At 36.5% G+C, this 72,089-nt stretch overlaps 1 protein-coding gene across 1 annotated transcript; it reads left to right on the top strand.

Annotated features, from left to right (window-relative positions):
* The first annotated feature begins 41,511 nt into the window (after window positions 1-41,511).
* Window positions 41,512-41,790, top strand: LOC307188156 (uncharacterized protein). The gene has a single exon (XM_079924915.1). The coding sequence runs from the start codon at window positions 41,520-41,522 to the stop codon at window positions 41,709-41,711; it is 192 nt and encodes a 63-aa protein (XP_079781041.1). The 5' UTR covers window positions 41,512-41,519; the 3' UTR covers window positions 41,712-41,790.
* The last annotated feature ends 30,299 nt before the right edge of the window (window positions 41,791-72,089 follow it).

Raw genomic sequence — 72,089 nt, 5'->3', positions numbered from 1 at the left:
TGTCTCCAAGGACAATTATGGACAGACATGTGGGCTGGTGTCGGAGGTAACATTTGAAGCAAACTTCAAGTTAGCTTTTTAATACTTAGTTGCTTAGATGCTGGTGACAACTTCTCTAACCTTTGTTCCCTTAGCACATAGTAGTTGGGCAATTTTTCATGTTTTTCTAATTTTACATCCAAATATAAACCTATATAACAGGAGTACATAGAGTGGTTTCTTTTTCTTGATGGGTCCATGACTGCAAACCAAACTTTTTTTCAATGAAATGAAGGACCTGACTGCTGATCCGACTTTGTTTTATAATCTCAGCAGTGGAAAACAACACTAAACAAAAAACAAACAAACAAAAATTGCAGTACGATGTAATTGTATTTACTTCTGCTCAGATTCTGTTCCTGATGTAGTAAGTCTGGGTGGGACCTAGCAACACACATTTTAGTCATTTCTCCAGGATGTTCTGATACAAGTGACCTAACATTACAATTTAAGAAAAAAACAATGTAAGGCTTTGGGGCTCTATTAAAATTCAACTCCTTCCATAATACATTCTTATTCATTTATTCCTTCATGTGAATGAAGTGAGTCAAGGATCTTAGAGCAAGTTGACAGAAAACTGTAATAAGAGGGCATATTTTCCCTGGGAGCTTGGTGGGAAAATAAATACAAAAGAAGCTCAGAACTCCAAACATAGACTTGATTTTTAACTATTTTTCCCTCCGGTAAAGTAAAGAAAAAGACGTTGGACAACCAGTAGCAAGAAAAGTGGAAAAAATGTACAGCTTATTTCCCTTGGGAACTTCTAGAAATTTTGAACTAGTTTCAAGGAAGGAAGTAGATACCTCAACCTACTGCCACTTGTCAGTACCCATTGGTTCACTGGAGTTGAAAAAGGAAGAAAAGTTCAAATTTAGAAACACCCCTATCTAAGTTATATTTTTTCCATGATAAGCCACCACAAAACCTTAGTGGCATACAGCAATAAACATTTATTTTAGCTCATGGGTGTATGGATTGGCTGAGAGGTCTTGCTGATTTAATCTGGCTCAACTGATTTTGAGCAATCAAGTTTATTATAAAACCGAGTTAGCTGGTGGGTGGCTCAGGGCCGTTAAGACTAGGATAATCTCAGCTCTTTGGGTTCTGCTTTACATGATTTCTCATCCTCCACTAGGCGAGCTGGGGTTTATTTTCTTGATTGAGGTAACTGAGAGAGTGAGAGTTCACAAGGCCCTTTGAGGTCTGTGTTCAGAAGTGGAACACCTTCACTTCTGTCATGTTGTTTTGGCCAAATCAAGCTAAAAGGCCATCTCAAATTAAGGGGCAAAGAAATAGTGCTTTAGATGAGAGAGGCCGTAAAGATGTCATAAAAGACACAAATACAGGGAAAAAGAATTGGGACCAGATAGGAGTTTTATTCTAGCAGGAGAAAGAATATTCTGTCAATGTTACAGTCTTTCTCTGCTCTTTATGTTACAATTCACTCCCAGTAATCCAGAAAAATGATTTCTGCCATCTGTGTGGCCATAATTCAGTAAAATTATTTTCTTGTTCAGCTAATAAAGAGATGAGAGAGAATAACAGTACTCCAACTCCTCTGAATATCTAGGAAAAGGAAAAGTATCACACTTCACACATAGGCTTCAGTGTCAAGTTGAAAATAGCTACAAATACCATTCTCTGTCAGTAATTCATGTTGGGGTCTTGATATCCACAGAGTTCCTTATCAGTAGCTAAGAGAGAAGAGAATCAGTTTTGTTTTGATTTCGTCCCCCTACGTTTCAAGTTAAAAGAAGGGGCAAACCTTATTGTCCTACATAAAATACAAAGGTTGAAAAGTGAGAGGAGAAAAAGGCAAAAAGAGAGTAAGAGTGGACACTTCTCCATAGTAATGGAAGGAGAAACCTGTGATTCTGCCCAAGATTGTGATTTTTCATTTACACAGCAGGTTGACCTTTAATATTATTTGCAGGTTGTTATAAGCCAGGTCAATAAAAGGAAAGTAAGTAATTTGGTGAAGATAGTTGAACAATGCCATTTTAATCCACTAAATTAAACATATTAAGGAAGACATTGATGAGCATGTAATGAAGCAGGTAATGGAAATTATGTCTCCAGATCTCTTTTTGCACCACTTTATTCTGTCTCTAGACTCCACCACTTCACCCCAAAGTTCTCAGTCTATTCTTCATCCTCCCATTATGTCATGATTCCTAACTGCCAGATGATAGACCCCTGAGCTATGTTACATTTTACAAACAAGTTTAGTAAAACATCTTTGTCTTCTAAGGAATCAAGGACATTTTCAGAGGAACTGGTTTACATAATACAGCAAAGAGTCACTAAACCATTGTAGCCTGTAGCTCTATTAGCTTTAGTTTAGTGGGGTTTTTTTACGATATAAATTCAGTCTATATTTATTTTCTCTAAGGAATTTTCTAGAGTGAAATTCCCTCTCTTGAACTTCAACATCGATCTGGCAGTACAATTCATGCTAAACTAACACAGGTCTAATTTTTAAAACGTGATAATATTTATTGCTAGATTGTGTATATCCAATGTTCATAGCAGCAGAATATTTTAAAATATTAGTCTCTGCTACCATCAGTGGCAAATCCTTCCATTTGTGTATTTTTCTTCTTTGTTCTAGTTTTTATTATGTCCTCCTATGTATGGTATTGATAACTTGTTCTTTTAACTTGCTAAATTAAACATATTAAGGAAGCAATTGACAAGCATGTAATGAAGCAGGTAATGGAGATTACGTTACCAGTTCTCCTGTTTGCCCCACTTCATTCTGTCTCCAGATTCTCCCAGCCCACCTGAAAGTTCTCAGTCTATTCTTCATCCTGCCATTATTGCTTTCCAGAAGATCTAAAAAGAAGAAGAAGAAGAAATAGCTTTCACACAAAGTGGCATGCAATGGATAAGATTTAGTAAACCACACCTACGCTAGTGTTTGTGTGCCGAGAGTGCCGAAAGTCTTAATAGAAAATGCTGTCATCCCCAGAGGCTTCACTAGGCTGTCAGCCATCTTCAAATGATGCTATTTTAAAAAATATGGAACCTGGGCTTCCCTGGTGGCACAGTGGTTGGGAATCCGCCTGCCGATGCAGGGGACACAAGTTCGTGCCCCGGTCTGGGAAGATCCCACATGCCGCGGAGCGGCTGGGCCCGTGAGCCATGGCCGCTGAGCCTGCGCGTCCGGAGCCTGTGCTCCGCAACAGGAGAGGCCGCAGCAGTGAGAGGCCCGCGTACCGCAAAAAAACCCAAACATATGGAACCTATTTATGTTGACTCTCACCCCACATCTCCAGTCACTGTCAACACTTGCTTTGAGTATTTGGCATAAGTAACGTGACTATAGAGAGGTATAGTCACCTTGTGTTCTGGCTCCTGTCCTCAGCCACGCCTACACTCAGAACAGAATAACAAGAGAGGAAATGGTCTGGTTCAGCTTCTGTTTAGTGTCCTAATATGTCAAACTAAAAAATACCATAATTCATCTATCCACAGTGGTCCATAAAATAAAGGTGTATTTTGTAACTAATGGCATGCTAGATTCAATAAAATGTAGTACTAAATCTATAATTTCTTGTTCTTCTTTCTCTCCACCAGTTTTCTTCCAGTGACATTAACTGTGAGGCAAGATTGCCTCACATCAGACCGCAGAGCTGTGTAAGGGAGCTGTGTGCTAATTTAAGGAAAATGCGTGATGGAAAAAATACACAGTGCTATTTAAATTATATGCTGTAAATAAATGTCAGCTTTTATTTAAATAGTAAATATGATTGGAATCTAAGCTGTACTTCTTTATAAAGACTGAATTTGGTTAAGACACAGTTTTGGAATGTTTCTCCAGGTTATATATTTTAAAGGGTTTCTGGAATATTCTTTCATCCCCTTCCTCCTGTACAGTGGCACTGCCTTTATATTTAGAGAACTTGAGGGTAAAAGATGAGTTATTCTAGATAGTTCCATAAACACAACTGGGAAAGATGCACATCAGCTATGAGTAACTGCATTTTGGATCAATATAAGATGGAACTTTCTAGCTATCTACACTCCGCAGTATAGAGTGATCTTGTGAAATTGTGAGATCCTTATCTCTGCAGGCTTTTGAAGCAGAAGCTGTCTGTGATTCTGTCAGGGATGATGACGAGCTGATTCCTCCTTGGGTGATAAACGTAGGACTAGAGGATCTTTCCCCTCCAACCTCAGATTCAAAGATTCTACGGCATGACCATGTATAAAAAGTCACACATTCTATATTTAGAAAGCAACGCCTTACTATGAAAGCTATATGTTTGCCATTTCTTGAAGGAAAACAAGAAAATACAATCAATGTTTCTTTTTTTACTATGATATCGCTCTGCTTTATCTCCATATGTGGCCTCATTTCTTCCCCTCCTTTAAAGCATGCTTAGTGCTAAAGTGTTAAAAAGTACACCATTGATGATGGGTCTTTAAAAATAGCTTCAGGCTACTCTGTAGAAACTGCTGACTTCACTAAAATAAAAATAAAAGAAAAAAACTATAACTCCTGATATAGTAGCAACTATTGTTCAGAATACTGCCTTGATGTGGTTGGGAAAAAATTTTAAAGTGTGTATTACTCTGAAAACGATGTAGAAATATCAAAATATAGAAGAGTCTAACTCTGGCGGGAATAAAATTCTTCCAAATCCTGGCATGCATTTACAGCTTCATTCACAGTTTTCCTATTTCATTTCATACAATATAGCACATGAACTGAGCTGTTTTAAGTCCTACCTTTCTGGCTTCTGTCCTGTTTGATATTTTTAGGTACTCTTTCCCCACCTCTATGTCGTTAGTTCCTAGTTTCCTCTGTTTACCAATTACAGCCATGCAAAGGTCTGCCATCAGATTCGCTCTCAGAAACTGTCTTATTGAACACTGATTGCTACACATTCAGATTTTAACCTGACGTACTCAAGTGGAAATTTGATCCTGTTCTGTGTGGGGAGATCCTGTTCGGTCCTGCTCAGTCCACCTGACTGAAGACAGCTGACCGCGCCCACAAGTGGGAGTGCTTGCCCCAGAAAATCATGTTGTCAGGATACGCCAATCTGAATAGTGGAACTGAGTCACACTGACTGACTTTGGGCAAGGTCAGCACACACACTCTAACGTGACTGTATTTACAACGTCATGCATAGTTGTAACTTAAAACCCTGCTAACAGATTAGAACGTTCTATTCTGTTCCCTGTAGAATCCCCAAAGGGAAAAAATAAGTACCATGAGGGGTTTTTGCTTGTTTACTTGTTGATTTTTCTTGATACAATCTATTAAAAATATCTATAATATACCTATAACAAATTTGTAATGAGTGTAATCAGCCCATTTTATAGATCTCTAGATCGATTGTTCTTTTCCTTTTTTCTCCAGACGTTTTACTGCTTTCCCAACATCCTGTATTGAATCTGACTGATTACAGGGCTCTTGCTAGGATATCAAAGTCCAAACTTCTCTGATTTTGCTGAAAGAACCAGCATAGGCAAACCACAAACTGATGCAAATAGCTGAATTCAACTAAATCCCTTCCACCCTACCCCAACCACTGGTTCATCCAAAACCTGGCTTCTCCATCTCAAACAAGTCCTCTAGAACCGGAATGATTTGCTTTCAAATTAGGATTACAAATATGTATGGGATGATTTACAAATTTATCTTGAAAATAAAGTATAGAATACCAGTTGCTTCTAATCCCTTTAGGGAAGTTGCCAGAGGGTTATAAAACCAAATAAAGTATAGCAGGCATCCCAGATGGGCTTAAACTGTGACTTAGGCCGGATAGAGGGAATTAAGAGTTGTTCCCTTCTCTCGGGTCTGTTTATGTTCACTGATTCACATGTGGATTGAAACAAAACAAAAAACAAAGCAATGATCTCTCCCAACAAAAGAGTAACCTGGGCTTTCTACCAGCTTGGGGCTCTGGCAATAGAACTCTGTTTGGTGTACTAGTCAGGGAAGTCCTCGAGAAAGAGTTTGCTCCAGAAAGAAAGGATCACACAGCACAAGGAACCACACTCAGCAGCAAGGCCTACTGGCTGGAGAGCAGTGTGATCTGTTGAGTCAGGAGTAGAATACAAAATTATTCCCCACCTGGCCATCCTTTGTCTTGTGTGGCGTTCCTAGCCTTTGATAGAGTCTGTTGTTGGAACAATGAGGTTATTTTTGGTGACCATGATGGTCTAAAGATTAGAGGCATTTATCTCATTTTCTCTGCACTGTATACTTTCATATTTTCTTTGAATGTACAAGCAAGCTGGTAGTCCCTAAAATGACTAACATTGAAGCCCCTGTCAATCTGTTGACATGACCCAAATTCTGATATAGTTTAACTTAAAAAATAAATAAATGTGACATTTATTGAAATAGTAAGGTTGAAAAATAAGATTATGCCTGTTATGTTTCTAATAATTTGAAGTCAAGAAATGCTTCCTATAAAACTCTTAACCATGTGCCGTAGTGGAAGGAAATGTTACACTCTTGATTTTGCACTGAAATGTCCTGAGCACTGAACAAGTAGTGGTGACAGTAATTTTAGAAAAAAGGTCAGCAGACTACGGCCTTCAGGTCAAAGCCAGCCCACCATCTTGTTATGATTTAGTCAAATTAACATATGTTAAGTAGAGCACAGATGCCAGATGGTTATGCTCCATTCAACAGAATACCACCAGAGAAAGTGAAATAGAGTTTATTACCCACAGGTCCTGGAGGAAGTACACGGCATGCCTCAAGGGACCACATGGGGAGGTCAAGGCAGGGTGCAGACAATGAGAGAGCCAGGACCTGAAGCACATCCCTTTACTAGGATCTGTGGGTGAGTATTTGGCATAAATAACGCGATATAGAGAGGTATAGTCACCTTGTGTTCTGGCTCCTGTCCTCAACCACGCCTACACTCAGAACAGAATAAGAAGAGAGGAAATGGTCTGGTTCAGCTTCTGTTTAGTGTCCTAATATGTCAAACTAATAAATACCATAATTCACTTTGGGATTCCTGGCCTATGACTGAACTGGTCAATTCGAGCCAAAAATAGCAGGGTTTCTGCAAACCCCATGGGGGTCTTATTTGTTACAGGAGGGGAAGAACCAAAGAGATGGGGGAGACTGTTGATCACAAGTACTGCTGGGGGAGTCATATCAGGCACTCACATTTGCTTGTGACTCTGTGGGCTGTTATCTAGTACATGTGCTTACCTCAGGGGGCTTGTGTCAATTTAAGGCCCCACAGACTGCTCGGCCAAACAGAATGGATTCCGAGGCAATAATACCATGGAATAGCTTAAATTCTTGAAACATCTGTTTTTGTAAATAAAGTTTTATTGTAACACAGTTGTTTACATATTGCCTATGGATGGTTTTGTGCTACCAAGCAGAATCATTTGAGTAGTTGCGATAGTATGGTATGGCCTACTGAGTCCACGATTATTTGCTATGAAGCTTTTTCCAAAAAATGGTTACCAACTCTTTTTCTAAAGTAGGGCATATCACTCGATCCAGTTAGTGTCAAAATCCAGCCACAGCAGCCAATCTTGTGCAGAGCCAGTACCTAGTTGTCCTCCTGTCTATTTTTTACTCTTGATCTGCTGTGCTCTGTGTTACAGCATTGTGTGTCTCCTTCTGCCAGCTTCTATGTTGGCTAGCTTCTACCTGAATTAGGACAATAAAAGGTACTATGGGGAGATTAGGAAGAGAGAAAGAAGCCTGGTTATCGGTCTACTGCCACTCAGCTTCTTGAGTGAGGATTGTACCTCTTCTATGAATTCCATTCATGACAGATTCTCCTGCTGTGGTTGTAGCTTCCACTTCTTGGCTTCTGGTCACATCACTTCTTCCTCGTTCCTTCAGATTAGGGGTAAACTGGCTTCCTGTTTTTGGTAATCTTAGGGTTGCACTTGATCCCCTGTTTGGATTCTCAGCCCTAATATCACTTAAGTAACTACTTCCCTGCCTTCAGTTCTCTCTGCTGTAAATAACTGAAGTGATTTCTACATTTCTAGTAGACAAGGGTCAGAAGAGAAGAAGCAAAGCAGCTCTGATTAGGGGTCTCCTTTGTGGTACTATGTGGGATGCTAGCAGCTCCACAGATCCAACTCAGCTACCAGGGACGATGAGAAATAACCAGGCTTAATGTAGGATACATTTAAGTCATCTCAAGGACTCTCAGAAATATTTGTGGAGTAATTACATTCCTCTGAGCCGGTGGGAGCTTGGTATCAGTGAGACTCAGGCACAAATATGAATGTGACTTCAAGTTTACTCATAGAGTGGTGAAAGCGGGACATGTAGGTTACCAAAAGGATTCCATTTTGAACTGTAGTACTGTTGATTTGTCATTATTTGTCATTACACTAATGCCATTCAACATTTCTCCGGAAAAACTACTTAAAAGAGTTATCATTTCTTCTATGGGAAACAAAAGATATAATTGAAGAGATTTCAATCTGTTCATATTTCCATTATTGTCATTAAATATACACAACTTTCAGACTTCAATGCCCATTGCCAGTTCTAGTCTGCTAAGGTCTGGGGGAGTTACAGAGGCCACTACAATTTAAACTCATAGTTTGATAGGAACAGTCAGCCCTGGTTAAATCCATCAATAGCTAATGCAGTTTGGACAGTTTAATTATGTACTTGTCTGAACACTTGTCACACTTCTGGTGACTTCAAAGCTGTGTAGTTGTCTTTGGCACTAAAATTTGCAAAGTGTTTTATAATCATTTTTATTAGTGCTTCTTCATATTAGATCAGACAAAAAATGTGACATGAAGAGGTTAAGTAACTTGACCAAGGCTAGACTGAACTGACAAGAAAAAAATGAGGCTGATACAATTAGCTAAATGGTTCAAGTAAAGTTAAAAGCACATCTCTTAGTTTGGGGAGGGAGGGATGGGAGGAGTTTAAATTACTAAGCTAATTATCTGATAATCACTTAACTCTCTGATCTAAGATTAAAACCTATGGTCCGCAAGTCAGTGTCAAAATACTTAGTGTATTGCTTAATGCTATATTTTTATTGAAATGATGAACCTATGTATTTAAAGATTCTGATGCCTTGTTTTTGAAGTTACATATTGATATCGCCACCTAGTGGACTGATTTGTAATGAAGGCAGGCATAGGGCTTGGGGGAGGAAAAGATGAGACCAGATGCTCCTAGAGCCATTCATCCCTATGCACACCTTCTCTCTCAGTTGCTTCACCTCTAATGTTGAACCTGAAAATTTTGTTCTGAATAACAACTCTCAGAGAAAGAAATTCAGCATCATGTTATTAACAGACATATCTTGCCTCTTCAAGGAGAAACAGATGAATGAAGTTCCCAGTGGCCAGGAAAACATGAACATATGTTAAAGTCATTAATGGCTGCGTTGCTTCTGTTTAGCAGCAAGGTATAATGACACAACTGATCTGCCTTTTCCTCATTATAGAGTGTTAACAAGGAGAGTAGTTATGACAGAAAAGATGAGGATGGCAGCATTCTTTAAATTAGAAGAAAAGGGTAAATCTAATACACAATGCATTTCTTCTGCTAAAAACAATACATTTTATAGAAAATCTATTTGGTATTTCCATTGTGAGATATATCTATCATGTCATGGGGATCAATTGGGACTCTGTTTTTGTTTAGTCTTTCTCATTTGTCCACTTTAGGACAGAACTGTCTTGCTTAAACAACTGGCTTATATTGGTAGGTTTCCATGTTAGACAATTTTTCACGGTCATTTTTGTAGGAATTTTTTTTTGAAATGTAATATTTTTCACATGTCCAAGGTACTAAAAGTTTATGTCTTTCCCTTTAGAGACAATGGTGTGCATGTCATTGATGAGCATCTTTCAAAGAAACAAACTTCTTTCTGTTGAATCAATCCTATATCTGTACCACTTCTTTAGGTTTGTGACAAGAAAGACTAGAAGAAATAGTAATTGCAGACATTCTCCATAGCATTTAAACTTTTCTAGCTATTGTGAGATCCAATAAAGGAGCTAAATCCTCAACATTCACTTTGTAATAGTAGCAATCTTCTGGTTATTACACACTTATGTCTTAAAAATGAGATATTTTGCTCCATTAAATTACCATTTTGCATTAAAATGTCCTCATACATTTTCCATCCCTTTTCTAATTATTATTAGTTGGTTAAGTATGTTAAAAAGTCCAAGCAAGAGGCACCTGATGATTATATTATATAAAATATTGAAAATTTTAAAAAAGTTTAGACATCAGGCAAACATTTCACGACAAGCATTTTTCTTCAGTTTGTTAGCATGAAATAAATACAAAAAGTTTGCATTTGGAACTACTGGGTAGGTGAGTGACTTTTATTTTTTTTTTAACCTTTTTAACATCTTTATTGGAGGATAATTGCTTTACAATGTCATGTTAGTTTCGGCTGTATAACAAAGTGAATGAGCTATGTGTATACATATATCGCCATATCCCCTCCCTCTTGCGTCTCCCTCCCACTCTCCCTATCCCACCCCTCTAGGTGGTCACAAAGCACCAAGCTGATCTCCCTGTGCTATGTGGCTGCTTCCCACTAGCTATCTATTTTACATTTGGTAGTGTATATATGTAAGTGCTACACTCTCACTTCGTCCCAGCTTACCCTTCTCCCTCCTGGTGTCCTCAAGTCCATTCTCTACATCTGCGTCTTTATTCCTGTCCTGCCCCTAGGTTCTTTGGAACCTTTTTTTTTTTTTTTTTAGATTCCACATATATATGTTAGCATAGGGTATTTGTTTTTCTCTTTCTGACTTACTTGACTCTGTATGACAGACTCTAGGTTTATTCACCTCACTACAAATAACTCAATTTCGTTTCCTTTTATGGCTAAGTAATATTCAATTGTATATATGTGCCACATTTTCTTTATCCATTCATCTGTCGATGAACACTTAGGTTGCTTCCATGTCCTGGTTATTGTAAACAGAGCTGCAATGAACATTGTGGTACATGACTCTTTTTGAAATCATGGTTTTCTAAGGGTATACGCCCAGTAGTGGGATTGCTGGGTCATATGGTAATTCTATTTTTAGTTTTTTAAGGAACCTCCATACTGTTCTCCATAGTGGCTGTATCAATTTACATTCCCACCAACAGTGTAAGAGGGTTCCCGTTTCTCCACACACTCTCCAGCATTTATTGTTTGTAGATGTTTTGATGATGGTTATTCTGAGTGCTGTGAGGTGATGCCTCATTGCACTTTCGATTTGCATTTCTCTAATGATTAGTGACGTTGAACATCCTTTCATGTGTTTGTTGGCAATCTGTGTAACTTCTTTGGAGAAATGTCTATTTAGGTCTTCTGCCCATTTATGGATTGGGTTGTTTGGTTTTTTGATATTGAACTCCATTAGCTGCTTGTAAATTTTAGAGATTAATCCTTTGTCAGTTGCTGCATTTGCAAATATTTTCTCCCATTCTGAGAGTTGTCTTCTTGTCTTGTTTATATTCTCCTTTGCTGTCCAAAAGTTTTTTAGGTCCCATTTGTTCATTTTTGTTTTTATTTCCATTTCTCTAGGAGATGGGTCAAAAAGGATCTTGCTGTGGCTTATGTCACAGAGTGTTCTACCTATGTTTTCCTCTAAGAGTTTTATAGCATCTGGCTTTACATTTAGGTCTTTAATCCATTTTCAGGAGAATTTTGTATATGGTGTTAGGGAGTATTCTGATTTCATTCTTTTACATGTAGCTGTCCAGTTTTCCCAGCACCACTTGTTGAAGAGGCTGTCTTTTCTCCATTGTATATTCTTGCCTCCTTTATCCAAGATAAAGTGATCATATGTGCGTGGGTTTCTCTCTGCACCTTCTATCATGTTCCAATTATCTATATTTCTGTTTTTGTGCCAGTACCATACTGTCTTGATTACTGTAGCTTTGTAGTATAGTCCAAAGTCCAGGAGCCTGATTCCTCCAGCTTCGTTTTCCTTTCTCAAGATTGCTGTGGCTATTTGGGGTCTTTTGTGTTTCTATACAAATTGTGAAATTTTTTGTTCTATTTCTGTGAAAAATGCCAGTGGTAGTTTGATAGGGATTGCACTAAATCTGTAGATTGCTTTGGATAGTATAGCCATTTTCATAATGTTGATTCCTCCAAACCAAGAACATGGTATATCTCTCCATCTATTTGTATCATCTTTAATTTCTTTCATCAGTGTCTTACAGTTTTCTGCATACAGGTCTTCTGTCACCTTAGGTAGGTTTTTTCCTAGGTATTTTATCCTTTTTGTTGCAGTGGTAAATGGAAATGTTTCCTTAATTTCTCTTTCAGATTTTTCATCATTAGTGTATAGGAATGCAAGAGATTTCTGTGCATTAATTTTGTATCCTGCTACTTTACCAGATTCATTGATTAGCTCTAGTAGTTTTCTGGTAACATATTTAGGATTCTCTGTGTATAGTATCATGTCATCTGCAAACTGTGACTTGTTTTACTTTTTCTTTTCCAATCTGTATTCCTTTTATTTCTTTTTCTCCTCTGATTGCTGTGGCTAAAACTTCCAAAACCATTTTGAATAATAGTGGTGAGAGTGGGAAACCTTGTCTTGTTCCTGATCTTAAAGGAAATGTTTTCAGTTTTTCACCATTGAGAACTATGTTAGCTGCAGGTTTATCATCTATGACCTTTATTATGTTGAGGTAGGATCCCTGTATGCCTACTTTCTGGAGGTTTTTTATTTTTATTTTTTGCTGTACGCGGGCCTCTCACTGTTGTGGCCTCTCCCGTTGCGGAGCACAGGCTCCAGACACGCAGGCTAAGTGGCCATGGCTCACGGCCCAGCCGCTCCGCGGCATGTGGGATCTTCCTGGACCGGGGCACGAACCCATGTCCCCTGCATTGACAAGCAGACTCTCAACCACTGCGCCACCAGGGAAGTCCTTCTGGAGAGTTTTTATCATAAACGGGAGTTGAATTTTTTCAAAAGCTTTTTTCTGCATCTATTGAGATGATCATTTGGTTTTTCTCCTTCAATTTTTAATAAGATGTATCACATTGATTGATTTGTGTATATTGAAGAATCCTTGCATTCCTGAGATAAACCCCACTTGATCACAGTGTATGATCCTTTTAATGTGTTGTTGGATTCTGTATGCAAGTATTTTGTGGAGGATTTTTGCATCCATGTTCATCAGTGATATTGGCCTGTAGTTTTCTTTCTTTGTGACATCCTTGTCTGGTTTCGGTATCAGGGTGATAGTGACATCATAGAATGAGTTCAGGAGTGTTCCTCCCTCTGCTTTATTTTGGAAGAGTTTAAGAAGGATAGGTGTTAGCTCTTCTCTAAATGTTTGATAGAATTTGTCTCTGAAGCCATTTGGTCCTGGGCTTTTGTTTGCTGGAAGATTTTTAATCACAGTTTTAATTTCAGTGTTTGTGATTTGTCTGTTGCTATTTTCTATTTCTTCCTGGTTCAGTCTTGGAATGTTGTGTTTTTCTAAGAATTTGACCATTTCTTCCAGGTTGTCCATTTTATTGGTATATAGTTGCTTATAGTAATCTCTCATATCCTTTGTATTCTGCAGTGTCAGTTGTTACTTCCTGTTTTTCATTTTTAATTCTGGTGATTTGAGTCTTCCCCCATTTTTTCTTGATGAGTCTGGCTAATGGTTTATCAACTTTGTTTAACTTCTCAAGGAACAAGCTTTTAGTTTTATTGATCTTTGCTATTGTTTCCTTCATTTCTTTTTCCTTTATTTCTCTCTGAGCTTTATGATTTCTTTCCTTCTGCTAACTTTGTTTTTTTTGTTGTTGTTGTTGTTCTTTCTCTAATTGCTTTAGGTGTAAGGTTAGGTTGTTTATTTGAGATGTTTCTCATTTCTTGAGGTAGGAGTGTATTGCTATACACTTCCCTCTTAGAACTGCTTTTGCTGCATTTTATAGGCCCTGGGTCGTCCTGTTTTCATTGTCATTTGTTGCTAGGTATTTTTTTACTTCCTCTTTGATTTCTTCAGTGATATCTTGGTTATTTAGTAGTGTATTATATAGCCTCCATGTGTTTGTATTTTTTCCAGTTTTTTTCCTGAAATTGATATCTAGTCTCATAGCATTGTTGTTGGAAAAGATACTTGATACAATTTCAATTTTCTTAAATTTACCCAGGCTTGATTTGTGACCCAAGATATGATCTATCCTGTAGAATGTTCCATGAGCACTTTAGAAGAAAGTGTATTCTGTTGTTTTTGGATGGAATGTCCTATAAGTATCAATTAAGTCCATCTTGTTTAAAGTATCATTTAAAGCTTGTGTTTCCTTATTTATTTTCATTTTTGTTGATCTGTCCATTGGTGAAAGTGGGGTGTTAAAAGTCCCCTACTATTATTGTGTTACTGTTGATTTCCCCTTTTATGGCTGTTAGCACTTGCCTTATGTATTGAGGTGCTCCTATGTTGGGTGCACAAATATTTACAATTGTTATATCTTCTTCTTTGACTGATCCCTTGATCATTATATTGTCCTTGTTTGTCTCTTGTAATAGTCTTCAATTTAAAGCTTATTTTGTTTGATATGAGAATTGCTACTCCAGCTTTCTTTTGATTTCCATTTGCATGGAATATCTTTTACCATCCCCTCACTTTCAGTCTGTATGTTTTCCTAGGTCTGAAGTGGGTCTCTTGTAGACAGCATACATACAGGTCTTGTTTTTGTATCCATTCATCCAGTCTATGTCTTTTGGTTGGAGCATTTGATCCATTTACATTTAAGGTAATTATCAATATGTATGTTTCTATTACCATTTTCTTAATTTTTTTGGATTTGTTTTTGTAGGTTTTTTCCTTCTTTTGTGTTTCCTGCCTATAGAAATTCCTTTAGCATTTATTGTAAAGTTGCTTTGGTGTTGCTAAATTCTCTTAACTTTTGCTTGTCTGTAAAGGTTTTAATTTCTCCTTCAAATCTTAGTGAGATCCTTGCTAGTTAGAGTAATTGCTGTTGTAGGTTTTTTTTCCCCTTTCATCACTTAAATATGTCCTGCCACTCCCTTCTGTCTTGCAGAGTTTCTGCTGAACGATCAGCTGTTAACCTTATGGGGATTCCCTTTTTGTTTTTCCCTTGCTGCTTTTAATATTTTTTCTTTGTATTTAATTTTTGATAGTTTGATTAATATGTGTCTTGGCATGTTTCTCCTTGGATTTATCCTGTATGGGACTCTCTGCCCTTCCTGGACTTGGGTTGCTATTTCCTTTCCCATGTTAGGGAAGTTTTCAACTATAATCTCTTCAAATATTTTCTCAGTCTCTTTCTTTTTCTCTTCATCTTCTGGGACCCCTATAATTTGAATGTTGGTGCATTTAGTGTTGTCCAGAGTTCTTTTAGACTGTCCCCAATTATTTTCCTTCTTTTTTCTTTATTCTGTTCTGCAGAAGTTATTTCTACTATTTTATCTTCCAGGTCACTTATCCATTCTTCTGCCTCAGTTATTCTGTTATTGATTCCTTCTAGAGAATTCTTAATTTCATTTATTGTGTTATTCATCATTGTTTGTGTGCTCTTTAGTTCTTCTAGGTCCTTTTTAAATGTTTCTTGTACTTTCTTCATTCTATTTCCAAGATTTTGGATCATCTTTACTATCATTACTCCGAATTCTTTTTCAGGTAGACTACCTATTTTGTCTTCATTTGTTTGGTCTGGTGGGTTTTTACCTTGCTCCTTCATCTGCTGTGTATTTCTCTGTCTTCTCATTTTGTATAACCTACTGTGTTTGGGGTCCTTTTCACAGGCTGCACGTTCATTGTTCCCATTGTTTTTGGTGTCTGTCCCCAGTGGTGAGGTTGGTTCAGTGGGTAGTGTAGGCTTCCTGGTGGAGGGGACTGTGACTGTGTTCTGGTGGGTGGGGTTGGATCTTGTCTTTCTGGTGGGCAGTGCTGCATCCAGTGGTGTGTTTTGGGAAGTCTGAGAACTTAGTTTGATTTTAGGCAGCCTCTCTGTTAATGGGTGGGGTTGTGTTCCTGTCTTGCTAGTTGTTTGGCCTGGGGTGTCCAGCACTGGAGCTTGCTGCTTGTTGGGTGGACCTTGGTCTTTGTATTCAGATGTAGATCTCTGGGAGAGCTCTTGCTGATTGATGTTACATGGGTCCAGGAGGTCTCTGGGGGTCCAATGTCCTGAACTCGACTCTCCCATCTCAGAGGCTCAGGCCTGCCACCAGGCTGGAGCGCCAACATTCTGTCAGCCACACGGCTGAAGGCTCCACCAGGTGAGGATCTGTTTGCAAGTTCCTATATGGTTGCAAGCAGGATTCAGTTCTTTGAGGGCTGTGGGACTGAAGGCCTCAGTTCCTCAAGGAATGTGGATAAGAGGTCCCCTTCATTTCTTTGCCATGTGGACCTCTCTATAAGGCAGCTCACATATGACAGCTCAGGTGTTTCAGGGGACTCAGCACAGGTCCAGCTATGAGGGACTGATAAGCCCTGAGTGTCTGGAGCAGCTTAAAGAATGGCTGAATCAGACCTGTTTTTTTAAATAAATTTATTTATTTTTGGCTGCATTGGGTCATCATTGCTGTGTGCAGGCTTCTCATTGCCATGGCTTCTCTTGTTGTGGAGCATGGGCTCTAGGTACACAAGCTTCAGTAGTTGTGGCTCACAGGCTCTAGAGCGCAGGCTCAGTAGTTGTGGCACACGAGCTTAGTTGCTCTGAGACATGTGAGATCTTCCTGGACCAGAGTTCAATCCCATGTCCCCAGCATTGGCAGGTGGATTCTTAACCACTGCACCACAAGGGAAGTCCATGAGTGACTTTTTTAAACTCTTGAGATCTAACAATGCATCTACTTATAAACACCAAATGAGATACATATATTATTAATTTTGGTCTCTTCCATAAAGACACATCTTAGATAATCTCATATTTACTATTCATAATGAAAGCAGTCATTTGGGCAATATATTAAAAAATATATATATATTTTACAAAAAATTCTACAGGATATGGGACATTTAAAAGAATCTTGTAATACATAAAAATTCATTAATCCCTTTGGGCTTTCCAATAGGCTTTAGAATACATATGCACGCTTGTGCGCGTGCGCGCGTGCGTGGGTGTGTGTGAATATATATATTCAGTGATTAAGGAGTTATGGATATAATAAATATGTATTTTAGCTCAGTGTCTGATACTATTATTTGGCATCTTATTAAGTGCACTCTGGTGATATGACTCATTTCCTCTTTCTATTTCTTCACCTAAAAATTTCAATTATAGCTTTAATTTTTTTTTAGAAAAGTATAGATGTGCACAATTTAAAAGGTCAAAGGTTTTTTTTTTTTTTAAAATAACAGTTCCTACTTGCTCTTATTCACCATTCCTCAGCAAGCAACCACTTTGATTTCTTGTAGATGATAATTTTGGTAATTACATCAATGTCTTCAAATAATGTGGAATTGATATACATTATGGAAGTGAGAAATCTGTTCTTTCCTTCCCTCACTTAACCCCAGAGCCTGAACTTCCTTTCCATACTCCCCACTCATATTCATAATATCCTAACATTGTCACCTTGTGTGGATCATTTTCTGAGTTTACATTATGCTATGGTAATTATAATTACCACTGAGCAATGTGGTACGATATGATTACTTTTTCTTCCCTAAACAATTTTTTGCTCTCTCTCTAGAGATAGACTAGTGATTATATTATTTTTTATTAGCTTAGCTATTTTTTTTAAAAATTCCACTTCAAAGCCTTTGGCCACTTGCCATATTCTTTCAAAACATCCAAATGTGTCAGGTATTTATCTTCCTGAAGACTTCTCTCCCAGAACCTTCTGAACTGCCTCAATCTGAACTGGTTGTCCCCTGTGCCTGGTGTGCAGTTAGCAACATGTAATTTCCCTTCAGCAACTTCTTGGGTTTGGATCACATGCTTTCTCTAACTCTCGACTGTTTTTTCTTGAATTATTCCACTATTAAGTGAAGCACATCTTGAGAAAGAATACAAGGAAGGTAAAATTTCGAGACTGAAACCCAGCAGGACCCTGTGGGACCTTCCCAAGGACAGACCTTTGTGTCCCCTATCTCTTGTTTGTAGAAAAGCTTTAGCCTACTAGGGCTTTCTGACTTCCAAAGAGGAAATTTAATCAGAGAAGTAATAAAATACAGAAACAGAGGAAAACAAACAAGACAAAGTAAAAATAGTTTAGCCATAAAACAAAGTCAAGGACATTTAGTTCCTCCTCAAGAGCTATAGATAATCTCCTGAGCCATATCCTTGAGTTGTTTTGCTAAAACAAAATACTAAATACTAAAACCCCCACCAGATAGATGACATTAGCTGCTGACCACCAGCACATAGACCCTAGGCCTGCTGGAACCAGAAGGTTAATGATGTTGATTCCTCTAAACACTACAGTTACCTCATCACCAACCAATCAAAAGAATGTCCATGAGCAGATCACACACCCTGTGACACTCTCCCTCACCCTGTCTTTTGAAAGCTTTCTCTGAAAGCCTTTGGGGAATTACAGTCTTTTGAGTATGAGCTGCTCATTCTCCTTGCTTGGCCCCCATTGGGCACCTTGCAATAAACAATGCAGTTTTCTTCATCACAACCTGGTGTCAGTAGATTGACCTTGCTCAATAGTTTTCTGATGTTTATCACTCTGGTCATTGAATTTACATTTTTAGCCAAAGTGTTTATTTCATGTCTATAACATTGAATGTGAAGAGCACTACCACACACTTACCCTGTTACACAAATTAAATATAAGCTTTTCTCAGAAAAATCCCTTTGTGAGATTGATATCTAGTTAATGGATGGTATAAATTTTTTCTATCAATACTTAACAGAAAAGAATTCGACTTTGCATTTTATTCCCCCATAATTAACACCCACATCGATATTGTAGATGAAAGAATTTTGTATTAATTTTGTTGACAGAATGATTTGAGACCAAGGAGGAAATGCCATTTGACAACCTCTGCATATTCTTCATTCTGGGGAGAAATGCATTCTGCTGGCTGTCTAATCAATTAGGTAGACAAAATGAATTTCATCATAATTCTGTCAACAAAATGCTAACTTGGTTAAATTATTCTCTCCACAAAATGAATTAACTGAAAAATCCTTTTGTCCACAAAATAGATTTAAGCATTTAGTGAAGCCTTGTAAATACTATCGTCTGTTAGTTTAGTATGTGTATTGTAAATATGTGGATTGGCTATGTCAGCATTTCTAGTTCTTTAGAGGTTATGGACCTATCTGTTGTAGTTTTCCTTCCCATTTCAGGTCAAGTGGAGAACGAAGTCAATTATCCAGAGAATAGCATATGGTAGATAAATGTAGCACTGTCCAAAACTACTGTAAGTTAGTTCCATTTGAGCATTATGCATTTTTACAAAGTATAATTTAACAAGCTTGCCAATTAACTGTCTTTAATTAGGGCTTCAAATGCAGCAAGTCATTTCAGGGATAATTCTTCATAAAGAAAAGAGACCGATGGTTCAACTTCTTGACAAGGTGCTCTAAAGGAAATAAATCTTTTAAACATACTACAATACATCATTTAAAAAATTATCCAGTATCACCTTCTATGATATTGTTCTCCCCTTTGATCATACAAGCATTTTAAAATGAATGCTTTGGAAAATTCATGAGTTGCAGATGGTGTAATATTTTTAATTAAAAAAAATTTTAGTTGGACCCAGCTTACATTATTTGATAGAGATTTTTTTAAAGAATTGTTCATCAATGTGATGTCCAGGAACATATAATTTGATGCACGTTTATTTTAAAGTATTAACTTTACTTGTTTATGAAAATATGGAATAGCTGTTTAACAATAAGTTTTTCTTTTAATTGCTATATTTAATCAATTGTATAAATTGACATTTCTCACCAAACCTAAATCCAGTAGGAATAGAGAATTGTTAGACTATTAAATAATGTTTTTATTTCTATGAATATTTCATTGGCTTTGGAGAGACACTATTATCTTCTATTATTACAGTAGTTGTCAAATTATTTAATTTGAAAAATGATTATGTTTTATATCAAATCTTTACATGATCATTCTTTTGTTTGAATGGAATAGAATAGACTAGGAAGAATAAGAGAGTTAATAGGAAAATTAATAAGATAGTTCTCTGCACAAAATACGCTCATGATTGAGAAGCATAGGTTTAGGGGAGTTTTAACTGGTGACAATATGGAAAGGAGGTGACTTTCCCAATCAATTCTTACCTAAAAATGAAGTCATGCTATTTTTAAAAACAAAATATGATGTGACAATTCTATACCCCTTAAAAAAATAATTTCTTCAATGTTATCACTTTCAGTAAAATAAATTTATCACTAATTCATGTTGTAAGGACCAGCAAATTGTTTTTTCTTACTAACTAAAATAGGTGATAGACCATTTAAGCAGAAATATGAACTAAATTTTCCCACTGAGTTTAGAGCAGGAAAAAAATGAAAATCAATAAGGGAGATGTTGCTGTGTCCCCAACATGAAAACAGTGACTGACACTTAGTAGATGCTCAGCAAATATTTGTTGAATAATTGAACAAACTATCATAAATTTCCCTTCTCACAAAGTATGCCAGATTTTATATAACTTAATCAACATGTACAATATTTTGCTTTCCTCCTAAAATTATTAATCCTTTGTCATACATAGCAGTAGTGTGTGAAGAAAAATTAGCAAGGAAAAAACATGTTGCTGGACTTGTCTATTTTTGACAGAATTAGAAAAATCTTCATTTGCAGAAATAAGAGGACAGAGTTCTGGTGTGATTTGTTCCTGTTTGGAACAAACACGTGCATAGGAATCGGGTTCTCATTCTTTTTTAGTGAGATCATTTTGTAATCTGTTTTGTCTTTCTCTTTGAAATTATTGAATTTAGAGAATTCCAGAGGATTACATAATCCAAGCCATACTACTAATGATAAGAAGGTTAAAGGACATTGATGGAGAAAAATATGCAAGTGGTTTGTCATGCACAGACTGTGAAATGGGCTAATTAATTTCCATAACACGGTTCATAATTTCTAGCAAGAAATAATGACCAGCTGGAAGGTTATGGGCAAGATCTAAATGCACATGGAATAGTATAATCTTCGAACCTGAATACTTTGAAACATTGTTATTGAAAACTATTACCATGATTCTCCAAATCTCTGCTAGAGAGACCATATTCTCTTTTATGATTCTATAGTTACAAGTTAAGAATTAATAAATTATATAATATGTATAAATATAATATAAATTAATATATAATTTAAACTTCAGTAATTAACACATAATGTGCAATATAATCAGTGGTAATATAATATACATTAATTAATCTATAACATAATATTTTATTATGTATATTCTGCATATAATTTTATGTATACTCTGAAACTAGGCAAGGCACAGATATATAATTACACAAATATATTTATAAGTATATTACTAAAGGAAGCCCATGAACTACTAATGATGAAATGTTAGTCACATAGGCTGATTCAAAACACATCACATACAAATGCATAGTATTTATGTGAATTTTATACTATAGATGACTAACAAAGTGAGAATGATTTTATGATAATGTAGTTATCCTTGTTTCCTTTTTGTTTTATTTTGCTTATTTATATTTTGTGTTTCTTTACAGTAGAATTGCTTTGCTTTTTAATTGAAAAGCAATTAAAATAAGATTATATATTTTAATAAACATAGTAATATATATACATAATATAATGATACATATTGTGATAAACTACATTTGTGATAAATTACTTTTCCAGACTAATATAACACATATGAGATCATATATTTTTGTGGATGTGTTGCAGCACATGGGATCAGGAGACATTCTCATACTTCCATATTCCACAGAATACAAAACATTGATAACCACTTTATGTAGGAATAATATTGAAATGCTTGTAAATTTTAAGGGCCAAGTATGTTTAATTCACTCCTCTATTATCAGCCCCTAGCACAGGGTCTGGAATATAGTAGAATGAATGATCACAGAAGTTTCAGCCTCTTTTCCTCTCCACATATACAGAGAGTATCTGCCCCCTCTACCCCTGATTCACCTACCTGGCTGTTGCTTCTCCTGGTCATGTGCTTTGCTCCCCACCATCCCACCCCTTCCAATTTCACTCTAGGCCAAGCTCTTAATTTGCTTTTGATCAACACCTGAAACTCAGGGACTAAGTCCCCTTTGGTGTGACGCATTACTACTCTGATGGTGTTCAGCATATATGTGAAATTTTAAAAGTTACACTTATACCATCCTAGTCTCTTACTTCTCAAATCACCTTCTGTAGCTGCTTGGGTAAAACAGAATTTACCAAGCCATGGGGTTACTGAAGATAACCATAATATAGGAAAAAATATGCACAAGGGTAAGCTAAATATGACCATGACAATAGTCCAAGGAAATTGAACAAAAGACAAAGTTAGATTATCCCCAAGTCTTGTTCTTCTGTTTTGAGGACAATATTTTCTTTAAATTTCAATAGAGAAAGAAAAGAAAAGTCTTTGTTACAAAGCCCCTACCTTTCCTCAGGAATTCTTTCTAATCACATGGCTTGGTCTTCATAAAGGATTGTTATGGGTTAGTTTCTGGGAAATCAGACTCAGAGGTGGAATTTTACACACAGGATGCTTATGAAGAGGTGCTCTAGAGAGAGGGAAGGAAGCAGGAGTGGGCAGAGGGAGAAGTCAATCTGCGAAGCCGGCCTGAAGCCTTTACCATTTCTACAGGAAGCTATGGAGCCAGAGTGGCGCATCGGTGTAGTGTCCAGGAAAAACTCCTCTGTAATTCTCCATCATACTTAGACCCTGCATCAATTAGTCATTGGAGATGAGTCTCCCAGGGTAGGAACATTAGCATGAGCAAGGTGGCTGTCTTAACCTGAAGTGATCCCTGAGCGATTGCCTGCTGACAGAACTCCCAGCAGCTGAGGAAACAAGATTGGGAAACATCATTGATTGGGGAAACAATTTCGATTGGGGACCTGGAAAGAGCATCACAACATCCACAATGGACCAACTCCAACCAATTTAATCTTGCAGCTCCAACAACATAGAGAAATACATTTTCTAAGAATTGAGTGACTTAGACTAAAATGACATATGAAGTTGTGTGTTTGTGTGCATATGAGAAACTGTGAAGAGCAAGAGGTAGGAGGTTGAGGTCTTTTGACGTGCATTCTTGAACAGGCTTGAGCACTCCCAGACCCCTTAGTGTCTGAAGTCTCCCACTAAGTCTGAGGTGGAAAAGTTTCTCTTCATTTTTCCTAGGCTTCTGAGTTGTAATTATTGGATCAATGACGCATTCACAAACAATTCCCCAACACAATAATTCATAGAGATGGTAAAGTCTAAGTCCATACTGAGGAAAGGAAATATTTTTCCTAATTGTAATATTAGCTACACCAAAATCCACCAAAACTAATAAAGATTTATATTACAGTACTCAGCAGTGTTGGTCCCTTTTACTCACTCTTCTCCTTTCAGGCTACCTTTTACCCGATGCATAATAAATTATGTCTTCCCACCCTCATTTGCCTGGAAAAATATTTCTTTTCCAGGACCTAGCCAAGGTGCTATGCTCTCCAGTGAGTTTCCCCTAATTATCAGCATGAATTTAAACTTTCTCCTTTGTGTTCATACGATATTCAATAAATAACACAAATAATTTACCTTACCATGCTAAAATTACCTGTTTGGATTTTTTATACACTGAAATGAAAGAAAAGCCCTTGAATATAGGGGCTGTATTTTATGTTTGTGGTTTTTTTTTTACTTTTTATTGGAGTATAGTTGATTTATAATGTTGTGTTGGTTTCAGGTGTACAGCCAAATGAATGTTTTTGACTTAGTGACCAGACCACTAGTTGTCACAAAATAGGCAATAGATATTTGTTATCGAAGGGGAGGATGGCAACTGCGGCACTACCTCATTCTTGGATAAAGAATATGCTCCTGAATAGATGATTTGGGGGGAAAATGAATTGATTAATATCCAGTTTCCATTAGTTGAAAGCCTACTACCATATGCTGGGTTGGGAAATAGACAGTGTTATGTTATCACTTCACATCCACGGGGAAACTGAGGTTTAAAGAGGTTAATAAAAACACAAATCTCTTGAAAGTAATACTGCTAATGAAGGGCTGATATCAGAGCCAGATCATCTGACATTCTTTTCATTACACAAGGCAAGACCTCAAAGGAGCTGCTGGCTACTCTAGGTTGGTGAAATGCAGTGTTGATTTTTTAGCCAATCTGGGGGTCAAATGAACTATTGTATGTAAAACTGGTCGACAAGTGAAAATTTAGAGCTCTAAAACTCCTAGTTGTCATAATTATTTTTGCTGTTACTATTATTCTGTAAAGCTTTGCACGTAAGCCTTTTACTATTAAAATCGCTTACATAACTAATGTCCTGTTCTGTAGGAAGGCGAATCTTGATTAGAAAGCCTATTTCTATTATACTTTCTGTCTTCACTAGAAAAAGAAGCAAAAAAGTGTTTCTATACTGATGTTTCCTATTTTGTATTATAATTACATCCATTCCAGCAATTGTATCTTTGAAAGAAATAGTAGAAAAGAATCATGCTATGGTAAGCAAAGAAGCGTATTGATGATAACTTCATGTGGATAGTGTCAGTTTTCTCAGTTGCCAGCATTACACAATAAACAGTGTTTTGGAGCTAAAGTGATAACTTGGGATTGGCTATATTGTAACACTGAACACCATTTCCCATCTACATCTTTTCTTGTATAAGCTGAGAAGTTAATGTTTAGCAGAAGTGAAAGCGAACAATAACAGGAGCAAAATGTTGCATTAATACTTAATGTAATGCTTTTTGAGAGTATAAAGGAATAAAATAATTCAAATGCAAACGTTATCTGCCAGGATACTTTCAATTTAAATGTTTTGCTAGGAATACCTTTATTTTGCTGGAGTTTTGCTTGTGAGAAATAAGAACACTATAAATAACTGTATGCTTGCCTTCTAACATTTCAAATGAATCCATGATGATCCTCTCACTTTTTCCTATGGTTCTCTAAAATAGTAGTTCCTAGACTTTCAGATGTCACATATCAATTGGAGGTTTGCAAACATTTTATTTTAACAAATAAAAACATTTGCTCAAAAGCTACTGTGTGAATGCTAACCATAATTTTATTAAGTAAAAGATTTAACCCAATAACTATAAAAATGTTAAATAAATTTTATTTTATGAAACACTATGGAAATAATCCTCTTTCTTCCCTTGTTATGAAAGAAGGACACAATATATAGGCTTGGCATATAGAATAGCTCTCATTTTTATCTCAGTTGAAAAAAAGATGCACAGATTGACCTTGTATTTGAAATGGTATGTTTCTATTATCTAATTAATTTCTAGTAATACTTAATATTATTAGATTTTATTTAAAAAATTGAATGCTTGAGAAAATTCACTCTGCTTGGTGTTTCCCAGGCTTTATTAAATCAGAATATATTCTATGCCCCAACTTTCTTGATTGCATATTTCAAAAAGTAGATTCTTATTGAAATGCTAAATTTCAATAAGAAACCAATGCTCTGTAAAAGAAATCAATTGAACAATTTATTCAATTGAACTCAGGAAAATGAACTATTCTTTTAAGAATTTTGGACCACAGGGTGCTTTTTAATGAGAAAATCATTTTATCTTTTTCTTGTTATTTACAGAACTGAAGAAAAAAGCCTGCCTAATTCCCCAAGCTCTTATATCACAACGTCTGAATTTATGCATATGTTCAAAATGGCTTCGCAAGCTTTCAGAGAAGGACATTAATGTCAGTGGGGGGTATGATTCACTACTTTAATATGTTCTCTTTATTGATTTCAAGACAAATAAAACATACATGATTTCCAGTAAGCAACTGGGTAAATAACGGTTGAAATAAATGGTCTAAGAGAGAATTTTGCCCTATTCTCCATGACTCTGATAAACTCATTGCTGGAAACTATGTTCATTCTGAGGATAACAAGAAACAAATGAGAAAAAAAATTGAGACATAAGCACAAATAATAATTAAGGGTTTCTCTGAGAAAAATAAATAAATGAAGTAAAACTAAAACACTTGGCCAAACAATAACCAAGCAAATGTATACATTAACAACTATGATTTCTTGATAGGCACAAAAACCAAAGGGGCAAACATATTATTTAGCAGACTGCATGGAATCATAAATGGAAACAGCTGAATACCAAATGGTTTTCTAAAGAAATATTGAAAGATTAATTCTCCCTGAGACTTTAGAATTAGATGGTGTTGGACACTAAATCTAGCATTTCTAAGTTCCAGGAAACTATGATTTCTCATTATTCACATAACTCCAGCCAGGAGTCAAAGAACAAGGGCTTGAACTTTTCCTATGCAGAGCTCTGAACTTCAGTGTTCAAACATTTACTTGTAGGTTGCATACAAGGCAACTGTGGTGAGGAGTTAGGTGTATAGAAACTCCTCAGGGGAGCACTGAGCCCTGCCATATTTTGGGAATAACTTCAGGACCAGGTCATGTTCATTAAGTGTGGTCAATAGCAGAGCTAACCTTTCCAGGAATGGCTGAGATCCAGAGAGCAGACAACTGAAGGAAGAGGTCAGAAGTAATATATTTAGGAGGGTATCAGGATGTCAAGTTATAAGGAAAGGAAATCGTATAGTCAAGGTGGAGATCATTCATATTTAAGATGAGCAGTAAATAATGGCAGAAAAAGTGTGAATTGTGCAGAGTATAGGATTATGAGTTTTTAGTCCAAGTAGAAGTAGACCTGGTGTCAGTAAAAATGAGATTCCTATAAGGACACCTGATCTTGTAAGAGTGTAAGAAAGACCCAGGAACCAGAGGAGCTGAGACATTTATTAAGGAATCAAAGCATTGAACTGAGTACATAATTATAGATTAGAACCCCATTGCTGCGGAAATAGGAAGGAAAAATCTGGCTTAGTCATAGGAGAATAATGCAAAAATAAGAGAACTAAAGTCACAGCAGATGCAATAGCAGCTACAAGAGATGAGGCTGATCACTAAACTATTAGCATATTATTCTGAGTTTTCTTACTTGATACCCTTCCTCTAATCTGAACCAAGCCCTGATCTGTGGCAAAGATGAACCACAAAATGGAACTTAATTGGCACAGTCTTTGAAGATCTAACCTTTATATGAGGAGCCCATACAATTTGCAATATTCCCCTCAAATTCAGAAAGGGTCTTTCTCTAAGCTTTCAAGTTATCTCAAAACAAAGTAACTTAGACATTACATAATTATTCCCAAAGATCTATTGAGGAAGGGGAAGCTAGACATAGGTATCATCGGTAGTAACACAGAATGTACAAGGATATGGTATATTAGTTTCTAAAGCTTCTCTACTAGCATGAATTGGTATACTGCCACAATTTACCTGACAAGTGTACTATTTATATTAGAAGTTTTCTTACCTCCAAAGAAAGTGTTAAAGAGAGTTGAAATCAATTTATCTCATTTTATTCAATTCAATTTATTTATTCAAATTATTTATTGAATAAATTCAATTTATTTATTTGGTTAAATTAGTATGTGGCAGGCATTGTACTAGAGCTTGGAAATAGAGATGAATAAAACAAAATCATAATTCTCAAAAAGCTTGAGTCTAATAAAGAAATATATAGTAACATACATTCCAAAGCAAATATTTATGATTCAGTTATAACTACGCATACAGTAAAAACTCACCAACAAAGAAACATAAAAGTGCATAATGGAAGTGATTAACTCTACCTGACTGTCGAAGGGTCAACCATACACTTCATTATTTGACATTAAAATTTTCCTAATTTCTTCAAAAGGCAAAATTGAGCAGAGTCAAAATATCATGAGTTGTGTTAATAATTTTTTAATGGGGGCTGGTTGAGAAGAGCAGGATGAGTTATTTTGTTAAATTTTAAAAGTTAAAAATAATTCACTGGCATTTCCAGTTGCTTTCTTGTTCTCTTTTCCCATCTACTTTGGTGCCATAAATCATAATACCATTTCATTCAGAGCAAATGCACAAAAATCTCATAGTTCATTTGTAGTGTCTGTTCATAGCCCTCAGCTGTAGGATAGGAAGTTTCTAGAACTAAGAGAGATATTTCACGGACAGAGAAGGCAAGGTAGGAGGAGGAATCCTGAAATCCCTCAATTCTTGAGCCAAAAAGAACTGGTTTAAAAACTGTTAACCAAAATTCTGTTTTTCCTTTTTTTAATAAGTGCAATTAAGAACTGTATAAATAAATTTGAATTTATAAAAATTGTAAAATTAAAGATATATAAATCTGACTAGAGCCAAGTATAGTATTTGGTATATAATATCTTTTAATAAATATTCATTGAATACATTAATGAAAGCATGAGTTGGAGAAAGAATTATTATGGATAACAGGAAAATTTGAGATCAAAAGAATTCTTTAAATATTCCTAATCCATTCTAATGGGATTATTTTTGACCTTAGGAAGGCCATCAAAGTGGTATGTGACTGCAGCATTTTTAATGCAACAGAGATAACCTTATCTAATTCAGCTAGGTAGTAGAACTGATTATGCTGGTCAAACTAAACAAATGAAGAGTGCTGAATTATACTCTCTGACATGCTGCTACATTGTTTTTCCGAACTAGTGCAAATCACTTAATCCTGGCTTCTTCTCTAGGGAAAGTGCATGGAATTGATAAGCAGTTTAACATTTGGGTAGTTTTACACTTTATATCTTATGCCAATAGAAAAAACTAGTTTTTAGGACTTAGGGAACCTTTGATGGAAAGGTATTATGGCTAGCTATTTTTAATTCATTATCATTTTTTAGTTGCAAATATAGACTTTGTTTATAATTTCAGTATGAATGTGAAGTACTCCCAAACAACAGAACTGGCATTACCATTTTGAAATTTTCCCCACAGAGTGAGGAGGGTCTGTCATTTTAAGTTTTTGCAGAAGTGGTCTATTTCAACTCAAGAATGAATACTGACCTTTTGGGGATGCTGATTCAACTCTGGAGTGAAAAAGAAGCAAAATTAAGTCACTGATTACACACTGACATTAAAAGATTATTTGCAGTTTCTGCAAATGGACAGTCATAAGGCAAAGCATGTGCTCCACTGAAGCTGCAGTGTTTGGTGATCAGGCACAGCAATTCTAATCTCATCTTGCACTCTGCTGTTGATTGCTGTTCTTTGTGTTATGGCTACAAAATCCCAGAATAGCAGTTACAGGATGAAGATGCCATTAGAGATTAGAAAAATGAATTTGACTTTATATAACATCCTTCATCTGCCCTGTGTTTTAAAAATGGAAAAGAGAGCTCATGAAAAAGATTTTGAATGACAGAAACAGAAAAGAGCAACACTATTTGCAGAACAAATATAGTCCAGACCAGTGGCAATGGAAACTTTTCCAACCAGGATGAGTGAAATACAGTCTACTCTAGAGGCACTTTATAGGCATTGAAGGATGACCTCTGTCTCTATAAAGAGGTTTTGGCTACATTCTGAAACTACTAATAAGAATGTCAAGACCACTTCTGTTTTATTTTTATGTGGGCATGGTTTCATAGAACTGTTTATAAAACACTGTCTTATTGACTTCCTCATTTTTAATCAGTAGATGAAAATAATATCAAAGCTGTTTTTTCTAGGACTCACAACATGAAAACAGGGAAAATAAGACAGTACTCAATCTAACTAATTCCAATGACATTCTTTTGGAGTTAAAGTTTAATTGCTTCTCATTGAGCCAATTATATTAATACTTTGTAATTCTCAACCATAACATTTAATTCTTCAGCAAGCTAAAGAGGGGATTGGAGAGTTCCAGTGTAAAGTGGTTTTGCTTGTCATTGTCTTATAACTAAGCACTTATTATTTAACCTATTCTAGAAGGTATTTTGAGAACAAAGAGAAACATAATTAGATGACAAAATGCCTTATGTTAAAAACAGTGAGATAATATTGACTTACATGTGTATTCTTCAGGAAAGCCTTCCCTAACAACCACCACTCTTCCAATGAGATCAGGATGCCTGCTGTATACTCTCATAATACTGTACTTTTCCTTCTCCTTGAAGTGATTCTAATACTACATATGATTAAAGTCTGTCTTTACTACTAGACCATAACCTCCTGGTTTTGCTTGCTATTGTGTCAGCAGTAATTACTACAGAGTACATTTAGTTAATATTTATTGAAATGATGAATACTTTATTTCAGAAACAAGCAGGCTTATCTCCTAAAAGCCACAACTGTCATCTGGCTCCTATTCTTATAAATATATCCATTTCAACAAGAAATTATCTTCATTTTAGATTCTTGAGTTTAACCATGTTAATTGGAACAAACTCACTGGACAAAGGTATCTAAGGCTTTAAAAACAGAATTCTTTTAAGATCTTTATTGTCAATTTCTTCATACCCAACTCAAGAAAGGTCAAGTGCCCCTAATCCAGCTTCTCCCCAAAGGAAGACACAGTGTTTCACTGAGAGACCATATTCAGCTCATTTAAAACACTTCTAGACAGAAGGAGAAGAAGCAGTGTAGCCAGGGGTATTCACCTACAAAAAGATTTACCTGTAAGTAACAAAAATTTTAGGACAGAACTGTGGTAATAATATTTAAAGATGTAATTATATGATGCTTTTCTGCCTAGGGGTTCAAGACATTACTACATTTGTCCTTCCAGGTAGCTTTTTTAAAATTACAAATGGCTCATTACACAAAAGACAAAGACAAAAAGAACAGTATTAACACTCAGGCCATTTTCTTGATTCATGCAGATTATTTATCTTCCCATTAAAGTTTCATCATCCAAAAGATACCAATTGAAAAACCACAATTATCCCTACTGTTTCTTAAATAAAAGTAATCAGAATCCATAGCTCATTTATCCCAGTAGTGATTTTCCATCATTTTCTTTATTCTTAACCTCAGATTCTCTGCAAATATGACACTGACAAAAATCATCTAGGAATTTAAGTATATACATATTTTTTTCACCAATATATATGGATAGGTTGAGAGAGAGGAAGAGACTGACAATAGATAGATAGATAAATAAATAGACAGATAGATCTTTTAGGATTCAATTTTAAGAAAGCTCCATCCATAATAGGGCTTAGTCAGAGCAGTGTGAAAAGGATCTCATTTTAGTATGGTCCTCCATGGCATGGATATTGAGGAAAGATTATAGAGAGATCAGAATGTTTCCATTTGCAAATAAAAAAATTAAGAGTTTAAACTCCTCTTGGATTATTCACAAACAGCCCTTTTACCTAGATAAGACTTCACAGTCTAGTTTATTTATTACTTAGGTCCTGAATCTCCGTAACTAAAGTCATCAGTGTGCTCTGTATCACAATAGTTCTCAAGGGACCTTCTATTTCTGCATATTGTCTTATTGTTCCACTCTTCCATTTCTGCAGCCCTTACATACTTTATTCAAAAAGTCAAAATGTTTCAGAAAATTCTACTCACATGTTCTTGGAATAGAAATAGGAGGGTCATTTGCTAGGCCACACTTAGGAACATTTTGACTTACTACTCTCCAGTCGAAAATATTCAGTTCATTGCTGCCATTATAATGAATGTCCTTTGCCAAGATTTGAAAATTAATATGTTGGCTTCTGATGTCATTTTTCCTCCATGAACTTCATACCCATTTAGCTTTTCTATTACCATAATCATCAATGCACAAAGAGTCTTGCTCTTCCACAAATGAAGGAGTAAGCAAATGTAACCAAAATTGAAAAGTAGACAATGTTACTTTGTTTCTACTGTATGCTTATTCAGCTGCCTTTCTGTATTTTGGGGGATCCCCACCAAATATCCCTAATTATATCCTACTTGTGATCCTAACATTTTCTCCACTATCAAAATAGAGAAGTATACAAAACCCACCATCTCCCTTTAATTAAAATGCTGTCAAACATACTTGAAAGATTAATATTTGATTGTGTGATGAAAGCAAGAGATAATCAAGAATGAGATAAAACAAATAGGATCTTTGATTTAATGTCGATGAAAAAGAGTAGTACTGTTTTAAGTGACAGCCACTGTGTCATGACTTGACATTCGTGATTATATTGCGTACTTACTACAACCATGATTATCTGTATTTTGCAGATGAGAAACTGAACTCCAGTGAGGGTAAGTGAATTTCCTAGGATTACAAAGCTAGAAAATGGTGGTAAATGGTAGAGTTTGACAGAAACCTAGTGTTGTAATTTCAAAATTTGTCATTTTAGTCACTGCTTTATAATAGATGACCCAGAGAAAGCAGGACTCTTTGTTAACTATTTAGCTGCTACATTTTTAGTTAAAAAGAAAGCTCTTCAGGATATAAATCTCAAAACTACCTTGCAACAGGAGACCTGAAGCCTAGGATCAGAGGGTGGATCCTAAGAAGAGTGGGTTGCCTGAAACTGGCTTGTCTTTTAGGTCCAGACTATTTATGTTGTTAGGATACCACTAAACTTCAATCAAGATCACTGAATTAGTTTTTATAATAGTGGGTAATTTAGGATCCTGAGAGAGGATAAAAAGGTTTGGAGATAGAAAACAGCTTTTGTATTTCAGAAAAGGCATTTTCACAAACTATAACTTAGTGAACTTGATTTTCATACTAGGCAAGATTATCTCACCTAATAAAAAGATTATTGTGAACAGCAATGTGAGTAATCAGTAATTAGCAGAATGCAACAGAGGTCAAATTAATGTCTACTTTTTAAAAATTGGAGTATAATTGTTTTACAATGTTGTGTTAGTTTCTGTCATACAATGAAGTGAATCAGCTATACATATACATACATCCCCTCCCTCTTGGACCTCCCTCCCACCATCCCCATCCCACCCATCTAGGTTCACAGTTCCCAACCTTTCTGGCACCAGGGACTAGTTTTGTGAAATACAATTTTTCCACGGACCGGGGCAGGGGGATGGTTTTGAAATGATTCAAGCGTATTCCATTTATTATGCACTTTATTTCTATTATTATTACTTTGTAATATATGATGAAATAATTGTACAGCTCACCATAACAGAGAATCAGTGGGAGCCCTGAGCTTGTGATTAAGCAATTGATTAACTATGGTCTCTGTGCAGTCAAACCTCTCTGCTAATGATAATCTGTATTTGCAGCCACTCCCTGGCGCTAGCATCACCACCTCAGCTCCACCTCAGATCATCAGGCATTAGATTCTCATAAGGAAGCTGCAACCTAGATCCCTCACATGTGCCGTTCACAGTAGGGTTCCCACTCCTATGAGAATCTAATGCCCCCACTGATCTGACAGGAGGCGGAGCTCAGGTGGTAATGCGAGTGATGGGGAGCAGCTGTAAATACAGATGAAGCTTTGCTCTCTCACCCGCCCCTCACCTTCTGCTGTGCGGCCCGGTTCCTAACGGGCCACAGACCGGTACCGGTCCGTGGCCTGGGGATTTGGGACCCCTGATCTAGGTCTTCAAAGAACACCCAGCTGAGCTCCCTGTACAATACAGCAGCTTCTCACTAGCTATAGATTTCACACATAGTGGTGTATATATGTCAATCCTAATATCCCAATTCATCCCACCCTCCCCTTCGCCCCTGCCCGTGTGCATTCATCTGTTCTCTACATCTGCATCTCTATTCCAGCCCTGCAAATATGTTCATCTGTACCATTTTTCTAGTTGCCACATATATGCGTTAATATATGATATTTGTTTTTCCTTTTCTGACTTATTTCACTTTGTATGACAGACTCTATGTCAATCCACATCTCTACAAATGATGCAATTTCGTTCCTTTTTATGGCTGAGTAATATTCCATGCTATATATGTACCACATCTTCTTTATCCATTCATCTGCTGATGGACACTTAGGTTGCTTCCATGTCCTCGCTATTGTAAATAGAGCTGCAGTGAACATTGGGGTACATGTGTCATTTTGAATTATGGTTTTCTCAGGGTATATGCTCAGTAGTGGGATTGCTGGGGCATATGGTAGTTCTATTTTTAGTTTTTTAAAGAACCCCCATACTTTTCTCCATAATGGCTGTATCAATTTACATTCCCACCAACAGTGCAAGAGGGTACCCTTTCCTCCACACCCTCTCCAGCATTTATTGTTTGTAGATTTTTTGGTGATGGCCATTCTGACCAGTGTGAGGTGGTACCTCATTGTAGTTTTGATTTGTATTTTTTCTAATAATTAGTGATGTTGAACATCTTTACACATCTTGGCCATCTGTATGTCTTCCTTGGAAAAATGTCTACTTAGGTCTTCCACCCATTTTAAGATTGGGTTTGTTTTTTTTTTGACATTGAGCTGCCTGAGCTGTTTCTATATTTTGGAGATTAATTATTTGTCAGTTGCTTCATTTGCAAATATTTTCTCCCATTCCATGGGTTGTCTTTTCATCTTGTTTATGGTTTCCTTTGCTGTTCAAAAGCTTTTAAGTTTAATTAGGTCCCATTTGTTTATTTTTGTTTTTATTTTCATTACTCTAGGAGGTGGGTCAAAAAAGATCTTGCTGTGATTTATGTCAGAGAGTGTTCTTCCTATGTTTTCCTTTGAGAGTTTTATGGGTGTCCAGTCTTACATTTAGGTCTTTAATACATTCTGAGTTTATTTTTATGTATGGTGTTAGGTAGTGTTCTAATTTCAGAGGGAAGAACACTCCCAAACTCATTCTATGAGGCCACCATCACCCTGATACCAAAACCAGACAAAGATACCACTAAAAAAAGAAAATTACAGACAAATATCACTGCTGAACATAGACAGAAAAATCCTCAACAAAATACTAGCAAACAGAATCCAACAACACACTAAAAGGATCATACACCATGATCAAGTGGGTTTTACCTCAGGGATGCAGGGATTCTTCAATATACGTAAATCAATCAATGTGATACACCATATTAAGAAATTGAAGGAGAAAAACCATATGATCATCTCAATAGATGCAGAGAAAGCTTTTGAAAAAATTTAACACCCATTTATGATTTAAAAAAGCCTCCAGAAAGTAGACATAGAGGGAACTTACCTCAACATAATAAAGCCCATATATGACAAACCCACAGCCAACATCGTCCTCAATGGTGAAAAACTGAAGCCATTTCCACTAAGATCAGGAACAAGACAAGTTTGCCCACTCTCACCACTATTATTCAATATAGTTTTGGAAGTTTTAGTCACAGCAATCAGAGAAGAAAAAGAAATAAAAGGAATCCAAATCAGAAAAGAAGAATTAAAACTGTCACTGTTTGCAGATGACATGATACTATACATAGAGAATCCTGAAGATGCCACCAGAAAACAACTAGAGCTAATCAATGAATTTGGTAAAGTTGCAGGATACAAAAATTAATGCACAGAAATCTCTTGTATTCCTTTACACTGACAACAAAAGATCAGAAAGAGAAATTAAGGGAACAATCTCATTTACCATTGCAACAAAAAGAATAAAATACCTAGGAATAAACCTACCTAAGGAGGCAAAAGACCTGTACTTAGAAAACTATAAAACACTGATGAAAGAAATCAAAGATGACACAAACAGATGGAGAGATATACCATGTTCTTGGATTGGAAGAATCAATACTGTGAAAATGACTATACTACTCAACATAATCTATAGATTCAATGCAGTCCCAATCAAGTTACCAATAGCATTTTTCACAGAATTAGAACAAAAAGTTTTACAATTTGTATGGAAAAACAGAAGACCCCAAATAGCCAAAGCCATCTTGAGAAAGAAAAGTGGAGCTGGAGGAATCAGGCTCCCCGACTTCAGACTGTACTACAAAGCCACAGTAATCAAGACAGTATGGTACTGTCACAAAAACAGAAATATAGATCAATGGAAAAGGATAGAAAGCCCAGAGATAAACTCACATATCTCTGATCACCTAATCTACGACAAAGGAGGTAAGAATATACAATGGAGAAAAGAAAGTCTCTTCAATAAGTGCTGCTGGGAACACTGGACAGCTACATGTAAAAGAATGAAATCAGAACACTACCTAACACTATACACAAAAATAAATGCAAAATGTCTACTCTTTTTTAAAATAGTTAAATTGTTAGACCTGGAGAAATATGGTGGGAAAGGTATATTGGGAACCCTGCTGAATACTTGATAAAGTATATAATATCTTTGTAGCCAAGATGGACTAATATGAGTCTTTGAAGGGAAAATTCATTAGAGAAATGCGTGGATGAAATAGTAATTGTTTGTCTGTTGAAAGAGTCCTATGGCTTTTCATATGGCTCTGACTGGGCACTGCCATAATAAAAATTATCTGGCTTTTCAATGAAAAGACTGAAGGTATATACATCAAATTCAGAGATGAAATAATGTTGAAATAGCTTGAAAATAGACTGAATGAGAGAAAATTATTACAGACTGGACTAATGAAAGAAATCCAATAAAATGAGAATTACAAGAATAAAACTGGGTCCAGAAACCAAAATCTACAAGCATAGAATTGTGGAGATATGGCTTAGCAATAGGACATCTATGAGTAAAGAATAAAGGAGGGTTGCAAAAATTGATAAAGTGATTACAAGATGTATTCAAAGAACTCCAGGGCTTCCCTGGTGGCACAGTGGTTGGGAGTCCGCCTGCCGATGCAGGGGACGTGGGTTCGTGCCCCGGTCCGGGAGGATCCCACATGCCGCGGAGCGGCTGGGCCCGTGAGCCATGGCCGCTGAGCCTGCATGTCCGGAGCCTGTGCTCCACAACGGGAGAGGCCACAGCAGTGAGAGGCCCGCGTACAGCAAAACAAAAATAAATAAATAAAAAATAAAAGAACTCAAATACCTATAATTATCCAGGTGATATAGAATGATCTGGAATATATGATTCTAGCTTTGCCTGGAATATTTGGGTTAATTCAGAGCCCTACACTTTAAGTGCAATTTAGATAAACTAGAGAGTTTTAAGAAAAGACAAAAGCAGAATGATCAGAATAGAATAAAATGATTAAAAATAGAAAGAATGGATTGCTTAGTTAGGAATAAAGAAGATTTAGATAAAAATATATAGCTATCTTTGAGTGACTTGATAATCTAAGTGGAAAAGAAAGATGGTGGAGCTTTTTAAACACAGGTCCATTTGACTCTACACTTTCTACTCTGTGCTTGTACCTCATTCTAATAATCAGAGCTCTCAAAGGAAGTAACAAGCTTGGTTTTGGTCAAGCATGGTCTCCAACAGGAGAAGTGTTTATGCCTAGGTGTATAAGATAGAAGACCACTTGACAGTGTTACTGTAGAAAGGATTTAAGTATAAAATTGGGATGGGGTTACTCAAGTATTTCTCAAGGGGAATGCTATCAGATTTTTGGAAGGACAAGCCTTTGTTGTTCAGGACTATCCCAAGCATTGTGACATGTTGTGTATCTTTATTCTCTGGGGCATCAAATGCCAGTAGTATCCTCCAGTCATTGTTCCATCCAAAAAAGGCAACAACCATTTTCAAATGTGCCCCTGGGTGAGTGTTTCTCTCATGCTTGAGAACTACTGTACTACTAACCTTTGAAGATCTTTTCAATTTTGATTGTAACCAGATTATCTACTGAGTTATTAAATTTGTTATAAATACTTAAAAATACTGCCCTTTGTGTTTTTTGAGTTTTGCCCATACTTCCTTTCTTCCTTCAGTCTTTCTCTTCCTTCCTCCCTCCCTTCCTTTGGATATTAATCAAGAGGTGTCTTTGGTGCTGGAGACACAATACTGGACAAAACAGGGAAAATAAAAGCTGCCTAACGGAATATGTATTCTAGCTGGCTGTGGGATAATACTTCCCCTCATACCTCCATACCACCAACACTGAAAATTTTGCTTTGAAAGGTTAAACCTATCGAATTATTAATCTGATTACCCTGGCGAAGAAAAGTTGTTGGTTTGGGAGAATGTGATTGGATCCAGGAGACTGAGAGTCAGTGGCAGGGATTGGAGTGTGATTCAATTCTGAATCTCTGAAGAAGATGTGGGCATGGAAATAAGTGTATGGAGATAGCATGCTAACTGCTGGGGCTTCTAGAACTGAAAATCTCTCTTGAGTTTAGCATGGAGCTGGCTGGTGCAGTCAGGAAAATACTTGTTTTCAAATGGAATGTGCAAGTCTGAACCAAGTGAAGGAGTCTAAAGAAGTTGCTTAATACCTGAAGACCAGAAGACCTGCTCACATTCTTGAACTATGTAAGCCCTGTGTTTCTTTATTTCCCCAAGAAAGCAAGAAGAGGCATGCCAAATGAATGATATTGGACTTCCCACTAATCATCATCGGTGGAAATTAAGCCACATTTTATCTTGATTAAAAAATATAATACTCTAGCATCTGATTATCTTGAAGAAATCGACTATCATTTTAAAATATGATTTTAAGCATGTGTTGTTTCCCATTAAATAAATTTCAGGTATCAGGTAAAACAAGCTGAAGAGGTATAGATGGAATAAAAGAATATTTTCCTTGCCTTTGAATCTTATAATGCTTAAGACTAGACCTGAAAGTTAATGTTCCTTAACTAATTTGGAGACCTTAACCAATTTTGGAGCTGATGGGGGCATAAAAGAGTGAATGACTTATAAAATGTCCCTATTTTCTAGCAGCATGCGTGTGGGGGGGGGAGGTAAAGATTCACTCTATATTTGATTATTTTCCTTAAAGATTTTAAATAAAAACATATATATATATATATATATATGTAATCAAGATAGTTCTTATGTAAGTAAAAAGAAGATCAAATTCATATAAATATGCAGAGACAATGATATCAGAAATTCTGAACTAAATGATCACTATGGTTAAACACTAAATTTAGCTCTGAGCTCCTTGACAGTGAAGGGAAGAAGACAAGAGAAACAAAGATGCCAGTTCAATGAATAAAGATTTTTGGTGTTGTTCCTCCCTGAAATTATTGATTGGAACCAAATTATCTATTGAGATAAATAGTTTTGTACCTTAAATTTGAAGGTGATTATGTAAAGAAGAGAGGGTAATATAATAAATATATACCCTAAAGCAGTTAAATATATGGACATGTTTTATAGTTTCCTAAATCAACCTTCAAATAAATTATCCTAGATAAAATATCAAAGTAGTATAGTCATATTTAGATATTATTTTTACATAGCATCTTTCCCTTGAAAAGCCTACAGTGATGTTTTTATTATTCATTTAAACTTCTTAGATTAGAACTTAAAAGTGTCTCCCATACTGGGTTCCCAATTCTGACAGTACACATCTTTATTCTTCTTTAGTTTAATGTCTGCACTACAGTGGATATGTCTCATTTACTTACTATTATTGTTATTATTAGATAGCACTCACTGTTAAGTACTTTATGAATAGCTAGTTCTCAATTCTTTTTCCTTTTATCCCTAAAAATAATTTTATATTTCCCCTCCCTTTGCCATGTTTAATATGAATAGCAACATCCCCCTTATGAATCTACTCCACTGCTTTTAAGACTGGATTCAAAGTAGCCTCTTCATGTAAGCTTCCTTGATTTGCCACAAATCCTTTAAATTCACAATTGTTTAGCCCTATATACGTATTCTCCTTACAAATTGTTTTGCATGTTTGATAAACACATAAGTGTGTTTGTGCACAAACTGGCCCCCTGCATTGAGGGCAAGAGGAGACCAAATAAAGAGGCAGACAATTCCAGATTGGGAGGTGGCAGCTCTAATAAGCAAGGGAACTTACACATGAGGTTTGCCTTGGGCAGCCTCAACACTGAGTAGATATCTGCACCTTTCCACCAGAATCTTAGAAGTTTACATAGAGACCTTAGCTAGGTTCAGTCACATATACTACTCATATGATCTCAACAGCACATTGTTCTATCAAAGCTCTGTCCTTAAAAAAGGCTATGACCATGGGAACAGTGAATGGAACATACATTCCAAGGATGGGAGGAGGTAAAAAGCCTCAGAACGCCTGAATCTAACTGGAGGGTCAACACTCTCAATGACCTCCTCCAACAAAGGTCCTAATAGTAAAAACCACATGTGCATTTCTTGTGAACCCTGTTTCCCAGGTCTTTTCAAAACAGAAGACATCCAACATATGTTTGTTGATTAAAACTTACATCAAGGAATTTTAACATATGCAGTGCAGTGCTGGACCTGACTCTTATGAGCTGGCCAAAGTGCATTAATTGCGAGCCTCCATTCGCAGCTCACGTTCGGTGACAGTATGGTGGTAGGTTAAAATCAGTTGCAGTGGGAGGATTTACAGCACAGATATGGGCAAACTCAACAAATCAGGGTTTCTTTATTTGGAAATCTGGATGGTAGACATTTGTCATCGTAACACTGTTTCTTAGGTACTTTTCCCTTGGACTAGGCAGGGGAAAAGGCATATTTAGTGGATAAAGGTAAAACCATTCCCTCGCATATAGTAATTCTGTCATTTTCCTTAGCATCCTATAATATTTGATAATCACCAAACAAGATGGAGGCTGTGTTGTAAATATGAATGAGGAAAAGGGCAATGGAGATGAAGCCTGTGATAACCGATATTAAAGGAATGACGAAAAGTGTTCTTGTAGCATATTCATTCTGGTATATCATCCGTGTGCCTCAATGCTGGCATGATTAAATAAACCCTTAGGCAAGCAACAGACAGTCCTCTCCTCATATGCCTCTTCTCCCACCAGCTGTCAGTGCCTGCTCTTTGCTTCAGGGTACAGAAGGAAAGAGAGCACACATGGAAAAGAAATACATCTTTCTGCTCTTCTGAGCACTTGGTCATGAAAACCGAGGCAGTCATTACTGCTGTTCACTCACTATTTCTGGCTTCTCACCATTCCACTTCATGTTAGGATTGCATTTCCCTGTCCCTTTGTGATTAGGAGTAAGCAAGGCAACCCCCATGTGACAAGTTCTGGTCAATGAGTTAGGAAAAGAAGCATATTTTACTTCCTTGTTAGCACACATAATTATGAATATGGTACTCTCTAAAGACTTCTATCCCTCTGACAAAGTTCAAGATGGTGGACCTTCCATTACCCTGGATCCCTGAGGGGTTTGATGGGTGCAGTCCCTCTGCTGACTTGAGTGAGAATACAACTTTGTTATGTTTGTTACTGATATTTCATGATAGTTTGTTACTGTCCCATAATCTAGCTTATTCTGATCTGTACTCTTGGCTAAAGATCTACTGTATACACAAAGATGCCAAGTTCAAGCACTGCTCTCTCTCAGTAGTTCTGTTCAAGAGAAAAATGCTCAGTCCATGAAGAAACAAGCAATTAGTGAAGATAACCTTGTGATAGATAAAATTATGACTCCCACTCACTCATGCATGAAACTTTAAAATTACCTATTGTAGGAATTTGGTATTCTATTGTGAAAAGCCTCTCCTCCTAGTATTTACAGAGTTACAAAAAAGTCCAATATTTTTTACAGATAAAATGTAATACATTATTTGACTTCAGAAAATTAAATATACAGAAATAGCTTTGATATAAATAACTAGGGGGGTAGCTCTCCACCGCCAGGCTGGGGAGATGCTGCGTCCAGGGTGGCGGTGGCTTTGCCTCAGACTGTGCAGCCTCTTGCTGGGACGGGTGGAGTCGCCGCACCCCGTGGAGCCGCCGGAGCGGAGCCGACAGTACGCGGTGCTGCGTCTGCAGAACCTGGTGTTGATGGGAACCATTTTCAGCATCCTGCTGGTGACCGTGATCCTTACGGCATTTTGAGTCTACAAGCCCGTTTGATGCCAGTGACGGCCAAGCAAGCCCTCCCATGAGCATTTGGGAACAGAATAAGTCGTGTTGCACGTGGGTCAGTGGAGAAGTTGGAATCAGAACTTTACTACTTGGAAGTGATCTTTGGTCTGGACAGTTGGTAAATGCTGAACGATTTAGAAAAGACATCTAGCCATTATCTTATCCTAACACTGTAATGCAAGTATTTGGCCACTTGAGCCTGCTTCTCAGTGTTCTTTTTATATCTGGCTGTACTTGTTGAAAGTAAGACCTGAAGCTCCAAGGTTCAGTGTAAAGATGGAGTGTTCACGAGAAATAAAACATGACTTTGTGAGTGATGCAAAAGCCACACTGGAAAGGAATAATCATTAATGCTTGAAAATATTAAGAAGAGTAAGACAACATGTAGACATTCCCTACTTAAGAACCATTTGGTCACAACGGGTTAAGAATCACAAATGTTTTTATCCTGAGTTGGCCTAGATGCTCCGTTTGCAAAGCATTGTCAGCTGTGGGGAACACAGACTGCCACTCCTCCTCTTCAAGGAGCTCTGCACTCAGATGCCCGCGCTGAAGTCAGTGTCACACCAGCTAGGCCTGTGACCACGGGCACCCTTGGGCTGGGAGGCACTGGGGGTGGCTGGAAGTGTTAGCACTTGGCTCATCTGAAGAAGAATTGGTCCCATTCAAACATGTTGATCTCCTTGTCCTGCACTTGTCTTCCCAGCCCTTGGCCTGGAAGTCAGGGCAGCTTTTCTGATTCGGAATCTGAAAGAGACTCAGCAGGAGCTCTTTTCTGCCCTGGGTGGGGAGGGCGCAACAGAAGTGCGTGTTCACTGTGGCAGGTGGGTGTGTGTTTACACAATTTAATTTCAACTTTGAAAATGCTGCTATTCATTTGCACTGTTGGTGAACTGGAGTTTTCCCCCATTAAAAAAATTCCTTATTACATACAGTATTTATTTTATTATAAGGGTGCTAGGTTTAACTTTGGTATTAAAGTAAAATACTTATCTTGGGCTTCCCTGGTGGCGCAGTGGTTGAGAGTTTGCCTGCCGGTGCAGGGGACACGGGTTCGTGCCCCGGTCTGGGAAGATACCACATGCCGCAGAGCGGCTGGGCCCGTGAGCCATGGCCGCTGAGCCTGCGCGTCCGGATCCTGTGTTCCGCAACGGGAGAGGTCACAGCAGTGAGAGGCCCGCATATCGCAAAAAAAAAAACACAAAAAAAAAGAAGAAAAATGCTTATCTTGTTTGTGCTCCATTCAAGCACAGCACTGATTTTTTTTCTTTTCTTTTTTTTTTAACAACCCGCACTTAATGTGAAATACTGATGTGGGATATGGTAACAGACTTAAGGATTTTGTTTGTAACCCTAACACTGAGCCACTAAAACGTGCTTTTGAGCAAAATGTCCATTAAAACTAAAGTCTTAAAAATAAAATAAAATAAAATAACTAGAACAAACAGTATCCCCCATCTCTCAAATAAAACTGTAGAGTGAAATTTTGGTTTCAGTTTCACTTCCAGTGACTTGACCATTTCATTTCATAAAGGTAAATATGAGATAATATAAACTAAGTGGAAATGTGTGAGGAAATTAACAATTACATTCATAATAAAAAAGGAGTAAAGGGAAATCTTTATTCACTTTTGTAGACGAAGCATCTTTATATACTAATTTATTTTATGGTAACATATATTTTCTCTGTTGATTTGGTAATAGATAGGCTCCAAATTTGGGAAGTATCTTGATAAAACACGGATTTTTTTTTTTTTTTAAATATAACCCCAGTAGGTAAATGACAATTTCAGTTCTGTATGAAAGTATCTAGACCTGGCAAATTTTCCAAAAGTCCAAATATTTGGTCTTCTGCAGCTCTGTTGTAAACACAAATGAACAAGACTGTTCTGATTGCATTCAATGGATATGAGGGCTTAGAGATTTCAGCAAGCAGAGTACATTTTTAAAAAGGGAATTATTTTCCAAGTGCTTTATAAAAACTCAAACCGGTTAAATTGTCTTAAATTATGCAGTTTATAACTGATTTTGAGACATCACGTAAGCTTTTATTCTCAAAAACTCTAGTGTCAGCCTCTAAAAACATAGCTTAAAAAAATTCACAAGTTAATAGCTAACAGCCCCCTAGAGTAAAAAAAGGATAAAAAGTATATACACGGGTAAAACAGTTTAAGGACCCTTGGCTACAACTCTTAGGTTTGAGAAAAACTTAATTAAGAAAATGACAAAATTGTTAAATAATAATAGTTTCTGCTTCTAGGCCCCTGACTAGAGGGAGTTCCCAGAATTTGACAGATTTTTTTAGTTAAAAAACTACTGAGCATTGTAAAGCAACTACACTCCAATAAGAATTAAAAAAAAAAAAAAAAACTACTGTGAATTATATCAAGGGCAACAATTATTTAGTTTAGTTTAAATAAACCTATGTACTTGATAGAACCGTGTGTGTGTGTGTGCGTATGTATGTGTGTATGTGCATATGTATGTGTGTCTATACATAAATTTATTTTATAGTTACAAATGTATGTAGATGATAGATAAGTTGATCTGCCCACGAAGACTTGATTGTCTATACATAGAAGACTTTTTTAAGGGTAGATACTTTTATTCTCATTTTATATGAAAGAAAACAGAGACAAAGAAATAATATTCACCTAAGATTAAGCAATGAAGTAAATGGCAGTACCTGGGGTTGAATTAAAATCTTCTGTCTGCAAAGTAGAATGGGGGCTGTCAGGAGCTGGGGGGGTGGGCGGTGGTTAATTAGGAGTTATTGGTTAACAGGTGCAGAATTTTGGTTTTGCAAGATGAAAAGAATCCTGGAGGAGTATAGTGACGATGGTTGCACAACAATGTGGATGCACTTAATGCCATTGAACTGTAGACTTAAAAATGATTAAAATGGTAATGTTATGTTCTGTATATTTCAAGACAACTTAAATAAATACAAAAATAGACACACAACACACAGGTCTTCTTTCTCAGTTCCAATGATTCACTGTATTCTACAGAGAACCACTAACAGTTTTATTTTGCATATGATTCCAAGGCATCTAAATAGAAAAGTAAGTGATTGTCTTGCCCATGTGCCCCCCATGCATGGGGACAGCACTTTGCTCTTGTATTTGGTGGTCATAACCAGATCCGGGTACACACACAGCTTGATGGGCTAGGCAGCCTTAGGGAGCACTGAGTTCCTATCTGCATGCTATCTCTACATTTCCTTTTTTTACCGAGATATGGAATGGAAATACATGTACTTTGTGTTGACATTATTGTCAGGTTAATAAAGATGACAAGTGAAGGGGTAGAAGGAGAAAGGCATGCATCCCTAATTTAACATGATGACATACCAGTCCCCCCTCCTTGATGCATAGACCATGACAGCTGAAGGGAGATGTTGATATCATTTAGTCCATTCCAAAGGAAACCTCTGAGTTCTGTAATTAAATGTATTTGGAGAAATACCTGCATAATTTACCCACCTCTCATCTCTTGAAGATTCATATTAAAAAAGAGATTATCAAGGGCTTCCCTGGTGGTGCAGTGGTTAAGAATCCACCTGGCGGGCTTCCCTGGTGGCGCAGTGGTTGAGAGTCCGCCTGCCGATGCAGGGGATGCGGGTTCGTGCCCCGGTCCGGGAAGATCCCACATGCCGCGGAGCGGCTGGGCCCGTGAGCCATGGCCGCTGAGCCTGCGCGTCCGGAGCCTGTGCTCCGCAACGGGAGAGGCCACAACAGTGAGAGGCCCGAGTACCGCAAAAAATAAAAAATAAAAAAATAATAATAACAAATGTATATAGTGTAAAAAGTGCAAGCCTCCCTTGAATTATATAGCCCACTGCCACTAAGGTAGAAAGTTCTGTTAGCAGCTTGGTGTGAAATTTTTCATTCTGTTTTCTTGCTTTTAAAAATGTACATTAAAAAAAAAATGTACATTAAGACATACGCTTTTTGTTTTTAATACGTTTTTATATTTTAATGTATTTTATACATATTATACATATTTTATGTTTTCTGCAACTTATTTCTTATTTTGAAATAATTACAGATTCACAGGAAGTTGTAAACAACCTACTTTTTACACTCAATAATATGATCAGAGATTTTTCCATAAAATATATAAAATTCTACCTTATCCTTATAACTGCTGAATACTGGTTAATAGTGTGAATTGGCTACGATGTACTTAATTGTTCTGATGGTTATTTAGATGGTTTTCAATCCTTCATATGAGAAAGGCCTGAGGAATACCCCTCCAGGTAGAATGAACCTTTAGGTAATTGGATACCTTGAGTTGGTGAAGGGTATGGAACAGCCTAGGAACTAAGAGAAGAGACTGGAGAGTGAAATGTTGCAAGGGGCAGAGTGGCAAGAAGAGAAGGGAAGTTTAGGCAGGGGACAGATCACTCAGAGCCTTGAAGATCATGGTCACAAATTAAATCTTATTCTAAGGGCAATGGGAAACCATTAAAGAGTTTTAAGCAGTAGCATAACACAACCTCCCATAAATATTTTTAAAACATAGTTTGAGTGTAGAAAATGGATAGGGGGAGGCAAGAGTAAAGGAGGAAATAGTTATTAAGAAACTATTCTCGTGGACCAAACAATAGATAATGGTTTGGACTCAAGTGGTAGCAGTGGAGACATGGAAAAATTGGACATATATGTTTTGAAGGCACAGCTGGTATAAGTAAATGAAATATGAAGGGCCAGGAAAGGGAAAGGTTAAGAATTATTTACAAATTTCTAACATTAGTAATGGGTGGCAATGGTGACATTTATTTGAATATGGAAACGGTGGGGATAATTAGATTGGGTAGAGTGCGAATGAAATGGATGTGTCTTGTTTTCAGTGTGCAAATTTGGAATTTCCTCTGACATTCAAATAGGCAAGTTAGAGATATAAATTTAGAGCTCAGAAAAAAGTCTGGATAAGAAATATAAATCTGTGAGTCACCAGCCTATAAGTGATTTTGAAAGTCATAGAAATGAATGAGATCACCTAGCCAGAAGTGTAGTAGGAAAAGAAAAAGCAGCTGAGGACAAAGCTTAGAGGAACTTTATCCTGAATAGTCAAGTAGAGAAAACTGAAGAAAAAGCAAGGTGGCAGGAAAGGAAAAATAAGAGAGCATGTTATTCCTAAAGCAGAGAGAAGTGTTTCAAGGAGGAAATAGTCATCTGTGTGGATCATTGCTGAAAATCTAGCAAGGTGATATCAGAAAAGCATCCTTTGGATTCGTATGCCAGTTATCTCAACAGTAATGTTAGTTGAGATACGGTTTTGGAAGCCAGTATTAAAGTAGGGTAAGAGAAAATTAGAAATAAAGAAGTGGAAATTGTGCATGTGTGTGTGTGAGAGAGAGAGATTTTAAAAAAGAGTCTAGAAATGGCATTGTACTGGAGGGGCTGAAGGGGCATGTTTTTTTGTTTCTGTTTTTGTTTTTTTTAAACAAGGAAATGTATCAGAGCATGCATTGATGATGATAGGAATAGTATAGAGTGAGAAGGGGTAGGGATTAATGTTGCAGGAAAGTGGGACGATATCTGGAGAAGTAAAGTCAATTAGTAAGTGACTAAGTAGGATGCTCGTATATCTTGGTTTCCCAGGAATTGTTCTAGTTTCCATTTGCTGAACTGGAGTTATTACTGATAACCCCTCCCCACTCCCACAACACAACTGGAGAAATCAGGCTCCTCTGTTATGCAGGAGAAATGGGTGCAGAAGCGGGTCAGACCACAGATGAGGGAAGGTGGGAAGATGAGAATATCCCAATCATAAGACATAAAAAATCTGAATTTGCAGTCTGATGGCTAAGGATCTTCCCTTCACAACTTCCCACCCTGTGGAAACCTGTGGACTCTATGTATTCACAATTTGAAAGCCAGTGGAAGCAAGCAAAACGCCGGCCACTAAATTCATTGATTATGGTGACCAGAGAAAACTTATTACTGTCTGTACTCTCTGGCCCTGGTGATATTTCCAAACATTGTGGTAGAAAAAGTCAAACACTTCTAGAGAAATAAGTACTCCAATGATTCTGTTGCTTTGTAGTCTCCCAGGAGTAATCTTTTATTTTTTATTTTTTATTTTTTTTGCGGTACGCGGGCCTCTCACTGCCGTGGCCTGCCCCGTTGTGGAGCACAGGCTCCGGACGTGCAGGCCCAGTGGCCATGGCTCACGGGCCCAGCCGCTCCGCGGCATGTGGGATCTTCCCGGACCAGGCCACGAACCCGTGTCCCCTGCATCAGCAGGCGGACTCTCAACCACTGCACCACCAGGGAAGCCCAGGAGTAATCTTCAGTGCTGATCAGATCTATATTCTGGAGTTCGAATATGTTTTCCCACATACTATGTCACAGTAGTTATTCTGAGTGAGTCATCATATGTCCTTGAATCTATAGTCAGAGCAAACATGTGACTCATTTGAGCTTTTGTCAGTATGTTGCTGTTAATGTATAGTTAGTGTAGAGGGTACTCTTCCTGTATTAGCTTATCCCCCTTGGCAAGACTTCCTTACATATGATATAGAGATAAAACTCTATTAATTGCTGCTACTTTAATTTTTGTAATATGCAGTGATATTGGTACACTAAGTAGAGCCTTTTCCAATCCATTATAAATAATAAAGGTGCTTCATGAGATATATTACTGGGCCACTTCATGAGGAATTCTGTCCACAAAGCATTCTCTCAACATGTCATCCAAAAGATCTTCAAATTACAATGTTGAGACATTATGGTTCAGTTCTATAGTGCAAGCAGATTTATCTTTTCCAGGCTGTTGTTCCCATTAATGAAAGGTAAATCTCTAAACCACAGCTGAGGACTTGAAAAAGCAGAATTTCAAAATTCTGTAAGTTGTCTCAAGGTGGAAAGCTAAAGCAAAGGAAAGCTAAAACAAGTTATCAGGACACCTTGATAAGATATGTTCCAGTTATCTATTGCTGTGTAATAAAAACACCCCATAATATAGTGGGTTATAGTGACAATTGATTATTATCTCTCATAGTTCTTGGTGTTGACTCAGGTGGTTCTTGGTGTTGACTCAGGTGGTTCTCATGTTTGGCCTCTGATGCAGTAACTCTCACATAGCCAGATCTGGAGGTGACTGAAGTCTTGACTGGGCAGCTTATCCAAGACACTCTCATGATGTACCAATTTATTGACTCAGTTCCAAATTCTCCCTTTTTGTCTGCTCTGTGAAATTGGATCTGGGTCCTTTCAATATATACATATTTTTTGTATGCCAGGTGGAATGAAAGCTTAGTCAGCAGAAGTCACCGGAGAGACATTGAAGGAGGAAAGGATTTTGCTTCCAGGTCCTGTGTGCTTATTTACTGGGCTCCTGCAGCGCATGGAGGTCCGCAGCACCCAGCAGAATCAGCTTCATCCAGCACACATCTTGGGTAATTTTATAGTAGAAGTATTTTCAGCAGGACATCTCCCTGTGATCACTTTTCCCTGATTCCCTAGAGGACAGACTTCTGGCAATTTCCAGAAATTCTCTGTTATTCAACTGTGTGCCTTCTCTAATGAGGTCTGTATCTCAGCCCAGGCCAGGGACAGGGCTGCGGAAGGGGAAGCCAGCTCTATTTTGGGCACACCATCCCAATCCTAGTGGCAACGATTATTACATATCACATTATATAATACATCTGCTACTGTATCATGTGTTGTAACTGTTGTAGTCCTATATTCTTTGTATTTTCTTTGTTTTGTACTATAAGTCCATCCCTTATTACTCCAATTTGTTATAGTTACTAACTCTTTATATTAAACTTTCCCTGTTCAAATAATTGTATGGTTTGTCTCTTTTGATTGAATCCATCCTGATACACATGACCACAATTGATGCTGGTTTGTTTTCTTTTTCTTTTTTAAAGCTGAGGGTTCAGCTGGGGCTTCCAAAGACGCCCAGCACATGTATCTCCATGTGATTTGGGCTTCTCATGACATGGTGACTGGGCTCCAATAGAGAGTGTTCTGGGAGATCCAGGCGGTATATGCACACCTTCTTAGGACTCAGCCTGAGAAGTTCAGGATTATCACTCAGGAATCCTAGTAGTCAAGCCAATCAGTAAGATGAGTTTCATCACATTATCATAGTTTCAAAGGTAGGAAAGCAGCAAAGAATTTGTAGTCACTTTATTTGTATCTACCATTCCATATGAGATTACATATGGTAGATATCTTTACACAGAGACATCAAGTTAATAAAATAGTTCATTTGTTATTTTTCTTTCATTCATTTTTATTCTGATTCATTCATTTTTTCAATAATTTTTATCAAGTATCTTCTCCAGGCTCAGATCTGGAGAGATCTTTCCTGATGTATTAATGCATTATGAGACCTGATGCACCCTCAGTGAGCTTTCAAGATTGTTGGGTGGGTAAAAGTCTTGCCTAATTAGATCTAAAAATAATAAAGGGTACCAGAAAGTGTTAAATTGAATGCAATAAAGTGACAGATGCATAAACTTGCAGTGAGATGAAGAACAGATCCCAGAAATCCTGACTTGCAACCCAGCGCTTGATTTACCAAAACAAAACAAAACAAAAAATACAGTGTCTAATTGAAAAGAAAAGGTCTGGTCACTGAAATATTTCAGGATGGACATCCATCATTTCTGCATGTCACAACCATGTCAAGAAGTCCCAAGAGAAATTATTTCTATGGAAACATTGATTTTCTTTCCTTCATTAAAAAATCGTGTTATCTCAATCAACAAATAAAAGAACTCTTGTGATTAGAAGATTCTCTTGTATACAACTGGCACCCAAACCATGTCCATTTTTATCAGCCATATTTTATTGACTTTATCATTTTCAACTCAAAAGCCTGAAGGGAGTAAGAATCACTATACTGGAGCTCATCAATTTTAGAAACGTAGGAAAAGCTAGCTGCAAACGATACCAAAGACAGACTTCCAAGCATCAACAGGCATATTTTTAAGTAACAAAGCTGGAACTAAAACTGACAAAGAAGCTATTTAGCTTTGCAAAAGCCATTATTTTCTATACATATATTCTAGAGAGTAATTAAATTCTAAGCAGCATTAGAGCTCTTTCTCACATCAATGATAAAATGACTGGGAAAAAAAAAATCCTATCGTCTGATTTGTTTCTAAGTGAGGAGATAAAAGTAAACTGAAAAGTAAACTGAGAGCCTCACCTGAGACTCCTGCTAGAAATAAGACTTCTCTGAATGAAGATCAAGAAATCATCTTTTACTAAGGAAGTAACCTGAATTCCACTCCGGGAATTTGCTCTAGGAAACAGTTGTAAGAAAGACACATTAGCATTTAAAGAAGTCCTTTTGAGTCAGAATGCAGAATGTCACCAAAGAAAGATTAAATTCTGCTACATGCTCCTGTGAGCCTGAGTGATAAAGAAAAGAATTTCCCAATAAACTAGGGTAACACAGTGAGCTCCCCAAATGTATCCTGAAACATCGGCCAACCTCACAATGCTACAAAGACTTGCTGTTCTTTCCATCTCTCTTCTTTCATCGCTATCTACTCCCTACCTCCTGAATGTCTTAAAATACCAAATTCATTTTAAAACATCACAACAGTCATTCATTATGTATTTTCCTTCATCATAAAGGATGGCACTATTTTCAGAAATAAAATCTGAATGTTGGCTTCAAATAAGCATTAATTCAAATTCTAATTAAATTACTTTGCTGAAACATATTTGAAACAATTAGTTATTGGAGCCAGTCATAATCAGAGATTACATACACTGAATTTTCAGTGTAGCCCAGAATTTTGAATAGGTTGTACAATACAATAAAGAGGACTACTTAGGAGGCATTACAAAAAAGAGATTTGAATGTAACTTCAAATGTGTCCAAATCTGATGTATGTGGGGAGGGAGTGTATAGGTGGAAGAGGTTTACGTGGGCAGAAAATAAATAGAACCAATAGATAAGCTATGCGATATGCTTAAGAAAGAATGGAAGTAGCATCATACATTGAAAGTAAGAATATGATTGTGATATAATGAGATTTGTCAAGAGGCAGTGCCTGGAGCAGGGAAATATTTCCATGCTCCCATCACAATTTAACCAGGAGGCTCCCTCAGGCTCACTTGGGGTCTTCCACATTCTCAGTCATAATGGTTGCAAAACTGAATTGATGATTCAACTTTATTTTGATGACGAGGTGGAAAGTCATCCATTCTTCCCTTCCTTCATCCTCCATACTTGTCCAGCCCAGTGTTTTTAGTCACATCAGTTAATATAGGACAAATGGCTATATAAATATTGAGGGAATGAGAAGCCATTCTCTTATTAAGAATTTAAATATGCAGTTCTTCCTAGCCAGAATGAGTTTTAAACTAGATAGTTGAATGAGTTGAGGAACATAGATAAAAATTTTAGAGGACGTTTTCAGGAAGGACATTAAAAATGAGTGAAGATGAAAAACACAGGCCTTTTGCCAAACTATTACGATGTAATTAGCTCTTTCATTAAATATTTTTATTTTAAAACGTCTCCTCTTCTAAATCTAAGCTTCTCATTAGTAGAATATCCATAACAGAGTCAGCTTACATCTCTAATGGCAGGAATGCTTAATAACTACATTTGCAAATAGTCCATCTTCTTGTTCTTGCTTATAGCCTCTGTACTTTTCTCCCATTGGATCATGACCTACAGCACCGTAAGCCTCTGAAGTTATCCAGAAGGATGTAAATTTAATTGGGAAAAATTGAGGGTCACTTATTATGGTTTTAATGATATCCTATAGTGATCAGGTGTCATAATATGAAATTTTATCATGAATTTTCCTCTGTCACATTTTTATAAAAATCCTATATGTTAGCTAGCTACTTCGCTGTGTTATCTATATCCTTCTCTCAAGATAGATGAAGAAAGAGAAGGAGGGAGGGAGGATAAAAGAGAGAGAGAACCACTCTCTTACAGATAAATTTATTCTTGAGATACATTTTATGCATTTCTATACATCCTCCATCATGCTTGTTGTTACCTGTGTGATATTCTGAGTATCTTACCAAGTGGTCAAGTACCTCTTTGCTCTAAGTTATTTCCTTAAGTAAACTCCACTAACATTTTGATTACAAATACAGCTCCCTGCACTGCATTTTGAGATTTTTTTTTCTACCTCATTTCTCTGAATTATTCTTTAGTTGCAGACACCTTTGGCCTTTCTGAGAACTGCACTTCCTGAAATGGGCAACTATACACTAAAGGCTCCAGTCGAAGCTTCTGCCAACAATGTGAATAGAATACAAACTAAATATCATGAAGAGGTCAGAGGTGGTGAAAAATTACTACTCCAAAATTCACAGAGATTTTTCAGTTTGAGAACCCCTCCATAAGCAAAGGTTTGAAGTCCATAAAATGATGGAGACAGTGATTGGGGGGATACTGAGACCTCCAAGATACATATTTTCACTCATAACCATATGAATGAGCTTCACCATTTTGTCTCCTCATTCACTGGTTATGTCTTTTCCTTCTTTTAGGCTCACAAGCTGGAAGGGAAAGCCAACTCAAAAGGCAGACAGTTTGAGCCTCAGTATCCCGAAAATGCACTGAGTAAGCAATTAGTAAACAGATTATGTAAATAAAACTCCTGAACCAAGTGCTGACATTCAAGTACTAAAGCTTACCCTAGCCTCAGGCTCTTCAATTAATTGTATCCAACTGAAAGGTAGAGTGCTGAATCATTCAACTTCAGAGTGTATCATGGGGTTATCCAGAGAATATATTAATTTGCCCATGAAAACATTTGTGTTTTCAATGTCATGCAGACAGGCAGGAAAAAAAAAAGAGAGAGAAAGAGGAAAAAAGGAAAAGCCTTTCATTCAAACACTAAAATCAGAGGCTCCCTGTAGACATAGCATAAAAGCAGTACGCTTTTATTTTATTTTTTTATGCGGTACGCGGGCCTCTCACTGTTGTGGCCTCTCCCATTGCGGAGCACAGGTTCCAGACGTACAGGCTCAGCGGCCATGGCTCACGGACCTAGCAGCTCCGCGGCATGTGGGATCTTCGCCGACCGGGGCACGAACCCATGTTTCCTGCATCAGGCCAGCAGACTCTCAACCACTGCGCCACCAGGGAAGCCCCAGCGATATGCTTTTTAAAGGCAATTTAAAGGTGACCTATCCTTAAAACACTTTCTTTGCATATTTCACATAGATTTCAACTTCTTCCACATCAGGAGTTACTTTTTCTGGGGTTATAGTACTCAGCTGTGACTACGTGTCATCTGGAGCATGCAAATCTCTTTCCTTAAAACTATTTTGGGGCCATGAATAATTATAAATCATCCGCCAGGAGTCTGCATCGCAGAGGAAAAAAAGGCATTGTTTTACACCGTGAAGAGTCCCCTCTTTGTCTTTTTGAAACCCTAGAACAGTCTATATTAAGATGGAAAACATATTCCTTAGCTACAGAGGGAAGACCTATTTCTTAACAAATGATGATTTATCATTTTAGAACAGAAAGCTGCATTAGCAAACCAATGAAAATGGCTAAAAGTGTAACCACTTTGCCTAGCAATTATATATATGACAGATTCATTTATCTACCTGTATAGAACCTTAATTTATACCAGCACTTAATAGTTAATTGTTGAAGTGGAGTTTTCTGCAATAGGAATGGGATTATTTTTTAAGCATCCTGAAACAGAAAACACTTTTAAATAAACACCTATGCCATTAATTATCCGATCAAGACAACACTGAAAAATGCCAGAGAAAAGAGATAACAAAAAAAAAGGTAAAATACCATTTGTGTAAAGAAATTAAAACATCAATTATTGAATGATTAAATGATATCGTCATGTTTTTTCTGGACCAATGAAGGATGAAGTTTACAAACAGTCCTTATAAGAAACTTCTTAAAAATATCTCCATAACAGTGGTATTATATTATTTTCACTTGCTTATACTAATTTAGAATTAAAACATTACTAAAAATCTTTAAATACAACCAAAACCTACCAACCAAATATCTCCAAGTATTTGCAGTATTCTATAGTTTTCTCTTCTTCAGTTTTCTGTCATATGTACATTTATTGTCATCCTTTTCTACATATTTTGTGTTTTCTTTAAACTGTTGCTTAATGGAACTCTTTTATATAAATGGATTAGTGACACGAAGGGTATTCCATCAATACTAGCAGTTTCCATGCTGCTTGCCTAGTGAACATAAAATGTGGCACACGAATTTTGCACATTCTAAAATTGTTTATATATCAAGTCAGTAAATATCATAATCAGAAGAATTTGAATAAGATGAATATTTAGAAGTTCCTCATCATATTTAGAAGTTTCATTATGCATTTTCAATGGCACGTTTCCTGGGTGTTTAGTGAGTACCTTGGAGGAAGAAAAGGGACATTCAAGGCAATAATGGGATGGTCTGGTAAATCTGGGGCCAGCCAACCTTGAACATGAATACTTATTTCAACTTACTTTTTGAGTAGCTGTAGGTAAATAACTTAAACCCTTCAAGCTTCAATTTCCTCAACTTTAAAAAGAAGATAATAATGCTTTTCTTACAGGTTGTATGTGTCCATGTGTGTGTGTGTGTGTGTGACAGAGAAAAGGAGAAAGAGATAACAAATGAGCTGTGATACTACAAACCACCAATTACAGTCCCTGATCTCCAGCTACCCCTTGGTACAGGCAATTATCATGGCTTCCCTCTACACTTATGCACCTCCCTCAGATTTCCTTCCTTAAAGATTATCATGAATTTAACCAACAGACAGAGAGTGGCTCTTATGAGCCAGGAGTCTATTAAGTCCTACAAAGATTAATAAACCATGATCTCTGTAAACAAGAGACCCTCAAATTGTCTGTCCTTCTGTCTGTCTACATTCTTTCCCACCTTCCTAACTACCACTTCAGATCTTTCCTAGATCTTTCCAAGAACTGCCAATTATCACTTATGGTTTTGCCTGTCAGTGAGTGAGAAGCAGCCTCACTGCTTCCTCAAATAATCCAGGTCCTCTTCTCTTCATCCAGCACTTTACAAGCACAGTCTCAACTCTCCCATTCAGTTGTTGCCCTTTGTGAGTCATGCTTAACGCTGATCCCTCCTCCACTAAGGGCAGGTGGATGTACCAGGTGCCTCAAGGATCCTAGGTGCATTTTTTCTTGCCCAGAGCCATTATATCAAAAAGCAGAATCCAAAACCATAGTTAAGGAAGAGAGAGGCAGGCTGTGAATGGGCCACTCAAGGATTTAAAAGAGCACTAAATTTTCCTGCTATTGAATGTACCTCTTTTCCTAAAGTAAGCTTTTAATATGGGTCCTAAGAAAGCAATAGATTTGTATGTCCACAAAGATCAAGCTCTCTCATTGATTTTATTCTACCACGTCTTGATCTATGATATGTATATTGATTAAATTGTGCTGTCTTTTTAAAATCAGGATATTCAAACTGGATAAAACTTTGTAATGTCATCTGGAATAAATTCTCGCTTTACAGTTTTAATTTTACTGTGAAGAAATTGAGCCAAAACAGACAAGCAAGAAAGAAACTAGTATTTCTTAAATATCTAATTTGTACAAGGCATTAAAAGTCTGGCCTATAGAAATCTTCATTTTACAGATGAGGAAACAGGGTCATAGTGCTTCTGAGACATCTCTAAGGTCATACAACTTTACAAGCTAGTAAGTAGAAGAACTGAAATTTGAACAATGTTGTACTATCATACTTTTGACATATTGACGTAGGAGAAATCTGCTACTTAGAGAAGTCATATGACTTGTCCTCAAATATTCTAACTAGTTAGGATAGAGGTAAATTTTTGAAGTTTAGTCTGCTGTTTTCATTCTAGTGCTTATTCCACCATGCCAAAGTGCCTGAAACTTTTAATTCTGAGATAATTCAAAAACCATGATCACCATATAATAAACTTTAATAAATCTCTTGATTTTTTTTTCTTTGGGGGATTTTCTTTACTTGACTTCTTTGATACAAGTTGTAGAGGGCATAATTTTTCAATGTTAATTTGTTGTTAGGATTTGTGAAGTGAATTGGTTTAAAAATGCAGTTATAATTACTTTTTATTAGAACTTAAGTTTTTGACATGGAGAAAGCTACACAGTATGCCAGCATTAGGAATGCATGGTTATTATGTATTCTTTGTTGAGGTTAGAGACATGTTACAATTGTATAAACAAAAATCTCTATTATAAAATATTCACATGCATTCCACTATCTTACATGTTTTAATTTAAATAGCTATAAGTAGCATAAGTCTTTTAAAAATTCTTTCTACTGCAATGGAGAATTCTGAGGATTTTTAGCTCTGGCTTTCTACTCTTATTAGTACTTCATAGATTTATTTGAGGAATAAATGAGAATGTGTAAAGCTTTTAGAACAGTAGCATGTGTATGTGCTCAAATAAATTTTAGATTCATTCACTGGCATACATAATATATTTCCAGGATATTTAAGTTGCTAATTATAATAGCACATAAAGATTATTGTTGCTAATTTATTGTTGCTAAGTTGTTAATTATAATAGCACATAAAAATTTATTGAAACTGAAACAAACGTCAAAAATCAAACCATATACAAAAGAAAGAAGCTACACCATCACCACACACTATATACAAAAATTAAGAAGTAAAAATGGATTAAATACCTAAATATAAGAGCGAAAACTATAAAGCTCTTAGAATAAAAGTTTTAGGCTCTTCATGATCTTGGATTTGGTAATGTCACCATTAAACACAAACAACAAATAGATACATGGGACTTCATCAAACTTAAAAACTGTGCATCAAAAGAGTAAAAAAAACAAAACACACACACTGAGTGAAAATCATTTGCAAATCATATATCTGAGAAAAAGATTTATAAATTATATACATGATAAAACTGTAGTATCCAGAATATATAAAGAACTCTTATAACTCAACAATAAAATATAAAAGGAAGCTAATTTTAAAATGAGCATAGGACTTGAATACATATTTCTCCAAAAAAGATATACAAATGTCCAACAAGCACTTGAAAAGATACTCAGTCATTAGGAAAATGAAAGTCAAAATCACAATGAGATCACACCCACTAGGACGATTGTACTCATGCTTCCTATCACTCAATAATAGAACAGGTAGGTTTTCCACAGTGTAAAGAATAGTATGCATCTGGGTTTGACTCCTGGTTCTGTTATTTGCTAGTTGAATGGACTTGGAAATAATGATAACTCCTTAGAACTTAGTTTACTGAACTATAAATGAGGATGATAATGTCACTTTGCCAGGCTGTTGAGTGTATTAAATGAAACAATAAGCATAAGTGCCTACTATTGTTCCTGAAACGTATACCATACTCTTAACGTATAGTACACACTGATATTATGTTCATTTGCTTATTTTCCATAGCATAGATATCATATTATAACTTTGGACATAGAATTCCAGAACTAATCTCCAGAAAATATGTTAAACCATTCTACTATCACAATAAAAAATATATGCATATAATGTGTATATGGTATAAGCAAAAATGTGAACCTTTAGTAAGTATAACTTTGAGTCAAAATTTTGCAAATTTCTAAAGAAGACTTTAAACTCTCAAGTTTTACAAAGATTTAAACATTTTAAATTCAATATCTAGTATCAAAGAATAAAACTTATTTACTTGCATAACTGATGATATTGGTATTGTACCAAATTTCACAGAAAAGAAGCAAAATATATATGTATTTTTTATTTTGATGGCAGAGTATAGACTTGCCAGAAAGTGGTATTGATTTGGAAACAGCTTGAGATACTAAATTGAAAAATTTAGCTTCAAATAAAAAGGTACAGGTTAGAACATATATATGGAAACCAAAAGCAAAAACGGTTATGAAGAACTTAGGGGCAGGACAGGAATAAAGAGGCAGACGTAGAGAATGGACTTGAGGACATGGGGCGGGGGAAGGGTAAGCTGGGACAAAGTGAGAGAGTGGTATGGACTTATATATACCACCAAATGTAAAATAGATAGCTAGTGGGAAGCAGCCACATAGCACAGGGAGATCAGCTCGGTGCTTTGTGACCTTTGGAGGGGTGGGATAGGGAGGGTGGGAGGGAGACGCAAGAGGGAGGAGATATGGGGACATATGTATATGTATAGCTGATTTACTTTGTTATAAAGCAGAAACTAAGACACCATTGTAAAGCAATTATACTCCAATAAAGATGTTAAAAAAAATGTACAGGTTAGAAAGTTTGGAGCAACTGAATCTTTCAGAGATTCAAAAAAGTACACTTAAATGATTTACTTTTCATCATATAAAATGACTCTCTTAAGAATTTAAGGAGAGGAAATCTGGGACTTCTTATCAAATATATGTATATACGTGATTAAATAGTTATTCCAATTCTATTGTGATATTGAATAGAGAATACACACTGAAGAGGTTATAATATTAAAAACAAGTTTACAGAAACTAAATCAAGTACCTATGAAGAGTCTGCAATATTTCTTAAGAAGAAAACAACATTGGTGATACATGCAGACAATGGAATCCTATTCAGTGCTAAAAAAAAACACAAGATCTATCAAACAACAAAAAGACATGGAGAAAACAAATGCATATTGCTAAGTGAAAGAAGCAATCTGAAAAGGATACATAATGCATGATTCTAACTATAAGACATTCTGGAAAAAGCACAACAATGGAGGCAATGAAAAGATCAGTGGTTGCCAGGAGTCGGAGGGATGGGAGATGAATTAGGCAGAACATAGAGGAATTCTAGGGCAGTGAAAATACTCTATGATATTAAAATAATGAGTACATGTCATTATACATTTGATCAAACCCATAGAATGCATGATACCAAGAATGAACCCTAAGGTAAACTACGGACTCTGGGTGATTATGATGTATCAATGTAGGTTCATCTTTGGTAACAAATGTACCATTCTGGTGAGAGATGTTGACAGTGGGGAAAGCTATGCGTATGCGGGGGCAGGGGTTATATGGGAAAGCTCTGTAGCTTCTCTCAATTTCATTACAAACCTAAAACTGCTCTAAAAAAATAAAGTATTAAAACACAAACTTTGGAAAAGTGCTATAGGAGTGGGAGGGAAAGGGAAAAAATCACATTCATTTCTTAAATAAATCAGTGACAGTTTTTTGTATGCGGGAGGTACAAACAACTTGGGTTTTCAGATTTTCACAGAAAAATATAAAATATCCACAAACAAAAGGACCTTGAGAGATAAGCATCAAAGCTACTTTTTTCTTTTAGATATGGCATAATATAAATAATTAGTGTATTCCTGAGGAAATGGGATTTTGTTTCTTCCTGTTTTGTCTTGTTCAATTTCCTTAGTTGAACAAAAAGCCTTGAAAAATCTTTTCATTTTAACTACCTACAAATATAATAATCACCTATAATTTTTGTCCCTGTTCTTCTCCACAGTAAGGCTAAGTTCAGTTCAAACTGCTTATACAAGCAAAGCTGTTATTTCTTTGTCCAGCTTTTGCCCAGAAAATTGACCTGTATAAGGCCCTTTCGTAATGCATGTCAGAAGAAAAACACTAACATTCTGTTGATACCATGACCAAGTTTGTACTTTCCATGAGCAAAATTTTTAACAAACATCTTCATTTTGCTTTGCAAAATCTGATATTTAGAAGAATAATCCTATTGACATTTTATTATTTGATCCTAAAACACCCTTGAATATTCTCCATCTCTCCTCTCTTCATGGCTTTGTTTTATTAGAGGCTTGCATTAGCCATTTTTCAAACTGTGCAACGAACACTAACAAGGGCTTATCAGGCACACCTAAGATAGTGCCTGTTCCTTTCTCTTTCCATCTTCCCTCCCATTGCTGCCAGGTGATCTCAATACTGAGTTCAAACGTTCTCACTGGTGTGAAACAAAAACTTTTGATTCCTTTTCCTCCCCTAGTGACACACACACACACACACACACACACACTGTCTAAAATATGGAGTCAACAATTCTTAGGATGGCAGAAAATGCACTTGCAGCCACATCTCCTATAACTGCCTCAGAGGCAAATCTGTGCTCCAATCAAGTTGATTTGCTCATTTTTCCCCAAACACAGCTGGTATTTTCATAGCACTGTGCCTTTCTACTTGTCGTTCCTATTTCCTTGAAGTTTCCTTTTTCCTTATGAATATCACTTTTTCTATGAAAATATTACATTCTCTAGCAGGCAGTATAGTGTGTCCTTTCCTATCTTCTCTAACTGCATTTGCTGACTGTTATTGTATTTATCATACACCATCGATGGTTTTATATCAAACGTACCTCTCCCTGACGAGATGGTTCCTGAGGGACTCTCTATTTCAGCGTTGACAGATTTGGCCACTAGATGTGCTTTATCCAGTGGTATGAAAGGGGCATAGCACTTACCACTTCTAAAGCAGAGCTTTGATAGAAGGCAGTAACTTTCTGTAGTTCTCAATTTCCCCATCAATTATATGGGACAAATAATGAAAGATAATATAGTTAAACTGCTTAACATAGTTCTCAGAACATAGTAGTTGCTTAACAGCTCTTAAAATATTTCAATAATTGTATAATAATAATTGTTTTCCAAGTGTTCTAGAATAAAAAAGCACAAAAGCAGTATATTCAGCCAATAATAGAATAATAATTATCTGTGACCATTCATCATTTTGAATGCAAACGTTGTGCTTCTAATAGTTTTTAGTTAGGATATCTCATCGACCTTTATAGGAATGATGGAAGCCCTAACTGGGCAGAAGGGTTAGTGGATTGTGCCTCCAGTGATTCTGTAAAATAACAGCATAAAAAAAATCAACCAAAGGGTCCTACTGTATAGCACGGGGAGCTGTATTTAATATCCTGGGATAAACCATAATGGTAAAGAATATGAAAAAGAATATATATGTGAATAACTGAGTCACTTTGCTGTATAGCAGAAAGTAACACAACATTGTAAATCAACTATACTTCAATAACTTTTTTTTAAAAAATCAGGTATCCTCCAGTACTGTACTCTAGTATTGAGTATATGATGATATATGGAACAAGCCATCCCTAGGTAACAATACAATCTAGTATATACCTTTAACATTAATGACATTCGTTCACTGAGGCCAACATTTAGATAAGGTAGAAAACTGAAACCAATCCCAATTGATCAGCTCTCAAATCTACTGTTCAAAATAATTTTCAGCTTTAAGATGTGACAGGACATTCACACCATGACATGTTATTCAACGTTTCCCGTAGAGCATGCATTGTCTACTCTTCTTTGAGCAAAAGAAGGAAGAGAAGGTTAAAAACAGACTTGTTTTGGTTCTCTAATAGAATCCATCTTCTGAGCCAAGGTCATGCTTGGCAAGAACAATCATTGTCCAGAAAACAATAAAGCCAATTTAAGAAAAATGTTCTTGAGTTCCAGCATACACAGAACTGTAAATCACTATTTATGAAGTAACCAATTTCCACTGGTATTCTGTATGATCATCAGAGTCAATAACAAATAAAATAGTTTAAGAAACTAATTTCACTTTTTAGCACTAAGAGATGCAGTTCCTATTTTTTAATGGAAGAGTCACTAACAGAGTTTATGTATGTAATTAAGCTACAAGATGGAGATACATATTTTTGCGTTGTCATGGATAGATTGAAATTTATTTCATGCCTTCAAACAGGTGTTCAGAACTGAGTGGAATATGGAATGAAAGATTAGCTTTAGTTAAATTAGCTTTGCTTTCCTCCAAATTGAAAGGGAGTGTACATTGGTTATAATAATACATTTATTGAAAAATCTATTAATCTATACTCTAAATTACATAGGGCATAGTGAAATCAAAAAATATTCTTTTTATTCTTCCTTCATGGGAATCAATAAACAGCATTTTATTTGTTTACATTTTTATCTTAACAGTATCTTATTGTATGTATTTGCTGGATCTTAGTCTTCCAAGGGTATGAATAGTCTAAGGAATCTAGAAAAACTGGCTTTCTCTCTCTCTCTTTGTCCCTTTCCCTCTCTCTCCTCTGCTCTCATTTTAGAGACATTAGTGGGAAAATTAGGCTATCTGAGCAGAATAATTTAGGAAGACATGAGGCTCGTGGTAGTTGTGACTGTGATAAGAGAACCCTGTTAATGATATTACTCTGAATTTGGGTCTGAGAATGCCACTAGAATAAGATTATCCTGGACAAGATAATTCTCATTAAATTATTAGCATTCACTCTCTGCCCTCTCGTGGTAGGTATTGCCACTTGACTAGCATGGGATGAAGGTTATGAATCAATGAGCAATATTGATAATATATAATGTTCCTAAACCAGTGCTTGTTAAAATAAATGTGCATTTGTATTAAAAATTTTTTTTCATTTTCTTTCAGTGATACTTTAATACAATTTTAAGTATAACTACTTTAATTTTGCAATTGTACTTTTCAAACCACTCACACAAAAGTGCCTGATTGGAAATAAACCAGGAGAGCTAATTACAAGCCCCAGATGCTGAAACGGTCTTCCACTTTTCTGTTCTTTGTAATCAGATGGCTTTGTTGTGCTTATCCAGAAATACAAAGAATTTGAGAAAATCAGTGTGTTACATAATTGCTGCATTTATCTACATTTATTGGTTGTATTTTGGACTACTTTAAAGCTGGACAATTCTGCTCTGAGGGATAGATTTATTTTTTTGGACATTGCATTTGTTCTAACATTAATTGAATGTCTACACTTTTTTATATACCACACATATAATTAGTAGCACTTTGCCACCCTCCCTTAAGGAAGGCCCCCTGTGAGAGCTTTATGATGCTGCTTATGTGATATGATAGTAAGATAAATAAGAACTATATTTTATAAGCTTCTGTCATAAAACATCTTTCTTACTTGCTTGTTGATAAGTGAAATGTCACCACTGTAGACTAATTTTTCTGATGTCCCTCCATCATTTAAGTGCCTGTATTTTGGGGAGTGGCTGGGCAAGAATGTGGGTGAAATCATACATGCTCTCTTTTGCCCTCCCTCTTGTTCTCACTTTCTCTCATGCTCTTTTGCTCTCATTCTCCTTTTGCTTTTCTCCCCCTGAACAATGTAGGACTTGATTTGTACATGCAATCTGTGTATGAAATGACTCCTCTTTACAATAGACAGGACAGGCTGAGGGCTGTAAATATTATTGTCTGTGGCCTTTCCAGCAGCAAAGGGAGTAAAGAAGCTTTCCTTCTTCATATGGCAAAGAATGGATAACACTGCTTGCAATTTATCAAACATGGATAAATTAAAATCAGACTTAGCAGTTTATGATAAAGTTTGCTAACTTAAATCAAGCCAGAAACTTAGGTCATTTCTTCTTTTTTGTCCTTTGTATTGGCCATCCCATGTTGTTTCTATTCACTTGGTTTCACTCAGGAGAAACCAGGATACAATGGGTTATGCTGTGCTGACGAACATCTCCAAAATCTCGGCTGAAAACAGCAATGATTGATCTCTCTCTCACAGCACATGCCCATTGGGTGTCTGCTAATCACAGTTACCCAGGCTGATGGAGCGGCCCCTTTCCCTCTCATTGCTAATGTCAGAATGAGAGAGTAGTGGAGGCTCACATTCTTGCAATTAATTGCTCTGGCCTGAAAGTTACATATATAACTTCTGTTCACAACTCAGTGGCCAAAACCACAAGGGCCCTAGGAAATACAATCTTATCACATGCCTGTGAGGGGAGCAACCTAGAAGTATTTAGTGAATAATAGTCATAACTACCTCATATGCTTTCTCCAGAAGGATCTCGTGTTCTGGAAGACAACTGTTATAGCTTGCGGCATTTATTAGAGTCTCTTAGCACACGATGTTTCTCTGCCTTCTACTGTTCTTTTCATTCTTTTTACTTTCCTAATTTACCAATGAGTTCATGTTCTTTCTTCTATTTCCTTGTGCTTCTATTACTCCCTGCTTTCCTGGAGCTAGCATTCTGGAGGAAGATGTGGACATGTAAGTGAGAAATAGCAGAGATTTAAGTGCAATGACTATACAAATGGAGGGTGTTCATGTCAGTGTGGTGAAGTTAAGAAAACTTCCAAAAAGATAATATTTGAGTTGAAGGGCTGAGGTGAGAGATTATTCCACTAAGAGTCAAAACATGTTCAAGGAGATATGATGAATGTGGGGACAGGCTGCTTAGCATAATCATCTGGAATTCAAATTTTCAGAAAGAGTTTGTTTAGGTCTATCTTGGGTCATGTGGCCATTATTTGGCTAAAGGAGAGCAGAACATCTTGATTGAAAATAATATCAATACTATTTGATGAAGAGAGTAGGCTGTTATCAAAGAAAGAGAGAGAGGGGTGGGGGAGAAAATGAGAATTAATGTTGGTCAGGGAAAAAAGATATATGTATACACTTGTCCACTATAGGAAAGCAATAACAACAATGACTAAGGTGTTTTTTTTTTAATTGAAGTATAGTTGATTTACAATGTTGTGTTAGTTTCTGGTGTACAGCAAAAGTGATTCAGTCATACATATATATATTCTTTTTTATATTCTTTTCCATTGTGGTTCATCACAGGATATTGAATATAGTTTCCTGTGTTATACAGTAGGACCTTGTTTTTTATCCATTCTATATATGCTAGTTTGCATCTGCTAATCCTGAACTCCCAATCCATCCTTCCCCCACACCCCTCCACTTGACAGCCACAAGACTATGCTCTATGAAAAATGACTAAGGTTTTGTATATCACATCAAAATGTCTGGATTTCATTCTCAAGGTGATGTAGGGCCAGCTAAAGTAATCTAAGAAGTGAGTGACATGTTCAGACTGCAGTTTAGAAAGATCTCTCTTTCTCCCACAACATTGCAGAGGATGAATTCAGTAGGACTTGAAGTAGAAAGTCCTATTAGGGGGCTATTGTTATAATTTAGTTGAAATATGAAGAAGCCATAAAGGAAATAAGTAATAGAAGTAAAGGCAAGGAGGGCAAGATGTGTAGAGAATGTGTAGTTACCTGCATTTAAGGATCAGTAGTACAATGGGTGTCAGTAAGAAGGAGAAATGCAAGATGACTCATTTTCTGCCTTTGGAACATGGGTGGTACCAGTGACTACAGTGGGCAGAGCAAAGGCGAGCGGGTTTCCATGAGATGGCGGGGCTGGCAGTGAGCTCAGTCCCTACAGCCAGCCCTCTCTCAGCTATCTTGGCATCTTGAAGGGAAATATCTCAAAGAGCAAAATTAGTAGTAGCATCTGACAAACGGGACACCAACCAGGACCACGTCATTCTTAGGGATGAGTTCATTATTGCATGTTCAACTTGTGTTGATTAGTTTTTTAAGAATATACAGTTTAGGAAATTCCCTGGTGGTCCAGTGGTTAAGACTCCACACTTCCACTGCAGGGGGCACGGGTTCCATCCCTGGTGGGTAATGAAGACCCTGCATGCAGTGTGGTGCAGCCAAAAAAAAAAAAAAAAAAGAAAAAAGATCCTATAAAATGTAGAGAAGTATTTTCAAAGAAATAACCTTTGGAAACTGCTTAAAAATCACCAAATTACTAAGTGCTTATATATAAAACAGCAATTGATAAGTAAAAAAAGTGTAATTTTCAAAAGGAAAAGAAAAAATCCTTTCATCTGCATCCCTGCCTTGAAAGGTAGAACAACGTTTCAACCTTCACAGTGTTCACTAAGAGTACCTGCAGGCATCTCTGGTTTTAAACATCTTTGTTCTTTCCCTTAGCTAATTTCATAAATTAACATAAATCCCAAGTTAAGTGGGCTTCCTAAATTTCATAACTAATTTTCACCTTTCTCTTTTATAGTCATGTTTGGCCACATTATAAAACTGGATTTAACTCTCTGACTGTGCTGGGAGACACTGAATGGGTTTCCTAAATTTTTCTATAAGCCATGGCCATATACCTAATCCTCACAGCCACTTTAGATCCATTTAAAGCACTATAAGGTATTCAGAAATAATCATCTTAACAAATTCAAACATAACGTAATTAAACTTCATCTTGGATGTGACTGTTCATTGTGATGTTTGAGCTGAAGTTAGAAAATTATTCATCATTCATTCTTTTATTCATGCATGCATTCTTTCAGAAAATATTAAGACCTTTATATGTGCAAGACACTGGGCAATGAAAACATGAATCAGAAAGTGAAAGACAAGGTATATACTTGAATAATAAACATATGACATAAAATGTATACTGAGTAACAACAATTTGAGATAAAAATACATAGTAAATTCCATTACTCCCAACAAAGAGCAAGTCACTCTTTCAACTTCCTTACTAAGAGACGTGCTGTGATAAAATTTGGTTTCGTTTTTAGAGAAAAATTAAAGTGACGAGAGAAACAAGAAACTGATATAATTGTGGTGAGGCTGTGGAGAACAATAAATGTAAAAAAACATGGTTTACATGAAGATGGGTATTGCTAGATTTTTAGTTTTTAATTAATTAACCTTGAATTTTAATAACAATTTTGCATGTAGAAGAATGCTTTACATTGAATTCTAAGATTAAAACTTTCAGAAAATATCAAATGATTCCTGTCACTAGAACCAGCTCTTCATTATTTCACTCTCAGCAATATTCCTTCTAGGTGATTCTACTTAATAGACCACAAGCACACTTTCACCAGTACCTTATTTCAGTTAGAAAGTAATCAAGTTATCTTAGCTCAGGAGCTATAAAAATATATCATAGGCTGGGTGACACATTTCTCATAGATCTGAAAGCTGGGAAGTCCAAGATCAAGGTGCAAGCAGATTCGCTTCTTGGTAAGGATTCTCTTCCTGCAGTTACGGACAGCCCGGCCTTTTCACTCTGTGCTCACACAGTTTTTCCTAAGTGTGTGCACATGGAGAGAAAAAGGGCTCTGGACTCCTCTTTTTCTTATAAGAGCACTAATCCCATCCTGGAGGCTCAATCCTCATTACCTCATCTGCATCTTATTACTTCCCAAAAGTCCTACTTCCAAATACCATCACGCTGGAGATTAGGACTTCAATGTATGAATTGAGGGTAGACAAACATTCAGTCCATAGTACAAGTCAACATAAATCATAAATCATCAAGAGAAAAGAATAAAAATTCAAAAGTGATTTAAGCATTTCCATAAGTCTTAATATCGAATATGCAAAAGTTTATTTTAGGATTCAAGGGAGCTTTGGTTAGGTGAGGTATAATTTATCATGTAACTCCATCTGTACGCCACAAAACATTTTTAATACATTCTTATTTTGATGTAATTTCAAACTTACAGAAAACTTTGCGAGAATAATACAAGGACTCCCATATACACTCCACCCAGATTCCCCTATTGTTTTGATGTTACCCAATTTGCTATGTGCCTCTTCTCTCTCTCGTCTTTGAATCTTTCTATATATCTATACACAAATACACACTCACCTATATATGTATATATTCATTTTTTCTAATCCATTTAGAAAAGTTGGAAATATTGTACCCTTTTATTCCTAAGTACTTGGGTATGTATTTCTTAAAACTATACATTTTTTTACCTAACCAGAATATAATTATAAAAATCAGAATATTTAAGATTGATACAATAATATCTAACCCACCGTCCATATTTCTTTTTAAATTACTCTAGTAACGTTTTATGCTATTTTATTTTCCAGTCAATACTCCAATTCAGATTGATACACTGCATTTATTTGTCAAGTTTCTTTAGTTTTCTTTAATCTGAAACATAGCCTCAGTCTTTTCTTGTCTATCTTGACCTTGGCATTTTTGAAGTGTACAGTGCAGTTATTTTGGAGATGAGCAAGTGTGCCACAGAAGTGATGTTGTGTCCGTCTCAGTCCATCATATGACTACATAATATTAATTTGTCTGAATATTGATGATAACTCTGATCACTTGGTTAAAGAGGTATTTGCCAGATTTCCTCCCAATATATTTTTATACATCATTTTTAATATTCACTAAAGTGATTTCCAGTAATAAGTTATAGAAGATGGTTTCTTATTCTCAATTATTTAAGGATACATTAAACAAAAAACTAAACACATTCTACTCTGTGACCCTAACCTACATCCTAATAATTAGACAAAGCAGTCAAAAATAGACCACTTTGTGGTGGTTCAATTCAATTAGACAAATATTTACTAAGTGCCACTCTGAGAGAGACATTACAGTACTTAAAAGATACCTTAAGCAGGTATTAATTTTAGTGCAGCAAAACAGTTTTATGAATATCTACTCTGCCTGATGTGAGTACAAAGTGTATCAGGAGGTAAACAAGTAATATGGGATGCAAAAGGAAAGCATTTCCAATGGAGTAAAACCCAAAGCAAGAAAAAGTAGACAGATAGATATAGATAGATACAAAATAAACAGGTAAAACAAATTCTTGAAAATATTTAAGAAAGATATAATGCTGTTGGAGAAGCATATATGTGATGTGTTTCACAGTAAATCTGAAAAGGTAGGCTGAGTGAGGTAGGTAGAGAAACTTGGCTAATCAACACAGGAATCAACACTTTTTCATTAAGTAATGGAGAATCATTGAAAGCTTTTGATTAGAACACAGCTGTTATTGGTGTTGTGTTTAGAAACAGAAATGGGTTTAAAAGAAATCAATTAGTGGAGTATGACACAGCTTAGGTGATATGTGATCATTAGTGTGGTGGCAACAGTGTATATGATAAATATCATATCCATCTACCCATTGCAGAGCTAGACAGTTGAGAAACAATGTATGTGTAGGTGCAGTAGACACTGTGGTGCTCACCCACATCCTGCGTACATGGCCAGTACACCCATCCAATAGCTGCTATGTGTATTATCTCCTAAAGGCTCAAAGCTGCCTCATGTCTCAGGAGGCTTGTTTTCCACTAAATGAGAGTGAACTTGCATGGGAAGTTACCCACCGCATCTCTGGATATGCTTGTAGTCGGCTACTGATTGATATTGGGATACAAAAGCCAGCTCTTTTGCTCAAGGGAAAATAATTCTATAGTTTGGTTTATGCCTTGCCCCTGCTCAGCCCCCACTCCCTTACCTAAGACCACACTTTTCTTACACTCCGTTCCATTCTCTATCCTGCTTCTCTCACTGCTTTACAGGTATTTCCTGAAGAGCTCTCCCTCAATAAATCACAGTATCAAATCCCTGTCTCAGTCTCTGCTTCTCAAGAGCCCGTCTCATGCAGTGGATGTGTCTTGTCTTTAGGCATAGAGAAACTGAAATGTTGAGCATGTGACACCAGAATAATATTGATGCTTTTAACAGAAGTAGAAATATAAGGAAGAGAACCTGGCTTTAAAGGAAAAATAATTTTGTAGAGGGCTTTTGCTTCTGAAGCACCAATTTTGTGATTTAAAAAAAATACTTGGAAAATGAAGACCTAGATCTTGCCTTAGTTTTGATACAGAGGGATGGTAAAAATATATAAACTAATGAATAAAAGAAGAAAGGACCTCCAGAGAGAGAGATTACTGAGAAAACAGAGAGAAGTAGTCCATGGGCAGAGTCTTAGGGAGAAACTACACTTTGGAGATGTCAAGGAGAAAAGGAACCCATGGAATTCAGAAGAATCAGTCTCCAAAGGAAATGGGATTTTCAGAGAAGAACAGCATAATATATCTTAAAGAAGAGTCAAAAGAATAAAACCTGACAAAAGGTGAATCCCTTGGGCAATGAAGAGTACGCTGAGGTTGTCGCAGTTACTTCTGTATGTTGGCGGAGAAAGAAACCAAGGCTGCATGGGATCACATTCATTTGAAAGATGTAAGACAACCATGGTGATTCTTTTTGTCAGGAATTTACTGGGTTGCACAGTTCGGAAAACTCTGCTGTGTCTTTCTAGCACTCTCAGCAAAAGGTAACTTGAAATTAAGCAGCAAATGGGCTGTTGATAGAGGTATTATAAGGCTCATACTGATTTATTCTCTTGGGCTTCAGAGAGAACATTTCAAAAAGTCTTTTAGTCCTGAGGGTTTACCATTCTGATTTGTTTGTGCCATCTTGACTTCCATTATCCACTCTTAATTTTTCCTTGTCTTTGGACAGAATCAACAGAAGAAACCATAGAATTTTGCCCTGATAGACTCATTTGTTATATCCTTCATATGTAAGAAATTCAAATACTCTCATTTTTAATTCAAACTCCCTATAATACACTGTAATTTAAGAATGAGTGAAAAAAAAAAGGTTCATTTAGAGTAACCTATAACATGAACTTGAAACATTAAAATATAAACATTTTAAAGCATTAGTTCACCTTTTAACCAGCATAATTTCAAAAAGGTCAATGCAGTGAATGTCAACTGTTAAATTTTGCCAGCAACACAGAGGCTTTTTCAGATGAATCCTTATTAAAAGTATCCAAAACATCTGTATATAGTACAGAACTAAATTATTCTGCCTAAGTTTTTAATTTTTTCAGTTCACACTATCCTCAGTCTCTTCTGTAATATTAATAGCTCTACAGTTTCTGTCATCCAGAACTTCCATAGCACTAGTATTTTCTTTAAACAACTGGTAAATATTTCAAACTACCCAAAACTTCAGCAAAACCTTTTTTTTTAGTTTTAAGAGTTGTAGTAGCAGTATGACTAAAATCCCATTCTCATTTTTTGAGAATAAATGGTGAAAGAGCAGAGTGCCCTGGAGTGGCAGGTCTCATCATAGAACCTTACCTAGACCAACGTTTCACTCAGCATTTCCACCGAGAAGGCCCGGTAGAGAAAAAGTACAACATTGAGTCTGAAACCATAGATTTGTTCATCTTTAAAAACTGATAGCTATAGATTAAAAAAAAATAAATTTCTCTTTCACTCTGCAAACAAGAGTACTGTTAGTTTTATTCCCCCAGGATCAATACTAATCATGCTATATAACCAACTGAGTGCACTTGGTAACAAACTGGAGATGGTGAATTCAATTCCATTTTTGTGAGAGGGCTGCAAGTCAATATGTTCTGAAGACAAATTAAAAAATCTAATTTTTAAGCAGGGCTATCATAAGGAACACATTCATAATACATCACTTTCAATATACAAAGACATTGAATGGGTCTAGTTAATGTTAAAATATTATACTCATCACTGTCAAGTGCAACTTATCTCTCACTCGAGAGTCATCACTCCATCTGGCACATTATTTGAAAACATGTTTCCATTGCCTTCGTATGTGTGGAAGAATATTTGAGTTTAGAAAGGTTAAAGGGCTGAAAGATCTCTGAGTAAAACAGCGAGGTCACATGTAGTTTGGAAAATGCAATAGAGAGAACAATAGTAGAGGGGGAAAGAAATAAAATGCAACTTAGTAAGACAAACCCAGTGGAGGAGTGCAGCAGGTGAAAGCCAAATTGATTTTACAAAGAAGCATAGGTCTGCCCC

This window comes from Stenella coeruleoalba, assembly GCF_951394435.1.
Source record: "Stenella coeruleoalba genome assembly, chromosome: 6".
Taxonomy (NCBI): Eukaryota; Metazoa; Chordata; class Mammalia; order Artiodactyla; family Delphinidae; genus Stenella; species Stenella coeruleoalba.
This window is presented reverse-complemented; position numbering and strand designations above follow the sequence as displayed.

What these genes read in the sequence shown, in the direction of transcription:
- LOC307188156 (XM_079924915.1), top strand. Translation starts at nt 41,520, where the DNA reads ATGCTGCGTCCAGGGTGGCGGTGGCTTTGCCTCAGACTGTGCAGCCTC.